The sequence below is a fragment of the Cornus florida genome, unplaced genomic scaffold, assembly GCF_030987335.1.
Source record: "Cornus florida cultivar Cherokee Brave unplaced genomic scaffold, ASM3098733v1 CherokeeBrave_3.0.0_Hap2_Chr04, whole genome shotgun sequence".
In the NCBI taxonomy this organism is placed as follows: Eukaryota; Viridiplantae; Streptophyta; class Magnoliopsida; order Cornales; family Cornaceae; genus Cornus; species Cornus florida.
In genome coordinates this window covers 26,380,441-26,452,529 of record NW_026775574.1, presented here as the reverse complement: position 1 = coordinate 26,452,529, position 72,089 = coordinate 26,380,441, and the positions used below count along the sequence as shown (strand labels likewise).

The following is a 72,089-nucleotide window of genomic DNA, read 5'->3' as shown; positions in this document are numbered from 1 at the left end:
ACAAGAATGCTTTAAAGGAAACTTCAAATCTCCAAACCACCTAAGGTAAGAGCAAATCTCCAAGTCTTGAATCCTGTACCTGAACCCCCAGTAACTTCGGGGTGAGTAAACAAGTTTACTCGTAGAGAATGAGCATGCATCGACTCGATTTCTTTCAGGTTTTTAGATTAACATGAAACAGTTCAAAATGGATCATGCCACCTAGCGTCTACATCAAAGTTAGACTCAGGGATCATCCTAAGCTACCTTAGAGTGTAATCAACAAGAATCATGATATATATACATATATGAAGCGAATCAATGTTGGGATAATCCAAAAAACACGACAAGAATGATATTTGAACATAGATTAACATGAATTACATTTTCAATACAATTAAAGGTTTGGAATAATCCATATAACACAATGAAAGGATACTAGAATACAAGGATCACATTATCAATGCAATTTACATGATCGGAACGTACTAATTACCACGACAAGAGTTATACATGAAATCAAGAATAAGGCATAATGTCTATGCAATTAACAAGATTGGAGCATTTCACATAACACAACAAGTTTTAAATCTTCAAGGAATAGCAACTTGAAATTTAAAGAGTGAAATCAACCAATGTGGAAACTCAGATATCGCCCGGATTAAAACCGTACTCTTGAGATCACTTTAGGGCTACTAACCCATGGGTACCTTTCCCCTAGTGCACACTATCATGTAGAGGGACATTCCCCCGTACTAGAACCAAGTCCTAGCCATGTCAATTCTTGATTGATATCCCAAGGCCCAAAATCAACAAGTTGTGCAAACCAAGATAGTATCAAAATACAAGAAATGCATTAACCACGTTTATGCACAACCAAGATCTTGGAACACACAAGTCATGCCCTAAGTTCTCAACTATGATGGCATGTGAAATGTCAAGAAATCATAGAGTGTATCTATATAGATTAAAACCAAAATATAAAGCACATGGAATCTATTGAAGTAAATATACCACAAGTATACATGATGAAAAACTAAAAGCCACATAAAATACAAATCCAATTCATGAATTTAACAAGAATTCAATATCAAGGCATAGTTAATTCGATAGAAGCATAGATGGAAATTTAATCTACGTGAGGGATTAAATTATTAAGATTACAAGGCAAGTCCAAATGTTCTACGAACAAGTCATGTCAAAGACAAGTCCTATATCAAGTTACAAGTTCATTCCATACAAGACACAACCATGTGAATTAAGTTACATACAAAGAAAATAATTAAATATAAGTTTCAAAACTTATCCGATTATTCTCAAGTTGATACACATAAAGGGACTTGTCAAAGAAATCATGAACACAAAATTATAAACTTAATCAAGTGCATAGAACCATTGAATGGATTTTAATTAATTCTTTTAATTAAAATCTCTATATTTTGAAATTCATTCAAATGACCTCAATTTAATATATATATATATATATTTTCATAATTGGTTTTTGTATAAAAAAGAAAAAGGAATATGGACAGGCGCACAGAGGGCCTACCCTCAGAATTTTACTGGAAAACATCATTTTACAGAAAAACCATTCCTAGTAAATTAAAAGAAAAACAAAGAATGATAGCTATATAATGTCTCTAAGTGAGACATTATAAACATCAAAAACCTCAAACAAAATAATCCTAGCCACTTTGGAGGTGGAACTAGGACTATGACCATGAAGCCTTCGAATTCTCTCTTGCCAAATGCTCCAAAAACCAGCAACCAATAATGTTTTAATCATTTTACTAGTCTGTGATGAGAACCAAAGCAACAAATCTTCAATTGTAAAGATAAAACCAAAGTCCACAGTCCAACCAAGTGTTTCCTTCAACCAGCTCTAGAAATTCATAGCAAAAGGGCATTAAACAAAAACATGATCTGTAGTATCAATTTGCTGTAGATTAGAACATCTAAGTACCAATTACACTTTCCTCTTCTGCAGATTATACATTGTAGGTAGTCGATCTTGGAATAGAAAAACTCCATGAATAGACCATCGAGGTCTAGCTTTCCCCCAACAAACAGAAGACCACAGAGCCTCTGGATAGGTAGTTCGACAACCCTTCCAAGCTCTTTTAAAATTAAAATCTCCTCCATCCCAAAGAAATTTATCTGGTCTCGCGTGAACAGGCAATGTGTGCAAGAAATCTTTAATGGGTCTGAAAATTTCATCTTGAAAAAGATCAAAATTCCAACCTCCATCAATGATAATACTGGACAAAAGAGAAGACCAAGAAAATCCCAACCTTCTAACCCTTCTGTGCCCAAATTTCTGTGACAAAGTTTCCCCTTCAGACCAAGGATCTGTCAAGACCTTGAAAGTTTGCCCAGTTCCAATAGAAAATTGGATATTAGTCAACATAATATCTCTAACACTAACCAAGTTTTTCCACAAGCTTGAATGAGAGACCTTTGGAACAGCATTCCAGTATAATTTAATATATATTATATAACATATCAAGACTTGTTTTAAAAACATAATACAAGTGAATTCTATGCAAGATACGGCCATGAGTATTAAACCTTAATACAAGAAAAATAATAAATGAAAGGTTTCAAAGCCTAATCAAATATCTTAGATTTAATATATGTGAAAGTATGTGGCATGGACATTAATAAAATCAAGTCGGAATTCCAATTAAGTGAATAGTGCACATGGAATAATTTAATTAATCAAATTAATTAAATATTTCTAGATTTCAAAATATCTCCGATTACTCTCAAATTCACCTATGTTGAAAAGCCCACTAGGGCCTAATATAATATGACAACACATGTTAATTCCAAGCTAGTTAAGGCTACATGAATTAATCTTTCATTCAAGAAAAATATTAAATAAAAACTTTAATACTTGTCCAAAAACTCTCAATTTAATATATGTCAATGATCATATCATGGAGTAATTTAATATCATGCTACAAGTTTAAAACATGCTATGACCCACCGGGAAAATCAAATCTTATACTAGAAAATAAATAATTAAAAATTCTAGATTTGATATCCAAGCATGTAAATGAGTTGTATATGCATCAATAACATGCAATATAACAAGAATATAAATTATAACACCCCTTACCTCAATTTGAGATGAAAATCTCAAAAGCCCACTGAAAGAAAAGTGCTCCGAATCTGACGATACTGAAGGGTTTTGTCGGGGACAACACGTTGAACAAGAATCCCAAGGAAGCCCCATGAAAATCACAACTTGACATCAAACACAACTCACAAAATGGTTAAAAATGAGTTCTAATAAGGGGGAAAGGTAGAGCACGACAAGGCGAATAATAAACGTTAAGGCCGAAGACTTTTCACTAAAGAAATCAAGTGGAGGAGAAGAAAGAATGAAGGTAGCCCCTTGGGCTCCCATGGCTGCCGGCCAAGAGGGGGAAGAAGATGAAGAAATCTGACTTTTTGACTTAAGACTCCCCTATTTATAGAAAATCTCAAAAAGTGCCTCGAAAGGGCCCCGCCGGGTCCGAAAAAGTGGATTTTTAGCAGACGTGCTCAAACGGCAAAAATTCATGAACAAAAAAGATTCAAAATGAGAAAATATGAACAATAGAAGAAACGGAGTCGAAAATTGAGTCCCGAGAAGATAGATATGCCTCGAACAAGTTCGGTACAAACCAGGTTCAAAAACCCTGAAACTGGAGAAAAACGACCAGAAGAAAATTCTAAGAGTACATGACTCGATGAAATGTAAAAATGAATCCCATACGAGGATCCAGGCTCAAAACGAGGTACTTTTGCAATAACTTTCGTTAATTGCACAATGGCCCCTCCAAAAAGTGAAAACTGCACAACTGCCCCAGAATAAAAATATCTTCCAAAAATATTTTCTTAAAAACCTCTAAAATAAAATATCTTTAAAAGATATTTATGAAAAACACCCCAAGAAAAGAAAAAGATTCTGAAGAACTGTGCATCCATGCCCCTATGGATACCGGGAGCAACCAGAGTACTTTATTGCAGAAGTAAAGATACGTATTTCGTGGAAACCACTTAGAACGAAGATATGTGAAGTCAAAAGCTAACTCTGAGCATGAAAAGTGAGGTTATGCCAACAAAGTAACAAATGGGGAAAAGACATAATAGGGAAAAGGACGAAATAAGGAAAATGACGAAAAGTGAATAGTGTCCGAAAAGTAAAAATGTGGAAACGACTCGGTCCTTAAAGGAAATTGTAAATCCAAACGAAAGAGTCTCAAAAACCATTTTCAAGCAGTCGAGATGACACTATGAGATGAAAAACTAAACTTAGAAAAGAAAATTAAACGGGAAAAATAAAAAATAATAAAAATAATAAAAAAAATTATCCGAAAAATTTCAGAAAAAGGCAAGTGAGGGAAAATGATCGGGTCATTACATCAGAGGTTGGTATCCTCTAGGCATCCTCATACTATCAATTCTCATTGTATAGGGCTTTGAGTACATGAGAGTGCTCTATGAGACGCCTCCATATTGGGCTCGGATTATATTCATTATCATATCTTATAATTGTTCGATAAATAATGAAGAGACTGAAGAAGCATTATTGGTTTGACCAGCCACATGTTCTATCATGGGTGTTTGTCTAGGGTCTTTTATGCGAGTACCTTGTGCCGTAGAATTAAGATTCCTAGATGGCAATGTTGTGGAAGTTGTAAAATTTTCAAATGGCACTGCTGTGGAAGTTTTAGAATTCCCAGATGGTTGTGGTGATTCACTGAAGGTCTAAACTTCCAACTTGTTCATCAATGTAGTGATTTGCAGGTCCTTTTCTTCAATGGTCTTTGTGAGGTTGTCAATTGCGCATGCCATTGTTGCTAGTTGATCATCCACCATGGCAGCTCGAGTCATCATAGCAGCTACCATATCTGAGTATGATAGGCCTTGAGAGTCAACGTTCCTTGAAGTGATTTATTGCTCTGAAGTCTGACGTGGTGACTTTGGAGGTGAACCGACACTAGAGTGAGCATTAGAGATTGAATGAGGTGATTCTTGTGACGGGACCTCTTCTGGAACAACGTCAGAGTTCTTAACCTCCTAGACAGCAGGGGTGTTGGTATGTTGAGATTCTTTCTCAATCGTAGGTTTGGCAGGATTGGTTTTCACTAAGTCTTATTGATGTTTGGATGATGCAATTGCCTAGGACATACTACAAGTCACAGGGCCCGCCAAGGTATTTCCATCACTTGATACGTTCTTGACCTTGTGCCACTTTTCATGGTGGCTTTGGCGTTGGCCTTTGTAGTAGCAATGTTCTTTTGGGCTTTCTTGTTTGTCTAATCCTTCGGGGGCACCATGGATTATGACAAAGAGGAGTCTTAAAGATTTAGTGTAGGAGAAAAAGATGAGAGGTAGGGAGGTCCTACCGGGCGTGCCAAAAATTTGTACACACAAATTTCGTATCTGTAGAATAAAGAACAAAATATGGAGCAAATATCAATTTTAATAATTTTGTAAAATTCAGCTACAATCCTCTGTTAATATCTTTGCAATAAAAAGAGTGTATCCTCTGATTCGATTTCCTTTGAGGTCCGAATCTAAGTGTTGCTTGAACTTGATCTTAAATTGGGTTGAAACTTCAATTAAGAACAGCACACCGTGCTTGTTGTTCTTTTTCTTAGAGTATTGAATGTTTTGGAACTTTGAATGTTGGATACTTTAAGTGTTAGATGCTTTGATTGTTGAATGAAGAATTCGAAAAAGCTTTAATGGTCTGTTCGAGTCTTCTCCCCCCTTACTTTCCACCTCTCTTCCTCTATTTATAGACCTATGATGAGCGCTGAAAAGTGCGTATTTCCCTTAAGCTTAGGCATTCTAGTACCTTTATCTATCTTACTTTACCGTTTTAGATTGATTTCGTATTATTTCCATTTTCAGGCACTTATCTCGAAAATAAGCTAACTCAGCCAAATAAGAGCTTAATTGAAGCTATTATGGGATTAAACAAAGAAAGGAGCAAAGTGGAGAAAGAAATAAGCAAATGAAGCCAAAGGTGGGAAGCAGGAAAGTTCGATCGATCCAACTTCAAGGTTCGATCAATCGAACACTGATCGATCTCAACACTTCAAGATAGATCCAAACCTTGACCCAAAGCAGAAAGTAGCAAAGTTCGATCAATTCAACACCACCCTTCGATCGATCGAACACTTTTGTCCTTATTCAAATGATTGATCTTATTCACAGCTGTACCACCCACTAACCACTTTTATCCTTTTTCCAAAATTATCTCCCAAAATATCTTGGATTTGTCTTTTCCCAAAAAGCTCAACCAGTTGGATCGATTCAGTCTCAGTTCGATAGATCTCAGCCAAGTTCGATCGATCCAAGTCCAAGGTTCGATCGATTGAACTTCCTTCAGTGCAAAAAAGTTAAAAGCCAGCTTGTTCAATCCGTCCTCTATCCAATCATTAGAGAATATTCTTTGCACAACCCCAGCTCATTTTGTATGTCACTTGACCTACTTATAAAAGGAATATGATGCACTTTTTGAGACATATACAATTCTAGGGATTAGTCTCAAGGAGGCAAGCTTAGAGGAGGAGGAGGCTATAGATACCATTGGAGTTCTTCATCAACAAGGAACAAATCTCTTCCATGGAGTTAGCCCTCGAGGGTTGGAGCAACATCACCATGAGTGGCTAGACATCCTCTTGGGGCTAGAGTTAGCCCCAAGCATGCTTTCTATAACTTAATCTTGTGTATTATTGAGGGATTAGTGTTGTAATTAATGTTTTGACACTTTGATATATATAGATCTTGATTGTTCAATGATTTATATGGTTAAATGCTTTCAATTGATCATTTCATTCCATCCATATGTCTATGTATGTTAGAATAGATGTTAATGTGCTTGTCTCTAGATTTTGTGTTATTGATGCATGTGTATGTGTATTGATGCTATAGATTTAGAGATTGTCAAAACAAAGTGCTTAATGGAATGCTCTTGTGATTTTCTTGATGGTTCATACTTATTCCTTGATGGATTGTGCCTATCCCCTAGTTTATTTTCATGCTAGTAGTGTAGATGTAGTGTAGTTGTAGTGTAGTGTTAAATGGGAGGACAATCCATGCTTGTTATTTGATGATCCAAGCTTTTAAATGCAAGTAGCATATGTCTCTAACCTTGTGTTGTTTTTGGATTGTGAGCTTAACGAAAGGATTAATGACTTGTTTTGATCTGTTGTGCCGTTCACATGTTGTTTAGACAATATATGCTTCATTGCTTAGATATATTGTGCCTTTCACATGATGTTTAGACAATACATGCTTAACTAGTCATCCTTGCTTGTTGAATCAACCAAACACACACACACACACACACCAATATTGTAACACACCATTTGTCCTCATTAATCACTTGTCAATGGTATAGAAATGCATTGCTTGGTGGTGATCTCTAAACCCCAAGACTCTTCTCTCTCTTACTTACTCTTAATTGCGTTCTTTTGTTATCATTTAGTTTAATTTAGTTGCTCTCTAATCTAATCAACCAACCAACCAATTGTTTGATCACTCGACCTACTAGCCCTAATAGCAATTTCACAACCTTGTTTGACCCTCACAATCCTTTGGGACGATCCCTACTTGCCCTAGCTATATTTATAGTGAAAGGTAGTAGTGGCATTTATAAATGTAAAACTCTTTGCCTTCGCCTTAATGCACACTCTTAAGCTTATGGTGCGGCGACATACCATAGTTTTTGGCGCCGTTGCCGGGGATTGATTTGATTTGGCAACGTCGGAATTATGGAATCAATTAGGATTAATACTCTTTTGATCGTGTCTTTACTTTACTTTTATTTTTCTTTTTGGTTACTTATTATGTTGTTCTTACTTGACTAGGTGTATTGTTGGAGAGGAAGCAAGCAAATGAGCATTCAAGCAAAGCAAAGAAAGTAAAAAGCTAAAAATTTTTTAAAAAAATTGCTAAGCTAAGCTTTAAATTTGGAGTTGAAGTGCTAAAGGATCTTTGTGAGACTTTCTTTACTCAATCCCTTAGTTAAATCGTCGGCCGGCGTGGAGGCTTGTTTTTAATTGTTCTTTACATCATTGTTGTTAAAGCATGGGAGTATGAATTAAGTGTTTGTGGAAGAAGTTTAATTGCATTGTTGTGAAGGCATAGTGTTTGTCATTCTTTGTGCTTGTTGTGTTTTGCATTGTGCATACATGGACGTCGTTTATTGAGACCAACTCTTGTCCCTCTTGATTTGCATCTTGAATCCATCATTAGAAATCCTAGGGGAAAAGGAAGTTCAAATAGAACCAATCTATCAATGGATGACCATAATGATGATCATGTTGAGGACCTTGGTCATATAGACTAACAAGGTATCCTTCATCCAAATGTGCACAATGAGAACATACAAGTACCATTAGGCATGCCTAGGCCATTCATTCACCAACCACCACAACAACAAGGCCAAGCTCCATATAGAATGCCAAGGCCAATGTATGATCCACAACCTCCCATCATCAATCAAGGAATTCAAAACTAAGGTGTTCATGTTGCACCTCAAGTAGCTAATCCACCTCTTGCTTTAAGAGACCATTATGTGCCTAACGAGTATAATGCACCTACATGCATCCAATTGCTTCCATTTAGAGCCCATCATTATAAAATTAAGCCGCAAACCATTCAGATGCTTCCTAACTATCATGGACTTCCAAGTGAAGAACCTTACAAGTATTTGGATAAGTTTCTTGAAGTATGTTCCACTGTAAAATATACGGACATGCCGGAAGAGGTTTTAAGACTCAAACTTTTTCCATTCACCTTAAAAGACAAGGCAAAGTATTGGTTTAACAATCTTAGGCCTTTTTCAATCACTTCTTGGGTAGAAATGCAACAAGAGTTCTTGAAGAAATACTATCCAGTTTCTAAAACCAATGCCATGAGAACCTCAATTCGAAAATTTTCACATGGGGATAGAGAAACGTTTCATGAGGCATGGGAACGCTTCAATGAGTTGCTTAGGAAGTGTTCACATCATGACATGCCCAAATGGAAATTAGTTTAATATTTCTTTGAGAGCTTATCGGACAACTATAAGGGTATGGTTGATGCTTCCATGGGTGGCTCATACATCAATAGGCATGAGGATGACGTGTGGCGTCTTTAAGAGAGCATGAGTGAAAATTCTTTGCATTGAACACTATCATCCAAGAATGGTAGAAATTCACAAGGTAGGAAGAGTGTTAGCTTACATCAAGTCGACCATTCGAATGAAATAGCCACTGAAATGAAGTCTTTATCTCAAAGGTTTGATCAATTTTTGATTAACCAAAACTCGGCGAACCAAGTATCTTCCTTCCCTAACCATTCTCATCATGCATCAAATGAAACATGTATGACTTGTTCTAGTGTTCTTCCTTCTACTTCTCATTGTCCTCACGGACAAGTACAAAATGAACCTAATGAACAAGTCAATATAACTTTTATGAACCAAGGGAACAATCCTTATGGTACTCACTATAATCCAAGTTGGAGGAATCATCCGAACTTCTCTTGGAAAAACCAAGGAGAGGGCTCAAACCCTTCCCAAGGCGGTTTTCAAGGGAAGTACATTCCACCTCCACTTCAAAACCAAGGATCCCAAGGTTATAGACCTTATCAATCACAAGGGAATCAATTTGCTAATTCTCATTTTCACAACCAATCTTATTCCTAAGGAAATACTAGAAGTCCCGCCTTTGAAGAAAAAGTTTTGAACGCTTTGGGCACTTTAGAAGCTAACACACAATTGCTTCATTCTCACTCTCAATCTATTGCAAAGCTAGAAACCCAAGTAGGGCAAATAGCAAGCACTTTCAATGCAAGAGAGAAGGGAAAGACGCCTATAAATGCCCCACCTAAGAAACAATGTGTTGTGGAAACCCATTCCTCATCGGAAGGTGTAACACCCCCACATTTTCCACGCATAAGTTGATCAGGCTTATACACGAAAAACGAGGGATATCAAAAACAATTGGCAATATACAAGCATGGAATACAAAATGATGATAATAAAAGAATTTAGACAAGAAAGGAACACTAAATAATACAACATCCATCCATCCTTTATTTAATACAGTACTTCATTACAACTTGGAAATCCTATGTCAAGGATCCCTAAATATAACCCTGAGAGTTCAACGTCAAAAGTAAATAAAAACTGAAACTGAAGTAATACATAAAACTTCTACCCTGAACTGGATCGTAAGAGTAGATGAGTTCGGATGGTGGTCCCACACTGCTAACCTCAACCTTGGAACGGGTACTGACCGTATCCTGAAATAACAACAATGGTGGGTCAACCCCACGAGCAAGTCCTCTCTACAATGACCCAAATCAGAGAATCAAATAAATTAATCATTATAAATCGGTTGAGTACTATATCTGTATACATCCTAAGGGAACTATCCCATGTATAACATGACCTCAACCAGAATAGACGGTGATCACTTAGACTCACACTAGGTGGTTAAGTGTCGCCTTTCCCTACCCGGGAAATCAGCTATTATACATGGTGCACGGTACTGACAACACAGACTATAACGAACTACACAGTGATAACACCTCTCAAAGTACTGATGAATATACTGAGCATATCAATTAGGCAACACATGCCAACAATATTAATAAATATACCGAGTATGTCAATTAGGCAACATATGCCAATAATATTAAACCACATACCCCGACAGCCACACATCTGTCTATAGCAACGAATGCATAAGGTATAAATGAGTCTAAACTTATTAGCCAGCTCATATGGTTTTATATGGCAACACATCCATATAATATAAATGCGACATAATTAAACAGTCCATTTATTTCCTGAAATGCACACAGCATAATAATCATGGTTTATATATCATTTAACAGTATAAACATCCCATAATATCTAATGGCTAATATATATGACGATAACCGTGACATTATTAACAGTACTACTGAATACCATTTAATAAAACAATAACAGCATCTATAATAATGTTGATAAATGAATCACCTTCATATCCGTACAGTAAATGTGTCATTTAAGGTTTAGAAATATTAATCGGCCATAAGAATAAGCAACGGGTATTAAAATAATAATTTCGTGGCCCGTTAAACCCATAAATACCAACACAGTACCTAAAAATCCACGTTTAAGGTTCTGGAATTTACAAAACAGGCCCTAGGGGTATTCTGGTAATTTCCAGCAGCTGTAGAGACCCCACACGCGCCCTCACGCGCCTCCCAGAGCCTCCCCACGCGCAGCCCAACCTTCCCCACTCTCCCACGCGCCTCCACGCGCGTCTGGCATCAGCCACGCGTGCGCACGTGCTCCCACGCGCGTCTGGAGAGTTCCACGCGCTCCCACGCGCGCGTTGATGGCTTCCTGCAGACGTGTCACTTCCTGGTTGGTTGGCTGCATCCGGACTCCGTACTCGCGTCACACCGGATCATCACACCCTATCTTCCCTCCATCCAACGCCCACAGATCCAGGTGTACCGCGGTAACATGGACCGCGGTGCACCGGATCAATCGCTCCTGTTAATGGCCCAGATGCGCGCGCATACCCTCCTATGGTGCGCCGCATCACACCGGATCACTCCGGTCGTCTCCCCCATTGCCGGCGACCGGAAAACTCGCCGGAAGGTCGCCGGAAATTGCAGAAAATGCCCGGAAAATTCCTAAAAATTCTAAAAAAAATCCCTAATGCCTTAAGGAAATATTTTTAGCTATTTTGAACATCATAGGATAATAACTAATTATATACCATCCTAAATAATTAAAAATTCATTAATTTAATAAACTAAAAAAAATCATTTAATAAAATTTAAGCATGCTCTCAATGCTCCATCATAATCTAAATAATTTAAACAATTAATTTATGGATTCAAAGGAGAAAAATAGATAATAACTTGCCTTTTTGGATTTAAAATAAATCCGCCGGTTGCGCGTAGTCGGGTAAATTCCCTACACCGGTCCAAGCTCCTTTCTTTCTCTCTCTTCCTTTCCACACTTTTACAATGGCTCACTAGAATTTATAATTTGTTTCTAACTCCCTTTCTTTCCTTCTAAGGTAGGCTAGCTAATTTATATACAAATTATATAATATAAATATTACAAATATCTATTTTTGCATTTAATTAACCACATTCCCAACCATAAGGCTTTAAGGCTAGCAAGCCAAGTCAAGCAAGATGTCCTAAGGTAAATCCTATCCTAAGATTTAATTTTTCATCATTACATTGATTTAATACTAATATTATTATTACTAATATTATTATTAATAAAACTTTTATAATAATTATTATTATATTATTATTATTATTATTATTATTAAACTATTATTATTATTATTATTATTATTATTATTATTACATAAGAATACATTATATCATTATAATACTTTATAACACAAATATAATACTTTAATTAACTAATAATGAAATATAAGCATAACCAACAAATAAAATTATTAATAATAATACATGCATAATTAAATGAATAAATTTACTATTTTAACATACACAATTAATTTACATGCACATTTAAATGAACTTAATATAATAATGTAGCATGCACAATAATAAGTAAAGAAATCCTCACATAATTGAATTTTTAAATAAACTAAACTCTTTAATAAAATACGGGGTATTACATTCTCCCCCCCTAATAACGGAATTTCGTCCCCGAAATTCACTACATACCTGTATTAAAAAGCTCTGGATACTTGGCACGAATAATATCTTCCCGTTCCCAAGTAGACTCTGTAGCACTATGATGACTCCACTGTACACGTACTAATGGAATAGTCTTCGTGCGCAGTATCTGTTTCCTACGATCGAGAATACAGTAAGGTTGTTCCAAATAGGTTGCATCGGGTTGCAACTTAATTTCACCTACATCAATGTGTTGATATCGATCTTCTTCTCGTAGAAATTTTCGCAGCATAGATACATGAAAAACATTATGTACCCTATGAAGATTATCTGGTAGAGCCAGACGATAAGCTACTGCCCCAATCCGATCTGTAATCATAAAAGGACCCACAAACCGAGGCGATAACTTACCCTTTGACCCAAACCGCATTACTCCCTTCATAGGAGAAACCTTAAGCAAAACCTGATCACCAACCTTAAACTCCAAAGCACGAGTTCGACGGTCAGCATAACTTTTCTGTCTGCTTTGGGCTGTACGCATCCGATCCCTAATGATAGCGATCTTTTCTGACGTGTCCTTAATAAATTCAGGACCCAAAAAGCTGTTCTCACCAACTCCAAGCCAACAGACAGGAGACCTACACGGTCTACCGTACAAAGCCTCAAATGGTGTCATACCAATAGTTTTCTGATAACTATTGTTATAAGCAAACTCTGAAAGCGGCAAATATTCCTCCCAATTGCCCTTAAAATCAAGAACACATGCCCACAACATGTCTTCTAAAATCTGATTAACTCGCTCAGTCTGTCCATCTGTTTGAGGATGATAAGCAGTGCTAAGATATAGTTCTGTACCCAAAGCCTGCTGAAAGCTCCTCCAAAATCCTGATACAAACTTCGGATCTCTATCTGATACGATGGACAATGGTACGCCATGAAGTTTCACCATTTCTGCAATATACAGCTTAGCATACTGTTCTGACGTAAAGTTTGACCGAACAGGCAGAAAGTGAGCGGACTTGGTCAATCTATCAACAATGACCCAAATAGAGTTGTGATTATGCTGTGAAGTAGGTAATCCCTCTATAAAGTCCATGGAAATACTCTCCCATTTCCACTCTGGTATGGGAAGTGGCTGTAACGATTCTGGCGGTCTCTGATGATCAATCTTAATCATCTGACAGGTGCTACATTTAGAGACAAAGATAGCTATATCTCTTTTCATGCCGGCCCACCAAAACTGGCGTTTCATGTCCTGATACATCTTGTCTCCCCCTGGATGTACAGAGAACTGAGAAGTGTGTGTCTCTCTCATCACCACATTTCTCAAATTGTCAGCTGAAGGCACAATTAAACATCCCTTGTACCTCAATCCTCCATCAGTCCCTATAGAATAAAAAGGAACATCTCCGGAGGCTAACTCCGAAACCCGATCAATACACTGTTGATCTGAGAGTTGCGCTTGAATGACCTGATGAATGATAGAAGAAGTTACTACCACACATGCCATAAAAGCGTCTGCTAACTCATCAACAGTCTTCAAAGCATCCCACTCTGTTGCAAACAAAGCTGAAAGGCTGACATAGGGTCGGCGGCTGAGTGCGTCTGCTACAACATTCGCTTTCCCTGGATGATACTGAATAGAGAAATGATAGTCTTTCACGAACTCCAACCATCTGCGCTGTCTCATATTCAGTTCCCTCTGTGTGAACAAATACTGTAGACTTTTATGATTGCTAAACAATCGAAAAGTCTCCCCCAAAAGATAATGTCTCCAAATACGCAAGGCAAAAACCACTGCTGCGAGCTCTAGATCGTGAGTCGGGTAATTAAGCTCATGAGGCTTAAGCTTCCTAGACCCATAAGAAACTGGTCGCTTTTCTTGCATCAACACACAACCCAAACCCTTCAGAGAAGCGTCGGTAAATACTAAATACTCGATTCCACTCTGAGGTGTGGCTAAGACAGGTGCAGAAGTTAACTTACTTTTCAACTCAGCAAAAGCAGTCTGACAAGAATCATCCCATACAAATGGTACATTCTTCTTAGTCAGATGAGTAAGTGGACCCGAAATTTTGGAAAATCCCTGGATGAACCTGCGATAATACCCCGCCAATCCCAGAAAACTGCGAATCTCTGTCGGTGAGGTAGGCTGTCCCCACTCCATAACGGCCGCAACCTTGGCTGGATCTACTGCTAACCCTTCTTCTGACACTACATGACCTAGAAATTTGACCTCTTTCTGCCAAAATTCACACTTCTCAAACTTCGCAAACAACTGATGTTCTCGAAGTGTCTGCAATACTGTGCGTAAATGTCTGGCATGGTCCTTCTCCGACTTAGAGTAAACCAGAATATCATCAATGAAAACAATGACAAATTAATCTAAGTATTCTCTGAATACTCTATTCATCAAGTCCATAAAGACAGCTGGAGCGTTCGTTAAACCGAAGGGCATAACACGAAACTCATAAGATCCGTACCTTGTGAGAAATGCTGTCTTTGGAACATCTTGTTCTCTGACTCGTAGCTGATGATAACCAGACCTCAAATCGATCTTTGAGAAGTAAGTAGCTCCCTTCAACTGATCAAACAGGTCATCAATTCTGGGCAACGGGTACTTGTTGCGAACAGTGACCTTGTTCAGTTCTCTGTAATCAATACAAAGACGAAGAGATCCATCCTTCTTCTTTACAAACAGTACTGGTGCTCCCCATGGTGAAGTACTCCTGCGAATAAATCCCTGGCTGAGCAACTGCTAAATTTGATCTTTCAACTCTCGCATCTCCACTGGTGCCATTCGGTACGGCGCCTTAGCAATAGGCGTAGTGCCTGGAGCTAAATCAATAACGAAGTCTATCTCTCGACTCGGTGGCAAGCCTAGAATTTCCTGGAATACATCCTGGAATTCCTGTACTACCGGGATGCTGTCAAGAGATACCGCAGTCGCTTCCTGTGAGTCTTCTTCAAGAACGAATAAATAAGTGCTAGGCCCTCTATCAGGTTGTGGTACAACAAGAAGATACATCTCCTGTCCTGGTATAGCAAATACAATAGACTTTTCGTAATGGTTAACCTGAGCATGGTACTGAGATAACCAGTCCATCCCAAGTATAACATCATATGAATGCATATCTAACACTAACAAATTTGCAAGAAATCGAAGCCGGCCCATATCTATAAGGATATCACCGCTACACTCTCGTAAAATTGCGCCAACCCCCAATGGTGTATAAATATTAAGAGGTTGGTCACATAACTGAGTCGTCATACCAGATAAGATAACAAAAGATCTAGACACAAAAGAATGTGATGCACCAGTGTCAAACAGTATACGAGCAGTTCTACCATGTATAGAAAACATACCCTCAATAGCCTGAGGAGCCTGCGCATTATGTGGCATGAAGTTATAAACTCTGCCATGATACAACTGCTGTGGAGGTTGTCCCGGAGGAAATGGTGGTGCTGGAAGTGCCGGAACATTTTGAACTTGCCCACGTGGCATCGGTGGGGCCGGTAGAGGTAACGGCTGATTAGGTCTCAGCTGCCCATACTGTCCCTGCTTAGCTTTGGGACACATCTTGGCCGGATGCCCAATCTCTCTACAGTGATAACAACGTCCCGTAAAAGGACCTGCCTGCCTCCTCTGTTGACTTCCCGACCACTGTTCCTGTCCGGTCTGAGGTATCCCACCTTGTCTACCCTGATTAGGGACTCCATCCCTCTGCACATCTAGGTTTCCTTTGTTTTTCTTCCAAGGTTGATGTCCTTGAAATCTGCCCCGATCATTGGACTTGGTACCACTGCTGCTTCCTTTCTCCACTGTCTGGTAGTCTCGGTTAGTCCGCTTATCTCCCTTGGACTTCCGGTAATCACTCCTCATCTGGCAGTGCTGTAAAGCGGCATTAACCACCTGGATATAAGTAGTATATGCAGGACTACCTATGATCACCACTTTAATCGGCCATATCAACCCTTTCACAAAGCGGTCTCTCTTCTTTTCTTCCGTATTGACCTCCTCTGGTGCAAATAATGACAAATTAATGAACTTCTATTCATACTCAGCCACAGTCATATCCTCCTGTTGCAGATCCAGAAATTCAGTCTTCATCGCTGATCTTACTGACATAGGAAAATACTTGTCGTCAAAGCGAGTCTGAAATTCAGCATAAGTCAATCTGGTCCTCTCTTCGACAGCAGTAATAGACTCCCACCACTGCAATGCATTGCCTATCAGCATAAACGTAGCTAGCATCTGTTTCTGCACTTCGGTACAGATTACCATCCGAAGATGACGCTCGCTCTCCTGTTTCCACTGATATGCTAACAGGACATCTGTGGACCCTGCAAATGTCGGTGGATTCCCTCTGATAAACGAGTGACGAGTTTTGTCCCATGACATTGGCTGTGCCACTGGTTCAGGAACAGGTACTATCGGAGGAGGTTGCTGGTTTCTTAGAGCAGATGCTACTCCTGCTGCCACAGCTCGTGCAATGATATCAGCAACTTGAGGGAAAAATTCCTAATTCTCATTTTGAGTTGGGGAAATACTGCGATGCTGGTTCGCATTCCTTGTCCCACGCCGAGACATCCTTCTTTTAAATTCAGAAAAATCTAACGTCAGTACATTATAATGGACCGACTAAAAGAATACAAAGAACCCTAATACTTAGGCTCTAATTATCAGAATACACAACGCGGAAGTATAGTAATCACAGATCCCTAAGACACTCGAACCTGGAATGCTCTGATACCAACTGTAACACCCCCACATTTTCCACGCATAAGTTGATCAGGCTTATACACGAAAAACGAGGGATATCAAAAACAATTGGCAATATACAAGCATGGAATACAAAATGATGATAATAAAAGAATTTAGACAAGAAAGGAACACTAAATAATACAACATCCATCCATCCTTTATTTAATAGAGTACTTCATTACAACTTGGAAATCCTATGTCAAGGATCCCTAAATATAACCCTGAGAGTTCAACGTCAAAAGTAAATAAAAACTGAAACTGAAGTAATACATAAAACTTCTACCCTGAACTGGATCGTAAGAGTAGATGAGTTCGGATGGTGGTCCCACACTGCTAACCTCAACCTTGGAACGGGTACTGACCGTATCCTGAAATAACAACAATGGTGGGTCAACCCCACGAGCAAGTCCTCTCTACTATGACCCAAATCAGAGAATCAAATAAATTAATCATTATAAATCGGTTGAGTACTATATCTGTATACATCCTAAGGGAACTATCCCATGTATAACATGACCTCAACCAGAATAGACGGTGATCACTTAGACTCACACTAGGTGGTTAAGTATCGCCTTTCCCTACCCGGGAAATCAGCTATTATACATGGTGCACGGTACTGACAACACAGACTATAACGAACTACACAGTGATAACACCTCTCAAAGTACTGATGAATATACTGAGCATATCAATTAGGCAACACATGCCAACAATATTAATAAATATACCGAGTATGTCAATTAGGCAACACATGCCAATAATATTAAACCACATACCCCGACAGCCACACATCTGTCTATAGCAACGAATGCATAAGGTATAAATGAGTCTAAACTTATTAGCCAGCTCATATGGTTCTATATGGCAACACATCCATATAATATAAATGCGACATAATTAAACAGTCCATTTATTTCCTGAAATGCACACAGCATAATAATCATGGTTTATATATCATTTAACAGTATAAACATCCCATAATATCTAATGGCTAATATATATGACGATAACCGTGACATTATTAACAGTACTACTGAATACCATTTAATAAAACAATAACAGCATCTATAATAATGTTGATAAATGAATCACCTTCATATCCGTACAGTAAATGTGTCATTTAAGGTTTAGAAATATTAATCGGCCATAAGAATAAGCAACGGGTATTAAAATAATAATTTCGTGGCCCGTTAAACCCGTAAATACCAACACAGTACCTAAAAATCCACGTTTAAGGTTCTGGAATTTACAAAACAGGCCCTAGGGGTATTCTGGTAATTTTCAGCAGCTGTAGAGACCCCACACGCGCCCTCACGCGCCTCCCAGAGCCTCCCCACGCGCAGCCCAACCTTCCCCACTCTCCCACGCGCCTCCACGCGCGTCTGGCATCAGCCACGCGCGCGCACGTGCTCCCACGCGCGTCTGGAGAGTTCCACGCGCTCCCACGCGCGCGTTGATGGCTTCCTGCAGACGTGTCACTTCCTGGTTGGTTGGCTGCATCCGGACTCCGTACTCGCGTCACACCGGATCATCCCACCCTATCTTCCCTCCATCCAACGCCCACAGATCCGGGTGTACCGCGGTAACATGGACCGCGGTGCACCGGATCAATCGCTCCTGTTAATGGCCTAGATGCGCGCGCATACCCTCCTATGGTGCGCCGCATCACACCGGATCACTCCGGTCGTCTCCCCCATTGCCGGCGACCGGAAAACTCGCCGGAAAGTCGCCGGAAATTGCAGAAAATGCCCGGAAAATTCCTAAAAATTCTAAAAAAAATCCCTAATGCCTTAAGGAAATATTTTTAGCTATTTTGAACATCATAGGATAATAACTAATTATATACCATCCTAAATAATTAAAAATTCATTAATTTAATAAACTAAAAAAAATCATTTAATAAAATTTAAGCATGCTCTCAATGCTCCATCATAATCTAAATAATTTAAACAATTATTTTATGGATTCAAAGGGGAAAAATAGATAATAACTTGCCTTTTTGGATTTAAAATAAATCCGCCGGTTGCGCGTAGTCGGGTAAATTCTCTACACCGGTCCAAGCTCCTTTCTTTCTCTCTCTTCCTTTCCACACTTTTACAATGGCTCACTAGAATTTATAATTTGTTTCTAACTCCCTTTCTTTCCTTCTAAGGTAGGCTAGCTAATTTATATACAAATTATATACTATAAATATTACAAATATCTATTTTTGCATTTAATTAACCACATTCCCAACCATAAGGCTTTAAGGCTAGCAAGCCAAGTCAAGCAAGATGTCCTAAGGTAAATCCTATCCTAAGATTTAATTTTTCATCATTACATTAATTTAATACTAATATTATTATTACTAATATTATTATTAATAAAACTTTTATAATTATTATTATTATTATATTATTATTATTATTATTATTAAACTATTATTATTATTATTATTATTATTACATAAGAATATATTATATCATTATAATACTTTATAACACAAATATAATACTTTAATTAACTAATAATGATTAATATAAGCATAACCAACAAATAAAATTATTAATAATAATACATGCATAATTAAATGAATAAATTTACTATTTTAACATACACAATTAATTTACATGCACATTTAAATGAACTTAATATAATAATGTAGCATGCACAATAATAAGTAAAGAAATCCTCACATAATTAAATTTTTAAATAAACTAAACTCTTTAATAAAATACGGGGTATTACAGAAGGCTACACCATTGAACATGTTAATGCGGTGACTACCTTGCGGAATGGTAGGATTGTGGACAATCAAGTTGAAATGTCCAATGAAGAAAGTGAACCGGTGCAACCTCAAGTTGTCACCCATCCCGTTTCACATCCCACTCCTCCTTCATTGCATATACATGATCTTGTGAATAAGAAAGTCTTGAAAAATGTCTTTGAAAAAGAAGTTTTGAAAAATGATGTTGAAAAAGTTTTGCTGAAAAATGATTTGAAACAAAGTGATTTGAAAATTTCTTGTGTTGAAGAGAGTTCAAAAGAAAATTCTAAAAAAGTGTTTGAACCAAAAGTTCCATTTCCGGATGCCTTTAAAGGATCCATTTCAAGAAGCAAGCAAAAAGCAAAAACCAATGAAATTATAGAGATGTTTAGGCAAGTGAAAGTTAATCTTCCACTTTTAGATGCAATCAAGCAAATTCCGGCTTATGCTAAATTCTTGAAAGACTTGTGCACCCAAAAGCGGAAGAACAAGAGCCAAGCACCAAGAAAAGTGGTTTTGACCGAGCAAATAAGCTCAATTTTGCAACATAACACTTTGCCAAAGTTTAAGGACCCCGGTTCACCTACTAATTCATGCATCATTGGTGATCATATCATTAATCGGGCACTTCTTGACTTAGGAGCAAGTGCTAACCTTCTTCCATACTCGGTTTATGTCAAATTGGGCCTAGGTGAATTGAAATCGACGTCGGTAGTTTTGCAACTTGCCGACCGATCCATTAAGAAGCCTAGGAGTATAATTGAGGATGTTTTGATAAAAATTGATAAATTCTTCTTCCCGGTTGATTTCGTTGTCATAGACACGGAACCGGGCCCCAATCCTAAGAGTCAAATTCCTGTTATCCTTGGCCGTCCTTTTTTGGCAACCGTTAATGCCAACATCAATTGTAGGACGGGGATAATGAAGATTTCATTTGGCCACATGAAGGTGAAGTTGAATATCTTTAATCCCACACCCAATTCATTTGACAAATATGAAGGAGAGGTTAATGTTGTAGATAAATGTCATAATCTTCAATGTCAAGGAAATGAGCTTTTGTGTAAGACCAAATCTTCAAAGGGATCATCTTCAACCTTGCATTCTCAAAGTGTTGTTTCAACTTCTTGCTTTGAAAGGGCATGGAAGCCCAAAGGTTGTGATTGCATAGACAAATGATCAAAAGTTTCTTTTGAACTTAATCCAACAAGTTCTTCAAAGAACCATTTGTTGGGAAGAGTTCAAAGCATCTATCACCCCAACAAGGAGGGGATGCATTATAAGATTTTTGATCCGGGCTAAAAGAACCCAATGTCTTGCTAGAGATGTTAAAGACTAGCAAAAACATTTCGTAGGGTGTCAAAACCCTATTCCTCCCCTATTTCTATCTTAAATTTCATTTCTTGCGAAATGTAGATACTTGTTTTTGGTTCATATACATTGCTAAGAACTTTGATTAGGATTGCATGAATTTTTGTGTTGTAATTGAGCATTTTGCATAAGTTCGATCGATCTTAGTTGAAAGTTCGATCGATCGAACTTCGACCTGCATCCAACATTTAGAAAAAATTTCTACCTGCATCCACCTGCATCCAAATCACCTCTCTGTCCCATCGTTCGAACTTATTCAAGATCGATCTGAAGTTTGTCAATCGATTCAACTTCAAAGTTCGATCAATCTTCAAGTTCCAACACTTAGCCAATTTTCTGAGTCAAAAACCTGCATATTTTTGCTCTCTGTCTGATCGATCGAACTTTTGTTCTGATCGATCTCAGTTCTTGAACTTTATTTTGACTTTTCAAATTTCAAATATCCAAAAATATTTTCATTTTTATTTTATTTTGTTTTATTTTCATTTCATTTTATTTTATTTTATTTTTCAAAAAATTTTCAAAAATACAAAAATATTTTAGTTTATTTAGTTTTTAATTATTATTGATTGTTTAAAAAAAAAATAAAATGAAAATAAAAATCCAAAAATATTTTATTCTATTTTATTTTATTTTACAATTTTTACTTTTAATTCTAATTTTTAACTTTAGTTTTTCATTTTTCAAATTTCAAAAATTTCAAAAATTCAAAAATATTTTGAGGAGAGTTTATCAAAGTTCGATCGATCTGAAGTCTCAGTTCGATCGATCGAACTCTGTCGAGAATGTTTTTTAAATAGACCTGGAGGGTCTCAAGATTGATCATTTAGATCGATCCAACCCTCCAAACCCTTGCTTCTTTTGTCGCCGTCACTGTGCACTCTCATCTCTTCCATCTTCGGCGAGATCTCCGACGCGATCCAAGCTACACTCTCTCCCTCATCTCGGATTTCACTTCCTTCGTACCTTTTCCACTTCTCTCATTGTTTTGAGGTAAAATCCGAGATCTCACCTATGATTTAAGCTTCGATATGATGATTACAGGCTTTATATGTTACATTCATGCTTTATACATGATTGAATCTCCATTTTTGAAGCTTTGAATCATTGAGTTTACATATTTATATATATTTGTATATGCTTCGTATGTATATATATGTGTTTGATCTATTTTTGGGAGAATGGGCCTTCTACAGTGATGAGATTTGATAAAGTGTTGTGTTGATGGGCCCACGAACACGTTCGTGTGGGCCCCATGCTTCCAAGGTCACAAATCTGTGACTTCTCGTTTTTCATAGAGCATAGTTCGATCGATCGAACTTCTGTCTCAGATCGATCGAAGTTATGAGATCGATCTCACTTATTTTCGATCGATCCAACTTTTGTGATCGATCTCACTTCTTTTTCTGATCGATCGAATTTCACAGATCTCACACACACACTTCATTCTTCATATCTTGTGTTCATGCTATCTCATATATGCCCAATGCCTGTGATATTCCACATTGGATGCATTTCATATTTACATTGTTTAGCATGTTTCATATCTTGTCACTTATATAGATTCATGTCATATATGTTTTGTCTATCTTATTTGACATGCATGTTTCTATTTTGTGCTTTCAATTATTAACTCTGGTACTAACTCTCCTTGAAAGTTTTTAATTTTTTTTTTTTAATTTTTTTTTTCCAGGCTATGACTAAGAGAAAGACTGTTGCCAAGAGGCAACACGGGCCTCAGCACCATATCAGACCACGGATAGAGGAGCCAGCAGAGCCTTCTTATGCACAGGAGGAGCCAGCACAGCCTACACCACCTCAGTCACCTGCTCATGAGATTGAGGATGATCATATTCCATCCACCTCTGCGGCTTATCCTGCATTTACATGATCACCATCTCCACCATATGCTGGAGCTGAGCATTCACCAGTACCATCTCCACCACGCCAGCCAGCTCAGGAGCGTGATAGGCCTGCGCCTAGATATGCGCATATGGCAGTCGACCATTAGTCAGTGTTCGACACAGCCTTTTTCTTCAGATCAGTGCTGACCCGATCAGCTTACCATGACATCATTCAAAGGGGCCTTGCAGCTATTCATGCCCCAGTCACAGAGCCAGTCTACCTGCGGCTGGTACGGTTGTTCTTGCAGAACCTCCGACCATCCCCGCGTACCACAGCAGAGCTGGTCACTTCTATAGATGGCCATCAGATCACTATCACAGTGGACTTGCTAGCCCGCTTTTGCCACTGCCTACACCGCTGTCCTCCAGAGCTTCAGGAGACATATCCGAGGCTATACAGGCTTTCTTATGCCGACATAGCGGTATTTCTTACAGGTCACCATGCCGGTGGCGAGACCTTCGCCACCCGGACATATCTTCCAGATGACCTGTGGTTCATTGAGTCCATACTCTTCCAGAACATCTACATAGCAGGGCACAAGATTCAGAGGAAGGGCGATTATTTGACAGCCCTCTACGCCTTCTACACCAGGCACTGGGTATTTATTCCAGCGCTCATCTGGAGTGTGATGATGAAGCTATTTGATGAGTATATTAGCAAGGAGACGCCCGGACGGGCTAAGTCTCTCCCATTCGGCCACCTCATCACCCAGATTCTTATCGACCAGCGCTACCCTATTCATCCTCGAGAGCACCTTGAGAGAGGTTCCTGTCACTTCTTGAAGAACGATTGGAACAAGAGCTACAACGCCATTATTACTAGAACGCAGGACCACGTAGTAGTGGATGCAGAGGAGCTAGAGGCTGAGGAGGAGGCGGAGGCAGCAGCTCAGGCAGCAACAGCAGATCCCGCAGCGGACGACGGATCAGTCGATCCAGCTGCCGAGTATATAGATATTGATTTAGGGCGCCCTAAAGATGACACAGAGCAGTACTCTCCAGCTGGGTCGCCCATTCACAACCAGGAGCAGACTCAGGAGTTTTCTTCTGATTCATCTATACCTGAGGCTCTAGATCTGACCCCCGGCTTTGGAGTACGCCTGCAGACTCTTGAGGATGCTGTTGTTGCTATACGAGCTGATCTTACGGCCCACAGAGTTGATTTTGCTACCTTTCATACGGAAGTCACGACTATGTTCTGAGATCTATCCAGAGATATCCGCGGAGCTCGACCTGCCCGTCCTACCTCATCGTCCTGAGTTCCCAGTTCCTTCTATCTTCTGATCCCTCTCTGACCTCTGATCTCTATTTTTGTCACTGTACAGTACTATTATTTTTGCAGCCGGTCTGTCGGCTTTGATATTTCTGTTGTACTTGCACTTTATCTATTTTATATATCTGTTTTTGTTATGGATGTCATATGATTATATTCTTATATCTGTATGTTTGACTCCATCAGGTGTATCCCAGTGACTTCAGTGAGAGAGTGCTACCCGATTTTCAGGACCACTCTTATACCTCTCTCATCTCTTTATCTGTTTATCCCATTCACACTTGCATGTCCACTGTGCACTAATTATCCCATTTTGTTATCTGATGAGTTTATCCAAGTGCCAATTTTCAGGACCACAGTTCATCCCAAGTTTGGGGGGGCTATGCCACCCACTTCAGATACTTCAGTCCCGATCATTCTTACTTAGTTGCACTGTTATACTCTTTCCTTTGTTCTCTTGCAAATTGAGGACATTGTGCCATTTAATTTTAGGGGGAATGGTGCTTTGCAGTGTTAGTTTTAAATTCAAAATTTTGAGCATGACTTGTGTAATTGAGGGATATTTCTATGATTGGTCCATATCTAGCTATGATTTTGATCTTTTGAGGACTATATTACTTAAAATTTAAAAATTACTTGACTTGAGAGTCCAATACTCCTTGTATGCCTTGTGGAAGCCATTTAGGAGTAAATTTTTTGAAAGATTGATATCTTGCTTGCACTTGTGTTCCACATCATCCTGATTTTGTGATTGTTTTGAAATTCATTTTAGGATTCTACACTAGCACCGATGCACACTAGCATTCATTTGTGGGGTACATACTTTGTTGATTATTGAATTGGTTACATCCTAATTGAGCTAGTAGTGCATTAAAAGCTTTCATTCTTGATAAAGGTGGATAACAACCCATTTTCACTAAGTAGCTGGGATTCTAGCCTCATCAAGCACTGAACTTCTCACGCCAAAAGATGGAGGGCCCAAACTCTAGGTTAATAATTGAATTCAAAAAAAAAAAAAAAAAAAAAGTTGCAAAAGCAATAAAAAAAAAGTGAGGATTTCTCCCAAAAGGTGAGAAGTGGGAAATGATTAGATGGTTGTTATCTTGATTTGTAGCCTAGTTGATTTGAGCTTGTAAGTCCGTAGGGGTGTTTAAATACCTAGTGCCCTAAAGCCGTCTGGTTTGGGAGTCATTAACCTAACGTTCGACCTCATGAATCACTCGAAAGCTTAATAGATCAACACATTGCACCATGCTTCCATCTTTGATCCTATAAAAAAAATAAAAATGATGAGTGAAAAGAATAAGCGCACCTAGATGAATAAATGTTTAATAAAAGGTCCACTTTTTGTCTTGATGATCGGTACTAGATTTGTGTGCTAGTTTGAGGGTAAGGATGCAATCATTTCTCTATTTGGCTAAGATAACAACACATTTGATGTCGGTCCACTCAAAAAGGATTCTAGAGTTATTTTGATTTATATGATCATTTTCTTGATGTGTGGAGGACCATATTTGCTTGCTTGATGTTGAGATTTTGGGAGATTGCTTGGAAAGGGTAGAAAAATTGTATACTTGAGGTAGTTTTCTCCTAATGCTTGTTTGCAATATTGGTGCCTCTTTTGAAAGAATGAGCTTAATGTTTGGGGTACCATTTCTGGAAATCCTCACGAGACTTCACTCGTCCACTAGGGGTAACTTAGGGGTTTAAAAGGCTTGTTGCATATGCTAAATGCAATCATGTTCCCTACGAAAGTGGCGTTATCCATTTATTATTTTCTAGATTCTTACTTGTATAGTTGTTCATTTCATTCCTTTACTTTCTAGTTCATTGCTAGGGACTAGCAATATTTAAGTTTGGGGGTGTGATGAGCGTTGAAAAATGCGTATTTAAACCCCTTAAGCTTAGGCATTCTAGTACCTTTATCTATTTTACTTTACCGTTTTAGATTGATTTTGTATTATTTTCATTTTCAGGCACTTAACTTGAAAATAAGCTAACTCAGCCAAATAAGAACTTAATTGAAGCTATTCTGGGATTAAACAAAGAAATGAGCAAAGTGGAGAAAGAAAGAAGCAAATGAAGCCAAAGGTGGGAAGCAGCAAAGTTCGATCGATGCAACTTCATGGTTCGATCGATCGAACATTGATCGATCTCAGCACTTCAAGATAGATCCAAACCTTGACCCAAAATAGAAAGCAGCAAGGTTCGATCGATCCAACACCACCTTTTGATCGATCAAACACTTTTGTCCTTATTCAAATGATTGATCTTATCCACAGCTGTACCACCCACTAACCACTTTTGTCCTTTTCCCAAAAATATCTCCCAAAATATCTCGGGTTTGTCTTTTCCCAAAAAGCTCAACTAGTTGGATCGATCCAGCCTCAGTTCGATAGATCTCAGCCAAGTTCGATCGATCCAAGTCCAAGATTCGATCGATCGAACTTCCTCCAGTGCGAAAAAGTTAAAAAGCCAGCTTGTTCAATCCGTCCTCTATCCAATCATTAGAGAATATTCTTTGCACGACCCCAGCTCATTTTGTGTGTCACTTGACCTACCTATAAAAGGAATATGATGCACTTTTTGAGACATATACAATTCTAGGGATTATTCTCAAGGAGGCAAGCTTAGAGGAGGAGGAGGAGGCTAGAGACACCATTGGAGTTCTTCATCAACAAGGAGCAAATCTCTTCCATGGAGTTAGCCCTTGAGGGTTAGAGCAACATCACCATGAGTGGCTAGACATCCTCTTGGGGCTAGAGTTAGGCCCAAGCATGCTTTCTATAACTTAATCTTATGTATTATTGAGGGATTAGTATTGTAATTAATGTTTTAACACTTTGATATATATAGATCTTGATTGTTCAATGATTTATGTGGTTAAATGCTTTTAATTGATTATTTCATTCTATCCATATGTTTGTGTATGTTAGAATAGATGTTCATGTGCTTGTCTCTAGATTTTGTGTTATTGATGCATATGTATGTGTATTGATGCTCTTGTGATTTTCTTGATGGTTCATACTTATTCCTTGATGAATTGTGTCTCTCCCCTAGTTTATTTTCATGCTAGTAGTGTAGATGTAGTGTAGTGTTAAATGGGAAGACAATCCATGCTTGTTGTTTGATGATCCAAGCTTTTGAATGCAAGTAACATATGTCTCTAACCTTGTGTTGTACTTGAATTGTGAGCTTAATGAAATGATTAATGACTTGTTTTGATCTATTGTGCCGTTCACTTGTTGTTTAGACAATATATGCTTCATTGCTTAGATATATTGTGCCTTTCACATGATGTTTAGACAATACATGCTTAACTAGTCATCCTTGCTTGTTGAATCGACCAAACACACACACACACCAATATTGCAACACACCATTTGTCCTCATTAATCACTTGCCCATGGTATAGAAATGCATTGCTTGGTGGTGATCTCTAAACCCCAAGACCCTTCTCTCTCTTACTTACTTTTAATTGCATTCTTTTGTTATCATTTAGTTTAATTTAGTTGCTCTCTAGTCTAATCAACTAACCAACCAATTGTTTGATCACTCGACCTACTAGCCTTAATACCAATTCCACAACCTTGTTCGACCCTCACAATCTCTTGAGACGGTCCCTATTCGCCCTAGCTATATTTATAGTGAAAGGTAGTAGTAGCTTTTATAAATGTAAAACTCTTGGCCCTCGCCTTAATGCACACTCTTAAACTTATGGTGCGGCGATACACCAACCTAACTAAGGGGTGAAATAGTAAATTGTGCTTGTCTTGATAATTATCAAATTAATAATTATATATATATATATATATATATATATATATATAAAGAATAATTATCCTCTTATCTGGCTAACCCATGAGGATGGGCTTGGGCTAGATAAATGGCTTGGATCAATCCATGAGGATGGGCTTGGATCATAGGTTATTTTGCTGTGATCCACAATTTTGTATTTTGCAATGGACTTAACTTGCTCCACTTATTGGCCCATGTTTTGAAGTGGGCTTTATAGTAAGACCAAATTATATCCACTGTATTTATTTATTTATTTTCTTTAATTATTTTTTTTAATGTCTACAGCCTCAAGTGGCTATGAATAATGACTTAGGAACTAGTTCTCGACTAACATTCTCGGTTTGAATTTATTTTTACGGAGTAGTTCTCGAGTAAAAGAATAATGACTCACGAACTAGTTCTCGACTAACATTCTCGGTTAGACTTTGTTTTCATTCTAATTAACATTGTTTTATGTACTGCATGTGAATTTATTTATTTTAATTTTTTTTCATTTGCCATCACTATAGGTGTCAAAAATATAGAAAAACCTGTTGGGAACAAAAGCATTAATGCCGGGTTCAATGGCTCCCTAATGATCATATGACTCATTAAGTGTTGTAGAACCACATGGTCCTTCAGTGTTCACAACCACCATAAACATCTTTCACCATCAAATTATCAACTATTGGGTCATTCACTTCATTCCTTCAAGAAAATTTATTTTGGTTTGAATTTTTTTATTTTCCAAAATTAAAGTGAATTTGTATAAATTGTAAACTTTAAACTGTACAAAAAGAGTAAATAAAATAAAAATAATTGGAATTCAAGGCGTGGCCTTATGGTAAAATTACCTGGACTTTGGTGCCTTCCTAGCGCTAGGTCTGGAATTCGATTCTCAGTAAGAGCTTACCATTACTTGTGGGTTCCCACTACTATACTCAGCAACTTACCCTTCCCGGAATAGGTAAGCCCCTTCTTGGATTCTCGAGGATTAATTGGGGTGAAGCCTCGAATACTTCGAATTATCCAAAAAAATAAATAATAATAATAATAATAATAAAAATTGTGCTATCAAAAGATTTGAAGCCCAAACAAAGACCCAAGCTGTGAACACAAGTACAAAACTAGCCCAAGTTTTAAAGGACCCACTCCAACCCAGAAGTATGTGGTTGGAGGGGAAAATCTACAGTATCCCATGTAGCGGTTACTATATGCTCCTGGTCAATCATAACCTCCCATTTCCTATTATTATTTAATAACCGGGTACCCAATAAGTTATCGTGGAGCTCGTGGTTGAAGTGGGCACTTAAAATTTGTCAATCTAGTGAAGATCTGGATCATGTTGCCCAGTAACAAATTTTTTTCCTTAATAATTGGCCCACTAAGTTATGATGGCCCAAGACGTTCAATCTAGTATCCAATTTCACGATCTACAGATTATCCTACTGAATCGGTTTGGCCCAATATCTCTTTTAAACGACCCATAAACTAACCTCAACCCAAGTCCTCCTCAAAAGGCAAGGCCCAACCCAATATGTGTGGACTGTGGACGCAATAAAACGACGACGTTGAGAATAATTTGAACCTCTTCTACGCTAGTGTCACAGGGCTGGCTAACAGCTAGACACTATAAGGACGAACGTCCTCAACTGTGGTGGCGACTATCGTTTCATTCGCCGCCGGTCTCAGCCTTACAAAACCTCGCTCCGTCTCTTTTCACCGCCACCGCCACCGCCACCGCCGTTAGGCGATGGGTAAGAAAGCCAATGCTCAACCCAAGTCCACTCCGGACCACCCCAAAGACGAAGCCTATCTCCAATCCGTCATTCCCAAGCGCATCACACTCTTCGAATCCATCCAATCCCAACTCCTCTCCCACCGTCAATCCGTCTCCGGCGATCTCATCAAGTACCTCTCTCACTCTTACCGTATCTTCTATATACATATATTGCATATACATATATATGAGTGTGTATGTGTTGATTTTCAATTTCTTAATTTTGTTAGGATAACTTTGCCGGACGGGACAGTGAAGGAAGGGAAGAAGTGGATATCGACACCGCTCGACATTGCGAAGGAGCTATCGAAGAGTTTGGCTGCAAATGCTCTGATTTCTCAGGTGAATGGAGTTCTTTGGGACATGTCAAGGCCACTAGAAAGTGATTGTGAGCTCAAGCTGTTCACATTCGACAGCGACGAAGGTCGCGACACCTTTTGGCACTCTAGTGCTCACATTCTAGGGCAGGTACAAGCTTTGTCATTCTGTTTGTGGATTCAATGTGGTTTCATGAGAAATTATATATTTTGTTTGATTGGTTTTGGATTATCTTGTGATTTGTGTAGTCTCTTGAGATGGAGTTTGGCTGCAAATTGTGTATTGGACCGTGTACTACAAGAGGGGAGGTACTTTATATGCTGAGATTATTCAAGTTTTCATCAAGTGATAATGTTATTTCAAATTTTTGTATTTATAGGGAGTTTAATGTGATTTATTCTTGGTCCTATCACTGTTAAGATAAATTGTATGATAAATTAGCATTTCGAATTATTAATAGTTACTATATGTTAAATTCCTAATTAAGTTGCATTATACTAAAAGGTAATTACTAACAAGCTAACCGATATAACATATTTTTTTAAAAAACCAACAAATTTGTTACTAATAATTAGAAATCAACCTTATGGTGTTTTTGAATTAAAACATGTGTATCAGTGCGTTTAAGTGAAAGTTGGGTGGGGTTGAAAAAAGTTCATGGACATTCTTTAACACTATGAAACCTCTATTATACTCTGTGTCTGTTGCATCAAAACCGTTTTCTTTACGGCAATCTTGGTTAAATCATGCTAACATGAATTGAACTTAGAATATAACTCAAATTAAACCAAAACTTGCGTAGACAAGATTGCAAGTGGGATCCATTATGAACTTTTGATTTATCTTTTCTCTTGTTGGCATACTTCGCATCACTATATCAAGTGTTTGGAGTTGTATTGATGAGAAGAATTTTTAACATGGCAGTGCAGTTTGTACACGTTGCACAAATTTTATTTAGTACAAGTGTTAGTGTTGATACTGTTGCGTTGTCTTTATTTTTCGGTTAGAATATAATATCACTATTACTTGATTGGTTTAAGTTTCCAAGTTTATGATTTAACTGTTTTAAAGAACTTTTTGGTTCTGTTTCATTATATCTGTTATGGAGGGAGGGGTGTTTTTATTTTTCATTTGTTATAAAATGTAATTATGACAGCTTCTCATGAAATCATTAACTGATCTTATAGGGTTTCTACTATGATGCATTCTATGGTGAACTGGGCTTAAATGAAGATCATTTCAAACAGATTGCTTCAGGGGCATCTAAAGCTGTTGCGGTATTGTTTGTTAACAAGATAACTTAGAAGTTAACCTATTATGAAGTTGCAGCTTTTTCTTTTTTTTCTTCTTGCTACTATTATGTCATTATCATTATATTGTTATTTGTTGTTGCTGCCGTCGTTTGCAGCATTTGCTATAAGTAGAAATGATCCTTTTGATATTTCCTTGTAATTTCTCATTTATAATAACAAAAATGTAATAGATATGAATTTTAATATTGTAATATTCATGTTTCTATTTGTCTAGAATAGAACAAAGTAGTCATTTTTCTTTCATTTTGTCACTTTTTGTCAGCAATAAATTAAGTTTCTGAGTGTGCTAATATATATATATATATATATAAAATTCCTGAGCATGAAAATGGACTACATATTAAAAAGCAGTAGGTATTTCCTTTTTCTTTTATTTTTTATTTTTTCTTTATTTTTCCTAGTAAGGCATTTTGCTAAAAGGAAGCAAAAGGGGGCACAACCTTGTACAGTTTCAGCAGCATCTATTTTATTTACTTTCCCTTGTTTTTCTGTTAAAACTTAAATGTCATGAAACTGGCAGAGGCCAAGTTTGATAGGCAGGCCATAGGCTACAATGCCTGAAGCTGCACGATTTCAGCTGGGTTGGTGGGATCATTTCGAATTCTGCCAGGTTTGATTGAAATCTCAGACGGAGTAACAGACCATTTTTATTCTCAGCATATGCTCAAGCAAGGACAATTTTTTTTCATTTCTTTTGGACTTCTCTTTCTGATTTGTTAAATAGTGCAATCTTGTTATTGTATATATACCTTGTATCATATGCATAATGAAATTGTTGTTCTTTTTTAATGGTTTTGGCCGTGGATGGAACTAGTAAATATAAGATATTAACAATGTTGCAGTGATGGATATTTTATTATTATTATTATTATTATTATTATTATTATTATTATTATTATTCTGTATCCAACATTTTGCTTTTTCACATATTGAGAGGGATTCTCTTCCATGACCATAAGGAACTAACTCTCTGTGTTTTAGGAAAAACAACCTTTTGAGCGCATTGAGGTATCAAGGGAGCAGGCCCTTGAGATTTTTTCCGAAAATAAATTTAAGGCAAGTGTAGCTTCCATTTTGCATCATACAATGTATGTGATGCATTTGAGCGTCATTAATACTATTTTGGCATCATATACATTTTATTGTTTTTCTTTTTTACTGTCTTTATCAGGTCGAGATTATCAATGAATTACCTGAAGACAAAACTATCACAGTTACAGGTGTGGCCCATTGGTTGATTTGTGTCGTGGACCCCATATACCAAATACATCTTTTGTCAAAGCATTTGCTTGTTTAAAGGTGATTTTTGCACAGTAAAATGGACTGGAGTGCTTTGCTTGCATATTTGCAAATATTTTATATAGGTTACTCATGCATTTTATATATTCAGGCTTCATCAGCTTATTGGAGGGGGAATAAAGACCGTGAAAGCTTACAAAGAGTTTATGGGATATCTTATCCTGATCAGAAACGCTTGAAGGTAATTTTCAGCCATTTTCCCTTTTTTGGGGGCAGAAGAAATAAGAATTATAATTAAAGAGGAGGACACTAAAAAGGATAAGGAATCCTTCAAGTTGAAAAGGAGAAAAAGAAAAGTTATCACATTAAACTCAAATCAGCAAAGCCTTTTCCCATATATTTGGGTCGCTTACAAGGGTCCTACTTTTCCATTATACTCTACTGAAGGCCATCACCTCAGCTAACCCTCATGTTATCATGTCTGTCTTTGCTAACTCTGCCAATGTTAATTTTGTTCTTCCCTCAACGTGGATCTTGTCACTTTTCCTATTTGGTGCAATTAGTGGTCTTTTTTGCATATACCCAAACCATCTTAATTGGTTCTCTTGATCTCCAATAGGTGCTACTTCAACCATCTCACGAATGTGCTCATTTCTAGTTTTGCTGTTTCTTATCTCGCCAAACATGTATCTCAATATTCGCATTTCTGCCACACTATATGCATATGTTATTTCTTACTTGCCCAAAGATCTGTCCCATAAAGAATGGTTGGTCTAATAGCTGCTTTGTAAAATTTCTCTTTCAATCTTAGAGGGATATGTTGATCAGACAAGATAACCAAAAACCAGTCAAGACCAAACCCCCAAAACTGCAGCATATCTGTTATGAAAAGCATTACGAGATTTATTCTTTGTAGTACCATTTATGATTTATATCATGATACTTGACAGTGCATTTCTTTTATTGTCCTAACTACTTTCCTTTTTGGTTACTTTGTGCTAACCCTTCCTTGGTGGGGGTAGAGGTGGGATGTGGTGGGTTTGTGTTTGTACCAAAGTTTACTTCTGACATGCTAAGATGGGAGTCAATTCCTGATTTTCTTTTTTATGCTTAGTTGACCATGTTGCTAAACACTTTTTAACATCATGTTTTGCATTTCGTGTGACGTTGTCTTGGTGTGGTATACCTTATTAAATATTTTTCACATAGTGTAGGAGTTAAAACAATATTAATTTGTGGAAAGGTATTAAGTACAATCAGACAAACATGATAAAGTGTGTTCAATCTTGAGAATAGTTCTCTAATATTAATTAGCTTTTTATAATAAAACAAAGGTGTTGATTTATATGGTGGGCAAGTTTATGCTGTCAAGGCGGGAAAATTTTGCCTACGACATATGATGTGTTCTCTTCCAAATGACATTATTTATCTGTGGAAGTATCTATTATTTATCACACTCCCAAATTCCTTGAGTGATACCTTTATTGCAGGAATACATTGCCTGGCTGGAAGAAGTAAAGAAATATGACCACCGAGAATTGGGTAAACAACAGGGGCTTTTTTTCAATCACCCACTTAGGTATAATTTAAAATGACTTCATATTACTTTATGCATTAAAGATAATCCAAGATATCCACTTATTGCATCTGTATGAGTTGCAGCCCTGGAAGTTGGTTCTTTCTTCCTCATGGTACTCGAATATACAACAAGTTGACAGAATTTATACGAACTCAATATAGGGAGAGAGGTTACCTAGAGGTTAGTAGTCTAAATCTGAAGTTGCTATATTGCAAAAGCATATGATTTGACACCAAATATGAGTATTTATATAACTATATCTTGGCAGGTTTTGACACCAAATATGTATAACATGCAACTTTGGGAAACTTCTGGTCATGCTGCAAATTACAGGGAGAATATGTTTGTGTTTGAGGTCAGGTTTTTCATTAGTTATAATTATAAATATAATACTTTCTTACTGAGCCATTTGCCATTCTAATGATATCTCCTTCCCTCAATTGCTGAAGAAGTGAAGTGACAAAGAAGAATAGAGTAAGAGGAAACAAGATGAAAGTAGTAGCATATAATGCGTGGAATTTTGCATGCATGTGTTTTTGCTTGGGCTTGCACAGGACCAACTTTGACCATGAAGCTAGAATGCCAAGAATCTTATTGATAATAACAGCTTGTTTTATTGTAGTTTTTTAGTCAGCAGTAATTATAGGAGGTGACATGTTTCTAAAAATATTGGAGATGTAAGTCGGTCATGATTTAGTTTTATTTTAAAGACCAATTAATGCAATCATTTTATTTGTAAACACACTATGTTCAACTATTTTTAATTTTTTAAAGATATACCATAGCATTTAAATCTCTTGCACTTCTTTTTTGTTGGTAACTGTATTTCTGGGTTAAATATTTATTAGTAAGAAGCTGCCAAGAAGATGAATTAATTTTTTAAATTATCATGGAAGAACAAAAGCAGTCCAATGGTCTGTAATTGATCCAAAATAGGGACTAATGTATGATAAGTGCAGATGACCACTCTCACACATGCTTTGGTACCAAAATATTTATGTGACTGCTAGAGATGGTTTCAGGGTTCACTGTAATTAGTTTGTTTGTACCTAAAGATGTGCAATACCATGGTGTTTTCAGGTTTGTAATTTTTATGGGTGTAAAAATTGGCCATGATTTAGGGTTATTACAAGGCAAAGCAAGCCAAATGGTTAAACGATTGAGCATCGGTGCCATTGGCATGAGTTCCCACTTTGTGAAATACCTAAGGTTAGGTCTGTCTGGAGTCCTCCCTCCTCATGACCCTGCCATGGCAGGACCAGAACTGAGTAATATTCCTTTTCCATCTTTTTTAAAATTATGTTTTATTTATATATTTTTTACGATGCAAAGGGAGGCTAATGTTGGTGTTGTTCATCTTATAACTTCGGGTAGTTTTGTAGTTCTAGTGTTAAAGGTGGAAAATGGTTGGGCTTTTAAAATAAGATTTTTGAGGGTGGAACAAGGTTAGAAAGGTCTCCTAAAAGCTTACAGAGTGTAGAAATAATAGAAAGTATGAAAAGCCAATGTAAGTCCAATGTCTAGAATTTTTTTTTTTTTTTTTATCATGGCTGCTGCCACCAAGGTTCTTGATACCATCTGTAGATGTCGCATTTCCTTCATCTGTTATTCTTTTTCTTTTGTCCACAGTACCGAAGATAATGCAGTATCATTCTCATTACTTGGATAACCCAGGAGGCTTAACCTTGCATGGTTCCTTCAGTTGTTGTTATTATTATTATTATTATTATTATTATTATTATTTTAACTATTTCTAGAAGAGTATATTCCAAAAAGGTTGTCAACATCTACCTTTGACACATCCCAAATTCCAACTATATTAGAAATCGTTTACGTTGAAGTCTTAAGTCCCCAATCAGCAGTAATCTCAAATGACAGCTATTGAATCTCCTATACTTTGTTCTCTAAATGGTGGGCCAACTGTTTCAGATGATATTTTGATATTAATTGGTTGACTATGCATTAAGAACATTATTTTTGTTTGAAAGCTTTCGGAATAGTCAACTAGTTTGGGTCTGTGTGTGTAGTGGGAGCCATTTTTCTTATATTTTAAATTTTGTATAATCATCACGTACATGTTGTAAAAGTGGGGTTTTGATTGGAATTCTCTGAGTTACAAATTGAATCATTGATTCTATGCTGTTTGGATCATTTTCTCTGTGACAGGATAATAATCTATTCTTTTGTGCAGGTTGAAAATCAAGAGTTTGGGCTTAAGCCAATGAATTGCCCTGGGCACTGTTTAATGTTTGACCACAGAGTTCGTTCATATAGAGGTAAATTTACCTTGAAATATACTTGCGTAATTTAAATTGCATTTCCAGTCTTGCAGTATCTCACTTAAGTAACTCATGAGCAAAGTTATGCTTTGTCTTGGATTTTATTGCATGAAATCAAATTGAAACCAACTTGATGCTTGGAGTGGTATATCTTGGTTGATGTAAAGCTATCAAAATCTGAATTAATTGCATATTGTTTTGATCAGTTGTGTCTATGTTACTTGGATTGACTTCGTGCGATGCAGAAGTTTAGTAGTCTTTGCTTGTATATATGTAAGATGGCATGTCATAAAACTTAAATACACATATTATTGTGCCAAATATACTGGTTATTTTGTCACTTCTGTTAATCTGAAACACTTTTTGGGCAAGAGCTCATTCACCTGCTGTGTCTAAATATTTATTGTTGGCATGGTTTTGAATTCAACCAACTTTGCATATGGTTGTCAGAAGTTGGATAGGACGAAATTTGTTTGGTAAAATTAAGGCCCTGAAGTTGGAATATTTTGCCAAATTTCAAACGATTGGATTTTGAGCAAAAGTAGTCCTTTTAACATTGTTTGTTAAATGGTGGAATATTGGCCATTTTCCCCATCAATTTGGTCAAATTCAAAAAAAAAAAAAAAAAGAGTAAAAAATGTAGATTTATCAAGTTTGAAGGAAAGCAAGAAAAATTGGATTGAATTTCCAAATTAGGTAAACACATTTCAATGATTTCATACCTTGCTGTTGACTAATACTCTTTTTTGCTTCTTTGAGCTATCTACATTCAAATTATCTGCTATAGAAGCTATTGGCTTTCCTCCTGCTATTGATCTGTTTCATCGATCTTGCCACCCCTTCTCCTTCAATTATCTTTCCTTGTTGGTGTTGCCTGTTGGTACTCTTCAATTTATCTTGTTTCCTACTCCTTATCGTCATAGCAGTAATGTGAATAAATAGGCTAATTAAGAACCTCTGAAGTGTTAATTACCCGTTTACATATTAATGCTATTATAAGAAACACAGGTTTAGCTCCTAATATTTAGGAAATTCATCCAGTTACTGATTTGGGTCTTCATCTCCATCTAGGATGCTTGGACATGCCTAAAAGGTCAAAAAAATCCATGTCAGTCACAGACATGCCAAAAGACTTGTCTGGAATTTTTAAATTTTTTGGACATGTTGCGGACACGGCAAAGACACCATGGATACGTGTCTGACACGCATGTCGCATTTTTGTTGTGGAGTAGATTCAATTATGTAGTTCATTAATTATTATGCTTGTGTATTTTTCATTGTTAGGTTGATGAAAAATAATCTTACTCTTAAAATACAGTATTATATATATAAAGATATATTTATTTGTCACTGTGTCCCCGCTGTGTCCGTATTTGATTTTTTACGATTTGCAGTGTCGCCGTTTCTATATCTATATTATATCCGTGTTTTTTTTTTCTTTCCCAGAATTTCAAATTTTTTTTTTTTTTCCTGAATTATTATATCCGTGTTTAGTATCCTTATTTGTGCTTCTTAGATCTCCTTGTTCTTTGGTGGGATCAGTGAGGACAATTCATTTTTCTGATTATTTGCTTTTGTATATTATAGATGTTATTTTTCTTGGATTAACTGGTTAGATACTTGCTTATCATTCCTATTGGGATTTGTAAGTGGGTGGTGGAATACTCATATTGCAATGATCAATATGTTATGATGCATACCAAATAGTGGGCGACCTAGACCAGGGAACAAACTTAAACTGTTATGATACATCATATATTGCAATAATATACTCGTATATGTTTTAATCTTTTTTTGCATGATCAGAATGTTGCTTGGCTTGCATTGGGTTAATGTCACACTCTACTGACACAGCATATATTGCAATAATATACTCGTATATGTTTTAATCTTTTTTTGCATGATCAGAATGTTGCTTGGCTTGCATTGGGTTAATGTCACACTCTACTGACACAGCAGTACCATGTTTCTATTTTTATTGTTTCTGTTTCTATATCTAGCTTTCAACAATGAATTGATGAGGATACTTTCTTCAATTGTGAGCTTTTATTTTGTTATTCTTGTCCTTCAATTATTATCTATGTGTGGTTCATTTTTTATATCTCGATTGTTTAACATGCTTTGCAGAACTTCCTCTTCGCCTGGCTGATTTTGGAGTCTTGCATCGGAATGAAGCCAGTGGTGCACTTACTGGGTTAACTCGTGTCAGGAGATTTCAACAGGTATTCTTTTCGTTGTGGTGTTTCATATAAAGCATAATGTGGGGAAAGATTTACTTGGAATTAGTTATGGCTATGATTTTTTAGGACTTGATCAGTCTTTTAAGTTATGCCCTGGATAAACTCTAGTTGCTATATCAGCAATTGCATTGCTATTAGTTGCTTTGTCTCACAGGGCCTAAACTGTTAACTGTTAGGTATGGTCATCTTTTTATTTTTCTATTTTTTATTATTATTATATTTTTGAACCTAGCTGGACCAAGCTAGGGGACCATTATGATCCAGTACTTTATATCTTTCACTTACTCCTGAGTGCTTTTCCATGGCTGGTGGAAGCTATTTTGACACGCTGACATTTTACAGGATGATGCACATATCTTCTGTAGAGAGTCTCAGGTGAGATGAAACTTTCTGATATGTGGCAAATGGGTTGTAAAATCCTTCTTTTATTGTGTGTCTCTTGTGACTATTTTGCTTCCCTTTTCAGATAAAAGATGAAGTCAGGGGTGTACTAGAATTCATCAATCACACCTATAATATATTTGGGTTCACTTTTGACTTGAAGTTATCGATGGTATGAACATTTGATCCTTATTGGTTAAATGTTATTAGTCCGTTTGAATTCTAAGTGTTCGGGTGGAATATTATATGCTAATGGTGACTCCCCTAAATTAATGGCTTGTTTCTTCGGCTTCAGTCTTTTTCACAGGCATAATAACTACTGTATAATGATAAACCTTTTAGAAAAACGTACACAGCCAAATAATCTCCTATAATTTTTTTTTTCTTTTTCATTTTAATTAATTGATTGGGATGTGACGTGTTTTGTGGAGCCAAATTCCCTTTTGAGTTCTTGCTGCATAGATGGTAGACTTTTCTGTAGTGATATGCTTGTGCGATTTTCATGGGTGAACTCAGAATACTGACTTTTCAATATCATCAACATAATGATATTATAAGCACTCGAATTTTATGGAAGCTGAGCAAACTTATTTCTGCTTACTGCTTGGTTTCTTCAAAAACTGATAGTTATATTGCAATTGGCAAGTGTTCAATGGTCTAATGGGGTTTTCCTATTTACAGTAATAATGAATCCATCTGATTGGCAGGTTCTTAAATGTTCTAAACTTACCCGAAGATTCTTTATAATCCCTCTGCTTGGTACTTTGTACTGTTTTGAATGCCCTTGTTTTTGGTTCATGTAACTTAGAAAAAGGTTTAAACAGTTGCTTTTAAAACTCATCCGTAACAAGTCACTGAAAATTTTAGAATCTCTACCTTGGGATATGTTCAGTTTGTTGTGCAAGAGATAGCAGCATCTCTTTGTTTCAGTCGTACTCTTTTGATCCTGTTTTATTTGGTTATGTTTGCATTATATCTGGTATAGAGAAGTGAAGAATATATTGTATTCTTTGCAACACGTATTTGGTGCTGTAGAGGCCAGAAAAATATCTCGGAGACTTGGCATCATGGGAAAAGGCTGAAGCTGCTCTTACAGAAGCATTGAATGAGTTTGGGAAGCAGTGGCAGGTAATTGCTTTTTTTTTCCTCCTAAATTTGAGTTGTAAAAATTTGGCACGTTAATTTTTCTCCTTCGATATCCAACCTATTCCCTTTTGTCCTCTTATACATATTTTTGACTGCAATGCACACGACTACTATACTTAACAACCCAATGATGCTTGTAGATGCTAGTGCAACTGGACACAACCTCACGGCCTCTATGGCATCATTAACCATTGTTACCTGTATTATTTATTTCATATCTTCTGCTGGTACGCTTCCTAGTTCAGTTGCTGCTTTGTAGAGAATTTCTAAATTACCTTCATACCATTTTCTTCGTTGTTAAAATTTAAAGTGAAATGTCTAGATTTGCACTGAAATACTCAAGGCTTTTGTGTAAATAATACCCCAAAAATGAAAAAAGATAAAAAGTTGAGTGATTCATCTTATTATTATTTTTAAATTTCTTATTTTAATTGAAATGTGAAAGATATAAAACAAGAAGGGGGGTCAATGTATTTACACTACTTTGTTCATATTGAGGGCAGCGGTGGATCAGGGAATTTAGATGGTGCGACTTCTTGTATGGAGTAGAAAAGAAAATCAGGGACTAAATAGATGCCCACACAAAATGCAGGCACACATGCACTCGTATTGAGTGGAACAATCAACCGGATGATACTTTCTTATTGGCGAGTTTTGTTTCTAAATGCTTAAAGAATGCCTATTGACCTTAATTTAAGCAATAAATACAATATAATAGATCATGAGAATGCTAGTGGATTTTAGCTGGTCGGATCTGTTACTAGTTTCACACATTAGGCACAAATGGAGTTGTGCTCATGTTTCATAATCAGATGTCCAATAAGTTTAGAAAGTAAAATAATATGCCAGAATGGGAGGAAAAATTCATAAATTTTTAATGAGTTTTAGAAAGTAAAAGATTATGTGGATGGGAGGAAAAATTCGTAATTTTTCTATATATATATATATATATATATTTTTTTTTCTGTTAAATAATTGGTTCTCTGTGGACTTCCAGTTTTGAGCAGTATTTGTCGGCTTCATGTCTTGTGAACTTACTTTTGAAATTATTCTGTACAGATAAATGAAGGGGATGGCGCATTTTATGGGCCCAAGATTGATATCAGTGTCTCTGATGCGTTGAATAGAAAATTCCAGTGTGCAACGTTACAGGTTTAACATGTGTACATGCTGTCTTTCAGTTATTACCTTTCATTTATATTTCCTTGTAGGGTCGTAGAATCATCGATTAACGAATGGATACCTTTTATCACAGCTGGATTTCCAACTTCCTTCCCGTTTCAACTTGTCTTACTCGGCAGAGGATGAAAAGAAGATGGAGAGGCCTGTTTTGATACACCGTGCCATCCTAGGGTCTGTTGAGCGTATGTTTGCTATACTTTTGGAGCACTATAAAGGGAAATGGCCCTTCTGGCTCAGTCCACGTCAAGCAATTGTTTGCTCCGTGTCAGAGAAATCCCAGCCATATGCGCTACAGGTTTTTAGCTCTATGTGCTTGATTTATTCACGGATCTCTATCATGGTCTGATTTAATTTAACACGGTTTACTATCTGGTATCGACAATCTGATGCATATGGATGGTATTGTTCACTGATTTGTGTCATTGTGGACTACAATCTGCTAATTCTTATGCTTCCATCTGTTGGAGTGTTACCTGGTTCTAATAATTGTGAAGTGTTATCGGTGTAGCATTCATTTTGCTTTGTCTGCTTTGTGACTTTCTGTACTACAGAATCGAATCCACAAACTGCTGCTTGCCCTTTTTGATTAACCTGGAATCATTGCAAATAATTGAGTTTGTCAAAAATGCTGTTTTCTAAAGCAACAAGTAACCTTTAATTTATTAATTTTTTCATATAGGCGATTGCCACACTTTGATGCATTACCATACTGAGGGCACTTGTGCATTGGTTCTCTGTAAAACAAACACTTGTGAATTTGATAGTCATAAAAAGCAGTTTTAGGATTTTGGTTTTGGAAGTTATAACCTGATTGTGCAGTAATGTGACAATTGCTCTCTAATTACTCAGATATTTTGAAACGGAATTTTGGTAGTTGAAACCAGATTGTTTTCCTGAGTTGTTTTATTTCCTTTGAAGGTGAAAGGGGGAAATTAATGTATAAATTGCACAATGATCTGATGAATTTATCAATAACTGTTCTTTACTCCTTCATATCTGCCTAACCCGCCTAACCAAGAAGATGATGGATAACGATATTTACTATTGCTAAATTCTGGTAGGTGCGGGATAAGATTCATCAAGCTGGTTATTATGTTGATGTCGATTCAAGTGATAGAACAATCCAGAAAAAGGTATATATATATTTTTTCCTTTCTGGAACTCAAATTTCCGTTCTGCGAACTGTTTTAATGCTTTGGTGATCTTATGTTAAAAGAAGTTTCATTCTTATAACATTAAATGGAGTGCCTGTGGCGTAATCATGTGCCCTTGAGTCTTGTGCCTTCAACAGTTTCTCATGGTGGATCTTTAGGGCATTTCATATAGTGCCACTGACAGCAGACATAAAAGATATTATTATTATTATTTTATTTTTTTTCTTAGTTGGTACTCACACACCCATGCTTCCATGGAAGCTTGAACTCCTAACCTCTCTTTGAGAAGTAAGGGTTTGGTACCATTGGGCAACTCGCCTGTTGGTAAAGATCTTATTCTTTATTTCCTCACTATTGAATTATGTATATATAAATGTATATTTGAGATATTACAATGCCAAGGGTGCAAATAATTTATTTTATCAAATTACTCGGATATTTTGAATATTAAATGCAGAGCGTAACCCACATCAGAGCCCAAGCCTTCCTCTAATGAATGTCAAAGCCCAACAACATTTTCCTTTTCTTTTTGGCCAAGTCCAAAACCATAATTACTCCACCCCTTTTTGGGTCATCGATCTCCCTTTTTGCAATGTTGTAACTATCTTCTTCTGAATCAAATTCCAAGTCATTTCCCCTTCAACCCAGTTGATCATAATTGTGTGTGATGTATAGGGGTGGCAATTGGGTGGGTTTGGGCGGGTATGGAATGGGCTGGTCATGAATGGGCTAATAACCCATTATCAACCCACCAATGGTGGGTCATGAATGGGTCAGGGCTCAAATGGACGGGTCAAATCCATCTTAATACCCAAATTCAGCATTCCTTCAGCAAATTTCAAATAAACAATCATGCCACTGTTCTTGCCATCAACAAATCTCAAACTTCCCACATAGGACTCGTGTCATTTACTCAAGAGGGTCAGAGTGAATTATGCTTCTGCTCGGGACTTTAGTCGAACCAATGCTTGCATATTAAAACAGAGATAGATATGCATATAATCCAATTATACAATATGAAATAGGGGTGGCAATTTATACCCAAACCCATTAAAGTTTAAACCGCCCAAACTCGCCCATTACAATTAAATCATTTGGGTACCCAATTTAAATGGATGGGTAATTAATGGGTAAAAAATGGGTACCCATTATAATTAATGGGTGAATAATGGGTTAAGATGGGTACCCAACTTAATCCACCCAACAAAATCCTAAGACTAAGACCTGCTCGTCAACCCCCACCCCCTCTCTCTTTCTCTCTCTCTCTCTTCGTTCACCCCCAAAATTAACAAACCCTAGCTCCCTCTAGTGCATCGATTGGTTTCGTAGGCTGTTCAAGAAACTTCTAGCAGAGGCAGTTCTTCGATTGAGATTTTTTTGGATGTATTCAATCGATGGTAAGACCAACTCTCTCTCTCTCTCTCTGTATATATGAATGTATCAGTTTGGTTGCTGAGAAAAATTCCAACAGCAGTATAAACATGTATATATAGAGAGAGAGAAAAAACCCATCAAGAAATAAACAATCATGCCACTGTTCTTGCCATCAACAAATCTCAAACTTCACACATAGGACTCATTTATCATTTACTCAAGAGGGTCAGAGTGAATTATGCTTCTGCTGGGGACTTTAGTCGAACACAAGAGAAAAATCCAATGCTTGCATATTAAAACAGTGATAGAAATGCATATAATCCAATTATACAATATGAAATAATCAGATGGAGCTTCAACAGAGAACCCAAATATGAATAATCAGATACCAATATAGAGAGAGAGTGTGAGAGAGAGTGAGGAGAATTTGAACTCTTGATGGATTTTTTTTCTCTCTCTCTCTCTCTCTCTATATATATATATATATATATGTTTATATGTCTGTTAGAATTTTTCTTTGCAACCAAACTGATACATTCATATATATATATATATATATATATATATATATATAGAGAGAGAGAGAGAGAGAGAGAGAGAGAGAGAGAGAGAGACAGAAAGAGAGAGGGTGGGGGTTGACTAGCAGGTCTCAGTCTTAGGATTTTGTTGAGTGGTTAAGTTGGGTACCCATTATTCACCCATTAATTATAATGGGTACCCATTTTTTACCCATTCATTTAAATTGGGTACCCAAATGATTTAATTGTAATGGGCGGGTTTGGGCGGTATAATGGATTTGGGTATAAATTGCCACCCACTGATGTATCCCAATACCCCTGGGCTTCTATCTGCTAGCAGATCTCCAATAAGTGGATGATATTTGAACTCATTCCCCAAACGTGGGGTGTTTGCACTAGTAGATTGCTTAATCCTCATTTATGACAATGTCCTATCATGTTCTTTCTAATTTATGTACATTGCGATATTCGAATTCTAAGATAAAAGTACCTTTGATGCTGGTGTGTTTCGTTGTCTTTATACATTTTGTTTGTTTACGTTCCTTTTCATTGTAATTGTATTTTTCTTTCATTGCATTTATAGAATCTGAATATACCATCAGTCCTTTTGCTGCTTTTTCTGGTTCTTTTTTGCTTTTACTTTGATTTTGTGCTGCTTTCTGTTGACTGATCTTTTTGGTTTCTGCAGATACGGGAGGCTCAGTTGGCGAGGTACAACTATATATTGGTTGTTGGTGAAGATGAAGCCAACACTGGACAGGTTCTACCTCTCTTCTTCAATAAGTTGGAACATACAAATTAGTGTGGTTTATTATTTTCGTGGTCGAAACGTGTATTATATAAAGACCCAATAAGTGTGTTTTATTATGTTCTTGGTCCATCCATGTGGTATTTCATCTGTCTGAGTACACTAGCAGGAAACGAGTTTCTTGGTAACCCCAGTGGCTTTCTGTAACTTGGGTTTACCTTAAGAAGTCCCTGCACTGGGACATTGATTTATAAATTTCTGATTGGTGCTTGACGACATTAATATGCAGAAAGTTTACTGGATAGATGTAAAATGTCTTTTTTATTTCTCTTTTTTACATTTCATCAGTATCGGTTATGATATTTATTTTAGATGAATAATACCGATGAAACGAAAAAAAAAAAACAAAAGAAACCGAAAGAAAAATAAGCGAAGTTTGGTTTGAAAATTTTAAATTATTTTGCAATTTGGTTCGTACTTCGTTCATGTCTTGATTATCCCTTGACTGCCAAATGCCTCGACTCTTTACAGGTGAGCGTGCGGGTGAGAGACAAGGCGGAGCATTCAGTTAAGAGCATCAACGATCTGCTCACTCACTTTAATGAAGAAGTTGCAGCTTTTCACTAGGTGAGTGCCTTGTGAAGAGGCAATGGGTACTGAAAAGAGAGGGATACTTGTACCGCTTAAACCCGAGTGTTTAAAAACTTTTAGTCTTAGTAGAAATTATGATTTATGTATGTATCATTTATTTGAACTCACTACACTCATAGTTTTTTTTTTTTTTTTCGCACTGCTGATCTAGTAATTATCGTATTTCTTGCGTTGTGAACTTGGAAGCCAACTAGACCACTGGGCTCTATGCAACATGCATGGTTTTGGTTTGTTGGAAAATTTCCTACTGGTTTGGAAAATTTCCTACTGGTTTGGAAAACCTTCACATGTCAAAATCTGGCGAAAGTTTTAATTCGTAGCAAAATTAAATATGCCGATCCTAGTTCGAAGGATCCTTGAAACCGGAAATAGCTTCTCCATTCGAAGATAAGGATGCATATGTATGTACTTTTTTCAGACCTTGGAATTGGGGGAGTCTCGTGCACTATGTTAGTATAATGTACACTAATTCCATATGTCAAAGGCAATGAATGGTGTACCACCTTTGTTTTATCTTATATGTTTAGTATTAATGATCCCGTGGCCTAAATTAGGGATGAATCACATTACGCTCCATCTGGTGAAAAATTATTATATGGTTCGGAATTACATGCTCATTAATTTTAACTTGTGTCGTCTTAGAAGCATATAACATCACCGCTTGTTATAAATTTTTTTTTACCACTTTTAATCCAGATTTAGAGTGGTTCCACGGCAAGGAAGGCCTAGAGACTACTAAAGGTAAAAATAATATATCAATACACAATTCCAACACTAATAAATAACTTAAACTCCATTGTTGGTGCTTCTGCTAATTACGTTTAGATCATGATAATGGTTAAAACTCTGACAATGGTGATAAAACTACATCAAACGGCTACTCTCGCCTGCATCATGATCATCGTCGGCCTCTTCCTTGGCCACCCCCTTCTCTGCCATTTTCATTGGCCTCTCAGACAATAAAGGTAGCGGCCGAGCCTCACCGTATGATAATGTTAGCGGCGAAGGTGGTGGTGGCACTACTGAAGGGAGTTTGGAGAGGAGCGCCTCGAGGCTGCTCATGGAGGGAGTTATTACCCTCACGGGTTGATTGAAATGGTCATGGACTAGTACTTCCGTTGGAGGGACAAGATTGGTATGGAAGTGCCACGCTTCGTGCGCGCCAAAGCCATAGCCGTCCATCTTGAAGGAGTGTTCTGAAGAAGAAGATGATGGATGTGGCAAGAGTACCCCTGGGATGCTCTCAATGTAGCTCAACTTCTTTTTTAGTATCACCACATAGTTCAAGTCCTCAATCACCTTAATTGTGTTTCAAGAATGAGAAGAGAATATGGGATATTAGTACTATCAAGTTACAAAAATGAAAACTACTATGTGTGTGTGTGAGAGAGATAGAACCTTGTGAATAGCTCCTAACTGAACAACACCTTCTCTTACTGCAATCAAAGCTATAGTCTGCAAAATACGTAGATAAATACCAATAAGTATTAGTTCAGATGGTATAATCTCTCGTTCAGCATTCAGAAACAGGAGGTTGGGTGGGTGTTCGCCCATGTGTGTATTTACTTGAACTTTTCGGAAAACAGTTGATAAGATATATGTCTGATGTCTTACCTTAATACCAGACTTGAATTGGGCTTCCCAAGTCCGAGGATGCTATTATATATAAGAAACAATTTAATATAAGAAAATGTGATCATTACATGAAATCACAAACTGGTTAAGCAAATGGTGGTCACAGATTTTGCTTACTGAATCAGTTGAGTTGTGCCATGAAGACAAGTAGTTGATCTCTTGATCACTTGGCTCCTTGTCATATATCCATTTATGACTCTGATCTGCAGCCACTTTTCCGATCAAACTGCAAGCTAAAACCAAATCAACTTTGCAAACCTAATTGAATCTCAATTAAAAAAGAAAATTATGGTTCTGAATCTGATCATGACTTGCTTACCCTTCACCATAGTTGTAGATTTCATGGGACATCTTGAAGAATAGCTCTGGTTGCAGGCCTTGATGGTGGTGATCAGATTCACAGCTGCTCCCATACACGGATGACTCCGAACTGTCACCGCCATTTATGGCAGCTGTTGTGGCTGCAAAATTGCAGAAACCATCCTCCCATACCAATATCCTATATATCATGTTTAATGCAAAGCATGAGAGTAACATCACCACACACACACACACACACACACAATGCCATACCAGTTCCTCATGTTTCCTCTTGACCTGTCATATGCTTTTCCATGGCTATTGATCCTATCTATTAGAGACACAAAAAAAGAAAGATGACAACAGAAGATAATTATAAACTAGTAATTAAATATATTGTAATCAATTAATGTAAGCAGTTTTTATAGATTACAAAACCACATTGTTTTCTTCCATCTGGATATCTCTGTGGTGGTGGGTAGTTTCTAGGCAAGATCCTCCAAAAGACTGCATAAACCCATTGAGAGTTTTGATGAATGCATAAGCTTCTCAGTGTGTGCTGAAGGAGATGAGTCACACACAAAGAGCTCATTTGTTCTTCCATTTTTACTCCTTAAAAACAATGACAACCTCTCTCTCACTACCTATCCTCTCTTTATATAAGGCCACCTTGTACCCCTCTCTCTCTCTCTCACACACACACACACACACACACACAACACACACAGTGACACACACACACACACACAAGCATTTGCTTTGAATTTTCTTTTTACCAACATGATTTCCTGTGAGACCCACACTTGTTGCTGATCAGTTTCCAACAAAAGTCACTTATTCAACCCTCCATTCAAAGCTACTAGGCCATCTACTTTCTTTTAGGCCTCCTCAAATCCAATTACGAATTATCAGGAGAAACCTTAAAAGTCTACATCTAATGAGTACATTTTCTCATTTTCCATTTCTCTGAAAACCCACATCTATCTATCTTATCTCTAACCCTTGAGGTCTTATTTTCTTACCATGAATTCTGACACATTACAATTCATTTCAGTCCAAGGAAAACTTCATTCCACCTCTAGTCCATTTATTTATTTGTCAATCTGATAAAAAACAAAATTCACGCTCCCACACTCAATTCGTTCTCACTCTTACTCCCACGCCCGCTTTATGTGACTTAGGTTAAAACACATACCCTCATGAGGCTACACACAAATGTAGCAGTTATAAGGAGCATTTGGAGGCCAAAAATTAAGCTCTATTCAATTAGGTACTTCTTGTTCTTGTTTCAAGCAACTTGTTCTTGCTAAAACTTAAAACCTTGGCATAGGTGAGGTACCTATGAGAGCCACTCTAATACTTAAGTCAACAAACTAGAATTTAAGAAGAAATTAGTAAAATTTGATTTTGAGTATATGGTGACACCAAAGACTTAATAATGCTAAGAGTTTGCAATTCAATGAATCTATGTTTTGTTGTATAAAATTAGAGTCAAATTAAAATTGGTGGAATTGAAAAAGAGTTTGGTTTAAAATTACAGAAAACTATACTAAAATTTTCTCCAATTTCACCTATTTTAATTTCAATTTTAAAGTTTCAATTCCGTACAACCGAACATAGCCAAAAAGTTTTTCTCTTTTCATATATATATATATATATTTGAAAAGTGCTACTCGCTTCGAAAGTGAACCTATGACTTAGAGGGTTGTTCCATGCCAACTTTATTTAACCCTCTATTGATGTATTAGAATAGACTTTTGAGGTATTTTGAATAATATTTCTTTGCTTTTGACTTGTTCAGAAGAAGAGGTTCTTGTTATTCTTATTTTGTGTTTTTGGTGGATTTAGTAATTCAATCTTTCTTGTTCACTTATGTTATCTCCTATTTCTTCATTGTGTTAAGCGTCACATGAAAACGCATACTTTAACTAATTGCTAAGATGAATTTACACATCTAGGTGTTCCATGAGGCGCTCACTTGATTGACAGGATCACATGGAAAGCACAAAAATAATAAGAGGAAAGTGCAATTCTGTTCAAAAGGAGAGAGGAACGAATAGAGAATCCAACAAAACTTTTTATGTATTACGTAAACTTTAGCTCTAAATCGTACATGATAGATAAAGGGTTCAAGTCACAAACAGTGTATTTAAACAAAATGGACTATGATTTAATTATGAACACTACTATCTCAACCGAGACCTCAGGTGTCTCACATAGCAATGACGCCTACCATATCGGCTCTATTTTTATGTGAGACACCTCACCTTTGAATGTGATGATTTTATAATTTTACATTAATTAAATATCCCAGGCATCACAGCAACAATTCAACATTGGTTAGGTTCCTAGCGCCAAATTGAGGAGCTAGAGTACAAAAATGAAATTAATTATACCATCTACTTCCCTTAAAAATGACAAGCCCTTTTGTCTTCTTCACCTATTGATGGAGACAATTAGTAGTAACAAGTAACATTCTTGCTATTTTACATTTAAAGACAGAAAGTCTTGCTTGCTCTATTCAAGTGCAAGTGCTTTAAATTTCCTGTGAAGCTTTGATCTCTTCAAGAGGTGACACATGGATTAAACAATTCCAATTTGAAAAGCATTTATGGGGGACAATTGATGTCAAATGAAACAATGGGCAAAATCATGTCAATGTTTAATTGTATCACAGCCAGACAGTACTGATATATATAAGTATACGTATATACAAATAAATTCCAAAAAAGATTAATTATGTACTCCAATAATTTCAAATGTTTATATGATTACATGTATGTACATTAACATGTAATCATACAGATGCATGTGAACCAAGAGTCCAGAGCAGAGTAATAATCTCCTACCGTAGTATTTTTGAGCTCATTTAAATCATATATCAACAAACTTGTTGTATATTTTAATGCAATTTTAACATACAGAACAAATGTGTTGAAATATAATTTATGTGCGTTTTGAAATTACCAATAATGATGTTGAAAAGTAGATTTCAATACACTTTGCATATCTGTTGAAATCTAGAACAATTGTGTTAAAAATAAATTCTAAGTGTGTTGAAAAATTTACAGCACGCTACATATATATATATATATATATATATATATATATATATATGCACACACACATACGTATCTCTGAAAAAGGTTTATTGTATACTCGAATATTTTTAGCTTTTTCTTTTCTTTTCGTTACGATAAATTACACAATACTACTATATTTTGCCATGGACCTATGAAGGGCTCAGTGGGGGCAACTGTCCCCACTAAATTTTTATTTATTTACAAAATTACCTATAGATTTTGTGAAAAAGGTTAATGTACTCAAATATTTTTAGTTTTTTTCTTTTCTTTTTGTTACGGTAAATTACACAATGCTACTATATTTTGCCATGGTCACACATGGACCTATGAAGGACTCAGTGGGGGCAGTTGCCCACACTAAATATTTTTTTTATTATTTACAAAGTTACCTATAGATTTTGTGAAAAAAAGTTAATGTACTCTGAATATTTTTAACTTTTTCTTTTCTTTTCGTTACGGTAAATTACACAATGCTACTATATTTTGCCATGGTCAGGCATGGACCTATGAAGGGCTCTATTGGGGCAGCTGCCCCCACTTTTTATTTACAAAATTACTTATAGGTTTTGTGAAAATTAATCTTAAAAATATCCTTATTTTTTTGGTAAAATTTTTAAATATGCTCCCACTCAATTTTTAATGATACCACACCATACATTATTGTTGGTCAAAGTCGTGCCTACTCATACAAATCTTTGAGTTCGTCACTGGCCAAGGTTTTATATCGTGCGTGTGTATTTTTATTTATTTATTTATTTATTATCATTACAAAGGCACAAAGGCTAAGCCATCAGTGGCAGTACACAGGCAAAAGCCAAGCCAGAAAAGATATACAAATCTTGAAGCAATACAAGAAAAAAAAATGTTAAACATGCTCAAAATTTGTTGAGAAAGAGAGTCAAAGCTCTGCAATAAAAACCATAAAGGGAGAGGTGCAGGACAGGAGTGACCCAAATGCCTGTTCATCATTAAGGCAACAACTTCAAAAATACATCTACAAGGCGTCGCCAACTAGGGAAAGACCACCTAAAACCCGCACAAGATCAAATCGAGAAGAAAAGATCAGATCGTGTCGGGAACAAACAAAACCGACATAGATCAGAGATTTAACCGGAGAAAAAAAAAGAAGCAAATCCACGTATATTACCTTGAAACAAGTCAAACATAAACAGATCTAGACAAAACTGAGAAGATATACCCGAACAAAAGTAAAACACGGGTAGATCAAGGCAAACAAAAGAAAGAGCGGCGTGAAAACCACCCACATAACAAACTTATTGAAACACCCCAAATTTATTAAATCCGTGGGAAAGGAAAACGTCACCTCCCCCCCCCCCATGGAAGGGAGCTGGGAGAAAAAAGGTGAGTGTATATATGTGTGTATATATATATATAAAGAAAACAATACATTAACATGCAATTAATCATAAAAATACAAATTAACAATTGTTCATCATCATTCTTACCGTAGTTATATATGAATGGGTCGGCCTATCTGGACCAAATTATCAACTATACAAGATTGATGTCCCATAAGGCCAAGATTAATTATCAACAAGCCAAAAAAAAATTTAACTCCCTCCACCAAATATATATATATATATATATATATATATATATATATATATCACCTTTTGCTTTTCTAGTTTCAGAAAAACTGAAAATTTCAATATAATGAAATAAATTTTCCAGTTTCCAATATTGTGTGTAAATTAGTGAATTAGTACATGATAACTGAAAAAAGCTGTGAGTACTTTAATTTATACGATTCCGAGTCCCTGAGCACCAAGAAAGTTGGTCAGGCCATTAACACAGTCTCTGATCTTTGACTGTTCAATAACGAAATTGTACTCTCATTAACATTAAAATATGAAAATTGTTTACGATATAACCCCAGCAATATATTGTACTACACTGGTCCTAATCTAATTAATTGTCTTGTGGGAATAGGATTTTATAATTTTATTTTTTCATTTTTCAGAAGTTTTAAATACAGTATTTACTTGTATTGTCAAGTCGAGAATGTTTTCAAAATATTAAAAAAAAAAAGAAATTATTTATTTTTGAAAAACTTTTTCAATAATATAGATCAAAAGAATTTTTAGTTTTTATTTTAAAAATGAAACATAAATTTTAACCAACTAAATATGAATTGAGACACAATTATACTAGACAAAAGGAGTAGATTTCTTCACTATTATTACCTCTTTGGCTTCTTGATTCTTCTCAAGGAAGGTAATCCCATTTCGCACACAAACACACCACACACATAAGTTGTTACTTTATAGTATTAATTTGTTTTGTATGAATTAATGTACTACCCTAAAAGTCTGAGGCAGTGATGTAGGAAAATACCATTGAGTGAACTTGTGTTGGGAATAGGATTTCAAAATTTTGATCAAAAATTTAATTTTTTTATATATAAAAATATAAATTATTATTTTTTATTATCGTATCTTATCCGTATTCGTATCATGTTTATTTAAAATTTATCGTATTATCATATTCGTATTATGTCATATCTGTATTTCGTATTCGTACTTCCTAAATTATAAGTGATAGTTAATTGATGTCCAAAGATCCAAATTAGTTTCATTTTAATTTCATGGAGTAACATCTTCTCTCTCTTAATTTGTCATTGATCTAAGATATACACTCTGTAATTCTTTGAATATGTTCTCCAAAATCTGAAACCAAAACTTCTATCTTATACAAGCATGCATGCATGAATATATGTACATGCATACTTTAATGTTTAAGCATTATTGCGAGTTTGGAACAGTCAAGAAGGTGTTCATTTCAACATTCCATTTTCAAATCCGAACTGAAATCCTTCTCTTTCCGTTTTTTTTTTTTTTTTTTTTTTTTTTTTTTTTTTTTTTTTTTTTTTTTACAACATTCTCCAAAACTTCAAGATTTAAATTAATGGATTATCTCTCTTAATTACAAAATTATTTATGAAATTCCTAATAAAAAAATATTAAAAGATAACTAGTAGGTTTTGAGGTCTTTATGTTTGTCTCCTACTTAATTTTTCTTAGCTTGTAGCAAAGTGATAAGCTTGTGATTGCTACATAATTCACTGCAAGAAATTATTGGCCTTCCAACTTACATCAAATGGAGTACTAATCGAAATCACGTAATGCGAGAGAAGGAGTGAGAACCAATTCAAAAGTGAGAGGTGGTAGTAAAATTAAGTCATAAATAGTGAGAACGAGAGTAAGAGCGAAGCATAAGAACGGAAGTACGCTCGATGCATTCGAGCGACATTCATTAAAAAAAATTATATGACTTAGGTACTAATTATGGTGACCAAATTGATCAATGCACCAAAGCATGCTAATTCTAACTCTCTCCCCAACAGAGAAAAACTCCAAGATATCACGGGAAAGCAGTGCTTGTCACAATCTTGGCCTGGGGAAAGGATTTGTAAACCGATCCAATATAGAGTAAAAGAAAGGAACAGAAAAGAGGGGAAAAGAAAAATTGTCAGACACCTTTCTTTAACATGTAAAAACAAGGCTTTCTTTCATCCCTTTCACGTCCCAACTTTTCCATGTCATGGAATAAAAGGCTCCGGGCGAAACAAAATCCTCTCCGGTGCAACAGTGTATTTGTTGTAATGGGTGAGTTTTTTGGAACATAAGTTAGAAAAAATCTGAATGCATGTTAAGAAAGTATTGAAATGTACGTTAAGAAAGTGTTGTGATCACGTTAGAAGAAAATTAAGATACACGTTAACAATATGTTGGGATGTAAGGACAACATTCTAACATTTTGGTAATACCCCAAAACTAATTGAGCATGTACTTAGAATACTAATGTAAATTACACATTATTAAAAAAGTGTTACAATACCATGTGGTTTTTTTTTTTATCCTTATAAACCGACACAATAAAATGGAGTCACTCTTTTTCAATGTATATAATACAAAATCATAAAAAACGACCAGTACTTTTATTATTTTTTAATTAAAATATTATAGAGTCAGCTTGATTTAGTTTTGTAGGAATAGTAATTTATTTTTGGATTCTGTTTTAGAGAATTGAAACATAGAGAATCGCGGCTCTTTTCAAATGTGAGGTGAGTGGTTTTGCTTACCTACCATAAAAAATAAAAAATAAAAATTAGAAAAAACGGATGGACATTTGAAGATTTATTTTGTTATTATTTTTCAAATCCGTGGTAAAATATAAATTTGATTTCAGAAAGCAATCTTTTGTCAATTAAAAAAATCCTTTTTTATTTTAAAAGTTATTTTCAAATAATTAAACCAAATGAGCCAATAATATATAATATGACCTTACTGATCAATATTAAAATTTGTTGAATACAATAAATGAGAGATTTAACATTGATTTAGTGACGAAAAATTAAAAACATTATTAATTAAAGAAGGTTAGTGCTTTGTTACACATCTAGAATTTTTGAATTGCGTGCAGCACGTTAGTCAATCATTCTCTCCTTAACTCCCAGCTCTCTCAGCGCTCACCTCTCAACTTATTGTCTTACAAATTAGATTCCTACACTATTTATAGGCATCTCTCTAGCGAACAATCGTTATGATGCATTTCAATTAAGTTGAAATTGATCCTGAAATTATCTCTTCAAATATCTATCATTCTACATCATTATCTAATCCTCTCGAATTCTTCAATACTCTCTACATTATTCTAAAAAAACTCTCAAACAAAATCTCTCCCTCTTAGAATATCTACAATTTTACATCATTCTTTACTCCTCTCTCGAATTCTTCAATACTCTGCATTACTCTAAAAAACTCTCAAACATAATCTCTATCTCTTAGAATATCTACAATTTTACATCATTCTCTACTCCTCTCAAATCCTTCAATACTTTTAAGATTACTCTAAAAGACTCTCAAACAGAATCTCTACACTTGTCATCTAGGTTCCTACTCAATCATCGCGTGTCGCCTATGTGACGCAACCAACCACCTCAAGCAGGTGTGACACTATTCTCATTAAGACACCCATTATTACACTAAAAGAACACTAACTTTTACACTGTAATGGCATCATTAAAAGAACATTTGATCAGTTTAATAGCATGACATAGAGTTGGTGAAGTTTGAAACTTTGAATATATAGGCCAGTCTGTTAAAAAGTATAGTTTTGAGAATAAGAGCTCCAAGTAATTTATTGTATAATTTGTCATGTGCATGGAGTTTAAGTTGGTAATGAAATTGATCGTAAAGATTATTTAGGCAGTTACTCATGTTTCACGAGTTGTAGTGGTGAGTTAGCCATGATTGCACAACGTGGGTGGGGGGCTTTTAATGATGCTAGCTAGCTAGTTTCTTTAGCCAGCAGAGAGCCTTGAAAGGGACTTACAATCATAAAGAGAAGAGATTGAATAGCTAGGCAACTAATTGGTACTTTGACTGTGATATATCTAAGCTCAGTAGATAGAGACATTTGATCAATCACGTAAAGAAGGGTCTTCCCTTTTTCCCTTTGAGATGGTTCCTCTGTTTTGTGTTCTGCTTGCTGTAATGCATTGAACGGAATCGGAGAGTGTTGAAATTCGTTCGATACAATACAACATGTCTCACACAACACAACAGAGAATCCCACTTATTCTCTTTTTCTTCTAGTGACGAGAAGTATGGGTGGCCACGGATTGAGGTCTTTCCTAAATATTCCATATTATTTGCTTTTTAATCATAATTCAATATATAAAATTTTAATTTATCATCATTAATTCATATATTTAAATGATCATTAATTAATACATTTTTAGAGTTCTTTAAATAATCATCTACTAATTAAATTAACTTATTTGAATATATATATATATATATATATATATATATATATATATAAATCTTACAGATCCGATTGGATTTTTAACAGCTCAATCCGCGAACTACGAATCCGATTTTTTTTTAATCCGTCACCGATCTGTGGTTGTAACAATTCGATCCGATCTTACAAATAAGATCAAATCGAATCGAATCAAATTTACTAATTTACAGACTATTTACCCACCCCTAACGAGAGGCCCTCAATTGTAATGCTGTTCACAGTTGGTAACACACTTCATTTAAAGAGCAAATAGCTTAAAATTGTGCCAATTACAATTGTGGGTGAGAATTGTGGTTGAGAAGTGACAGCTCTCCACAAAATTTCATAATTTCAGGGTGCACCCTTGTATGTCCTAAACAATGTCATTTCATGTCTATCAATGACATTTCATAAAGTGGCACATGGGGAATGGCCATAGTGAAGATAGGATTCTCTCTGTCACACACCGCCCCCGCGCGCGCGCACACAACACACAAATAGAAATGAAGCAAAATCTTTAGGCCAAATGATCTGGGCCTACCTGCAAGCTACTGCTATTGAAAACGACTGATGCTAGCTTTTTTGAGGCCACCACCCCACCAACTCTTTCATGGACCATACAACTGATGACTCCACAACCATCCAGTGAATGGTTTCATGGGCCTGTTTTATGGACTACAACTCAGGGGTTGGGTCATGAACATGAATTTCATACAAGGGTACTCGACTGTTGCGCTGTCCGTCACTCTTGTAGAAATTTTTTTAGATTGTTTGGAATTTGGTCCCAGTCAATTAATATTGAACACGTAAACAAAAAAATACAAAAAATTTACACATCTTTGACACACTACTCGCATGTACAATGGTAAATGAATGAGGACCAATAATCCCGAGATCATGTAATAATTTTTTCACTCACGTGGTACTCTTGATCGAACCATTAAGATGCTTGTTCACGTGATGGATGAACACACTCCATTTAGGTTTTTTCTTGGACACATATACCTGATTGCTGTTACTATAGCTCTCAGCAAACTTCCAGCATTAGAGTCAAAGATCCATACAACCACATGTATGTGAGGTCAACTTCTAACTTTTTGCCATCAAACTCTCTCTATTTGACCAAGAAGAATATATACTCTGACCCTTCAGATGATGAATTTTTGGGAGAAAATGATTATTTGAATCAATGTGAGTACTGACTATCATGTTTAATTTCTTAAAAAATTATTTTATTGTGCCATAAATGTGGAAGCATAAATATTAAATGAAGGATTAGATAGTCTTTTGAAAAACACAATTTTGAAATTCAAAACGATAGAATTTAACTAAAAAGGAGATGTAAGGAGTTAGCACAACTAAGCTAGTATTGATCCTTGGTTCATTTCCTATAAGAAATGAGTTTTGTGGATCAAACGAGCTCATTGAAACTATACTGAAAATCTTGTCAACATGCCCTTTGAACATTTGGACAATTCAAACTGGTCATATAGGCTTCGGCCTACCAAGCACGATCACTTTTAATAGGTGTGCTGCGGTATTGGATATATGTAGAATACAATCGGAACTTTTGTCCAACACAAATAGATATACTGAAATTTGATTTTTTTCCTGGTTAGAGATGGCTAGCTAGGGATACGAAATAAATACGGTAAGACTCGTTTCAAACACTTTCAATACACAAGGTATAGTTTTGAAATTATTATTATTATTTTTTTCCTACGGAATGGAAGTCCGATGCAATTTAAATATATTAAGAGTTAGTTTAAAATATAATAGAAAATTTTAGAAAATAAAAACAGCAAACTTTAAACTTCAAATTAGCAATCTCAATCGGAATATGGTAAATAAAATGAATAAAAATTATGTCACAGTCCAACTCCAACTCCTCACTTTTAAATATATTGTTTGCATGTAGGTCCTCCCAAAAATAATATTGTTTTTTTTTTTGGAAAAAAATATTGTTTGCATGTAGGTCCTCCCAGTGGATCACATGTGTAGGGAAAAGTAGAACCAAAATGGTTTCAGAAGTAGCAGTTAATTGACACTTCAGTTTTTGTACTCTTTAACACTCTGGGTTTTAACTTTGGACCACTTTGAATTTGGTCAACAACTTTACGTAGAATGGTCCAATGTATAGGCATTCTTTTACCTGAAGTGTATTGAAGCCTAGCATGACTAGCTCCTTTATTTTATTTATCAAATTTCATTTTCCCTCAAACCAAACAGCCCGTGACTCTCTACTCTAGTCAATCCCTTGTCCAAAGAATAATACTATTTGTAAACCAATTTTAAAATTTTTACTGTCCTTCCAATTAAAAGTGGGAGAATTTTAAAGTGCAGTAGAAAATAATTTATTTATTTATTATCCAATGGATCATATTCTTCATTTCTTTCCACTATATATTTTTTTCTAAGAGTGACGCTACACATTTCGAAAGAATTTCTTTAACATTCAAGTATCATATATATATTTTTTCTTCGTAGGGGGCATGAGAGCCCCTAAACTTTTTTGCTCGGGTTAGATAAATCGGATGAATTATTTCTTTCTATTCCTTGGGTTATCCCCTCAAATTTTATCAAAATTATGAAATTGGGTTAGATAAATAGGCTGAAATTAGGTTAATCTTGGGTTAGTTTTAATTAGGCATAAAAATATTCAAAAACTTAATTACATATAGAAAAATTATAAACAAATTCTTAAGGAATTTAACGAATGATTATAAGTATCAATATGTTTGAAATTCTAAATATCTAAAAATCATTTTAGAATTCAACAACCTAGCCCAGTCCTAACTATTTGGGTTGAATTATTTAGACCAAGCCCAAATATTAAGATGTTTACCCAAGCCCATGAAAAAATCAAGTTGGACTATTGAATCTGGGTTGGCCCGTTCAAGTTGCATTTTTAATGTCAGGCAACAACCTTGGCCCACATCAGTCCATTCAATCCTTTCTTCTTCCCTCTTCCAACATAGGTAGGAGATAAAATTTTGAATTTAAATGGAATAAAATAAGGTGGTGGTTGATAAAATAAAAAATAAAAACTGAAAATTTAAGAGTTGAAATTTAATTGCTAATTATAAAATAAATTTTTATTTGATACTTATAAAAAAAAATTAAGTGTTCAGTAATAAGGAAATCAATGAGAGAACTAAAGTATATATGCCTCTAAATATCTTAAATGACAACAACTTGGTGTAACGAGACGAGTAAAAGATTTTCTAATGGGATATTTTTCATATATTTATGTTAAAAATATTACGTTGAACCGCCATTAAAGCACCAATAAACATTCTTAAGTCCATCGCTACTAATTGCCATTGTTGACCTTTCCAGAGTTGACACAGGCTAGTGTTTATTAACCAATCATAATTTCATTATTAATTATAAACTGATTAACACGTGGTGATAAATTATGTATTGGACTGAGGATCTAGAGTTGAGATTTGAACAAGTTGATGTAGATACTCATGTCAAGATAGAGCCTATATAGTTAGAACTTAGAGAGGGGAGAGAAAGTAATGAGCATGTGTGTACGAAGTTCCTATATATATATATATATATATATATGAATAGGCACAGACTTAACATGGACCACTGAGGTATATTTTGTCACTGTGTATGAAGTTTGAAGCAAAAGGAGAATGAATATTAACCAACTCAGCTCATAACTTTTTATTTTTATTTTTTTTATATTTTATAAAGTAAAACTCAGTTTGTAACTTGTTTGAGCTTTTGCTATTTGTATTCTCAGTGAGATTTATTTTTCTTCCGCTTCATTAAAAAGGATATATATATATATATACGCTTCATTAAAAAGGATATATATATATATATATATATATATATATATATATATATATTATTAACATCAGGAACTCTCCTAGGCAGGGTCCTTTCGGGACCCACCCTTGGTTACAAACCTAGAGGTGTAGAACCTCGCCCCAAGGACCGGGTGAGTCGGAGAAATTGGAGGCGATGTAGGAATCAAACACTGGCTGATTGGATGGCAGTCCTGAGCCCCTACCATCACTGCCAAGCCCCCGGGGACAAATATCAAGTATAAACCTGAAGTCAAGTTATATCTTGTTTCCCTTATAAACCGTATTTGACCAAACTCAAATCTAAATTACAGTCAGATTGAACCTGATCCAGAAAGTTTCAACTTGATCCAAATTCAGCCGCTCCAACCCAAATTTGGTCCTACTTTGCTTAGTTCTGTTGGGTTACAGCTCTAGTGACAACCAACCCAGCCTAGTGTTGAAAAAGAAAAAATAATAAAGCCCGGATTTGGTTTCATGTTGGAATTATTTTGTTTGGCCCAGCTCAGTTTTAAATCCAGCCCATCCCAAAATCCAGACATTTTATTAACTTCAGCCCTGTTTGGATATAGTTGCAAGCCCAGACAAATTTCAGAACGAGATCATAGTAGAATCTGTGAGGCCTGGTATAACGGTGGACTAGAGCCCAAAAAAAAAAAAAAAACAAAAACACACACACACAAAAATTAATTTCAATCGTATTGTCCCACTTCACTCTTTGGAACAACTTTTAGAGGCTTCTTTGTTGGGATATAACTACTAAAGGTATGAAGGATAGGGATTCCTTATTTTATTTTTATTTTTATTTTTTATTTTTTATTTTATTTTGATATTTAATAATTTTTAGTAATTAGATTTCTTAACTTCTGAATAACGTCCTAGCTACTCTGATTCAAGACATTTTTGTGCTAAATTTGTCAATGATACATTTGGACTCGACCACAAATTTAATAATAAATAATAAAAAAGATAACAAAAAAAAAAAAAATTGTGGAAGATTGAAAGACTATCATAACAAAAAAATTGTGCATAATGACAAAGTCACAACCATCACGTTGCATCTTTCACTTCTTTATTGCTCAACCAATAAAGTTTGTACTGAAATAATTACTCTCAGACCAACCCACAATTGCCCATCCATCTTAAGAGGACTGTGCATCTGAGAAAGTCATGTATACATATTGAGGATGCCAAAGACGGCTTGGGCCGAATCTAACCCGCGTAATGAAGTCTGGGCTTGGTACTTGACCTGGGCCCAAACTTAGCGTCCATAAAGTAGACCTGGTGTAAGAGGTTACTGTTGAAGGCCCCCAAAGAAGAATCAGGCCCATAACTGTATAACCTCTAGGATGGGGCCAACGGCGGAGCTTAGTTAAGAATTCTCTAGAATAATGCAAATTGTCTATAAATAGAAGGGAAAAAGAAGAAATGAGGGATTGAAAATTTTGAAGTGTAATAGAACTCTGTCAATTTAGATAGAGAAAATTATTGCATCTTCAATAGCACCGTCTGTGGGAACGAAGAAGATTAATGAGTGTTCGATTCAGCTTGATTCGATCTAGAGTAGTTCGTTAGGAAGAAGCTTGATCGCTGAAGGCAGAATCGTGATCGCTGAAATCGCAATCTGTTTTGCCGAGTCTCAATTCCATTTGATTTGGAAAGATTGATAGTTCGATCTACACAGCTCTGGTTTGTACTTGTTCCGGTGAGTTGTGTGGTTGAGATCGGTAGAGATTACTGAGTTTGTTGAACTTGCCGTCGGAGCAACTTAGTTCCGGTCAATTGTAGTTAGAATTAAGCTAAGCTTGAGTCTCGATCTAGTGCACTCGCATTAGCGAAACTTAAATCTAATCAATAATTTGCAGTAAATGACTTTGCTTCGATTCGGTATGATGATTGGAGGAGAAAGCTCAAATCTACTGGAGAATGGCCAGCAGTCAAAGCTCGATGAGTTGATGAATGTGATTGATGCTCTAAGAAAAGAAAACGCCGAACTGCAAGCTGGAATGGAGCGTCGTGAGGCTCTTGCAGTTCCGAGGCCATCTCCGATAGTTGAAGGAATTGTGCCGTCCAATGCTACTCATCATGACGATCTGGAAGGGGAGCATCGCGTGGATCTTCATCGCGACGAAATGATGCAGGGTGATCCACTTCCTAACCTCCAGCAAATGGAGGATAGGGAAGGATCTATCCACCAGGATCCGCATCGTAAGCAAATCATGCGAGAAAAAGTCGTAGCGTTTGATCCAAATCAGGGAAGATTGCGGCGTGATGAAGCAATGGAAGTCGGTCAGCACGGAACCTCGTCACCATGGCAGAGAGGATTCATAGAGGAGAGATCGCTCAATCCGCCTTACCGTCCCTCAATGACGACTTATGATTGTAGGAATTTCGATGGTAGATCAGCAGATCCGAGGATTCTGTCACGGTTTTCAAGGGAGAATGAGGCGCTTCGTTCATCTGGTAGAACAGTTGCCTCTCCATTCACTAACGAGATCTTGAACGCTCTGAATCCGAGGAAGTTCTCTATGCCTGTGTTCATTCTGTTTGATGGAACAACCGATCCGATCGATCACATCTACCATATTCAGTTGAAAATGGCTTTGAATACGAATAACGATTCATTGATGTGCAAGTGCTTCCCCACAAGCTTGGCTGGTCCAGCCCTCAACTGGTTCAAGAACCTGGCTCAAGGATCAATTACCAGCTTTCAGGACTTGTGTGATAAGTTCATAAGTCAGTATTATGGAAATAAACGCTCGGCAAAAGATGTATCGAGTTTGTTTACAATGAAGCAGCATGAGGATGAACGGCTCCAGGCCTTTCTCACTAGGTTTAACCTTGTTAAGAGTATGGTTATGGAGTGTCATCCATCAACAGCAGTTCAAGCGTTCAAGCTAGCAATGACTCGAGGGACTCCGTTCCATACAAGTCTCGTGGTGAGCACACCAAAGACGATGGATCAGCTGAACGAAAGAGCTAATGGCTTTGTGCGTCTGGAAGAGGAAGAAGCAGCTAATGTTAGGAAGACATCTATCATCTCCACAGAGGAGAAGTCCAAAGCCAAGATACGGCAGAAGCAAGCTCCGCCGCAGCGTCAGACTTCCTGGAAGGCAGAGAAGAGGCCTAGAGAGGATGACCTGATTACTCCACTCAAAGTTACGTTGGCGAGGCTTTACCAAGAAAACAAAGATAAGTTTCGTCCTCCCTTGCCAATCCGACAACCTCTCGGACAGAGGGATCAATCTAAACATTGTGCTTTTCATAGTGATTTTGGTCATCAGACTAATGAATACAGGAACCTGAGGAGGCAAGTGGAGATGCTGATCGCCAGGGGAGAGTTTACAAGGTATGTTTAAGGTCCTGTATAAGAGCAAAATCGTCCATCTGAGCAAGTTAAGAGAAACCAAAAACCGAACCACCACAACGCTCAGCCCGTTCGGATTATAAATGCAATCTATGGCCGGCCTGAGCAGACCGCTGAATCTGAGGAATTGCTCCAAACACGCAAATGAAGAGACGAATAGGCAGTGTCAACACTCTACACCAACAGAGTTCGGCCATGCAGATAAGGTTTGATAAAACAGACCTGATGCGAGTTCAGATTCCGCATGAAGACCCCTTGGTTATTAGTTTGACGGTGGCAGAATGCTTAGTACGAAGAGTACTCATCGATCCGGGGAGCAGTGCGAATATCATGCCTAGAGTCATTTTTGATCAGCTTGAAATCAAGCCAGAAGAACTTAAGTCTATCAGAAATTCGTTGTTGGGGTTTGATGGCAAATGAGTCGAACCGATCGGCACAGTTGAATTGATGGTCCGAGTAGCTGAGAGGGACCTAGTCGAAAGTTTTATGGTGGTGGAGATCCATCCCTCCTACAATTTACTAATGGGAAGAGGATGGATTCATAGGGTACAGGGAGTTCCCTTGACCCTACACCAAGTGATGAAATACCTCAGTCCGGACGGGAACAAGGTGATTGACATCCATGGGGATCAGGTTGCAGCAAAAGAATGTTACTCAGTGACTTTGAAAGCCGCAGGGAAGGGAAAAGCTCCCATTCGAACTGTTGATGCACAATAGCAATTACAAGCACCTTCCCTTAGCACGAACGGGGAGGGGGAGCCTTCGATGCTAATCGAGGAGCCTCTGGTTGAAGTTCAAATTGATCATTTGAGGCCAGACCGAACCACAAAAGTAGGATTGCGGCTTACCGAGGAGGAAAAACGTCAATTAATTGATTTCCTTTCCCAAAATGCAGATGTGTTCGCTTGGAGCCATTCGGACATGCCGGGGATTGATCCTGCTGTCTCTTGTCATTCCCTCAACTTTGATCTGAGTGTCAAACCAGTGAGGCAGAAGTAGAGAAGGTTTGCCCCGGAACGCAACCAGTTCATTGCTGATGAGGTTAATCAATTGTTAGAAGTTGGATTCATTAGAGAGGTACAATACCCGAGCTGGCTGTCGAACGTGGTTGTAATGCAGAAGAAGAACGGAAAATGGAGAGTTTGTATTGACTTCACCAATTTGAATAAGGCTTGCCCGAAGGACAGCTTTCCACTTCCAAAGATTGATCAAATGGTGGACGCTACAACAGGGTATGAATGGTTAACCTTTCTTGATGCCTATTCAGGCTACAATCAAATCCCAATGGATCCGAACAATGGGAAAAAGACCTCTTTTGTCACCGAACGAGGGACCTATTGCTACAAGGTCATGTCGTTCGGATTAAAAAATAGTGGAGCTACTTACCAAAGATTGGTTAGCAAGATTTTTAAGGATCAGATGGGTAGGACGGTAGAGGCCTACATCAACGATATAGTGATAAAGAGCAAACAGAAGGATCATCATTTGAAGCATTTGCAAGAAGTGTTCGGTGTACTAAGAAGGTATGGAATGAGGTTAAATTCAATAAAGTGCTCGTTCAGCGTGGGATCAGGACAATTCCTTGGCCACGTGGTCAACAACAGAGGAATTGAGGTCAGCCCAGCCCAAGCAGAAGCTTTACTAAAAAATGCAGAACCAAGCACCATCCGAGAAGTCCAAGCTCTTAGCGGGTGCATAATGGCACTAAGTCGATTCATCTCCAAGCTATCAGATCGGTGTAAGCCCTTCTTTGATACAATCAGAAGTCACGGTAAGTAGTCCTAGGGGGATGAACAGAGGCAAGCACTGACTAATCTAAAGGAATATATGCGGAACCCACCAGTCTTGAATGCACCAAAACCAAGTGAAAAACTTTTCTTGTACGTTGGAGTTTCTAGCGTTGCAACCAGCGGTGTTTTGATCCGATGTGCTGAGGGTAAGTAGTTCCCAGTTTTATATGTAAGCAAAACGTTTGCCAAACCAGACAGAAGGTATTCAAAAGCCGAACGAGTAATCTTGTCCTTGGTGAATACAAAAAGGAAGCTCAGGCATTACTTCGAATCCCATCCTATAGTCGTTTTGACCACATTTCCCATAAGGGTGATCCTGTATAAGCCCGATCTATCCGGACGAATGACGAAGTGGGCGATAGAGCTGAGCTCTTTTGACATAACGTATGAAGCTCAAACGGCCATTAAAGGGCAGGCGGTGGCTGATTTCTTACTAGAGTGTGATGTGGAAGAGCCAAATGAATGTTTGGAAGAATCCTCATAGAAGCTCTTCGTTGACGGCTCCTCAAATCAGATGGGGGCAGGAATCGGGGTCAAGTTACAAACACCAGAGGGCACTACACTGAGCCAAGCGATCAAGCTTGAGTTCAGAGTAACCAATAATGAAGCGGAGTATGAACCGCTATTGACTGGGTTAAGGTTGGCCAAGAAGCTAAAAGTTAAGAGCTTAGTTGCCTTTAGTGACTCACAGTTAATTATTCGACAAGTGACTGGAGAATATGAAACCAAAGATGAAACAATGGAAGTATATCGTTCAGCCGTTATGCGTAAGGCCAACAACTTTGATCAGATCAGATTCATTCAATTGCCGAGGGAGCGAAATGAAGATGCCAATTGGTTGGCCTGTAATGCGTCCAGTTCAGGTGAGACATTGACAAGGGTGATTCCGATTGGTATACTATGCTAGCCATCCATCTTCGAGGAATCGTCAAACTCGGATCCGTAGTAAGTGAATGTCATATCGTATGAGCCAAGTTGGATAGATCCGATTATGGCATATATATGAGTTGGCGTTTTGCCCGAATAGAGGGACGAAACACGAAAGATCAGATCGAGTGCAGCAAAATATACCATAGTACACAATCAATTGTACCGGAGGTCTTACTTAGGACCTACTTAAAGTGTGTAACCCTTATAGAGGCTCAGTAGATATTACGGACCATTCATGAAGGGGTTTGTAGTAATCATTTAGGAGGGAGATCCCTAGCACACAAAGCCATGACACAGGGGTATTTTTAGCGGAACATGTTAAGAGACGCGGAGGAATTTTTGAGAAGGTGCGATAAATGCCAACGATTCGGACCTCTGATCCACCAACCATCGGAAGATTTGCACGTAATGGCCAAACCATGGCCTTTCGCGTAATGGGGGATGGATGTGGTTGGCCCGTTACCTATCGCCAGATCACAAAATAAGTACGTTCTGCTTGCAACAGACTACTTTACCAAGTGGGTGGAGGCAGAACCTTATCCTAGTGTGACTCAGACTCACGTGAGACGTTTCATTTGGAGTAATATTATTTGTCAGTTTGATGTGCCGAGGTCAATCGTCATGGATAATGGGACTAACCTCGATAGTAAGTAGGTGAGGGAGTTGCTAGAAGAATTTGGAATCAATCAAAAGTTAGCAGTGTTTAGCCATCCACAGGCGAATGGTTAGGCTGAGATCACAAACATAATGATCTTTGCTTGCATAAAGAAGAAGCTTGAAGATGAAAAAGGGAAATGGTTGGATGAACTCCCGAACATTCTATGGGCCTATAGAACGACTCCAAGGCGACCGACCGGAGAAAGCCCGTTCGCAATGGCATATGGTACTGAGGCAGAAATACCAGTGTAGCATCAAGTTCCCATTGTTCGGAGCTTAGCATGGAATCAGGAGTAAAATGATCATATACTGAGGTTCAACCTTAATTTGCTTGAGGAAAGGAGGAATGCTGTAGTAGTAAGGCTTGCGTCATATCAGCAAACACTTATGAATAGCCATAACAGAAAGGTGAGGCATAGGGACTTTGCACTTGGTGATCTGGTTCTGAAAAGAAAGGTCGAAATTATCAAGAAAATGATGTCACCTTGGGAAGGACCATATAGAATTGCGGAAGTTATAGGAAATGGGGCATATGTGTTAGAAACCATGGCTGGAAGGTTAGTAAACAAGCCTTGGAACGCCACATCTTTGAAAAGGTATTATCAATAAAAATTAAGTTTTAGTTTGAGTAATGTTTACTTTAAGGTGTATAGTTGCAAATTGACAAAGCCCTAAGAGGTTAATAGAAATATTGCCTTTCTGAACAAAGGCACTTAAGCAAAGTAAGTGGTAACTGGCACTACGAGTCGAACGCCAAATACTTGCCAAAAAGCAAGAAGCCAAGTGGCAAGTGGCATTCTAGCCGAGCGCCAGACACTTAAGTAAGTGGCAACTGGCACTACGAGCCGTACGCCAAATACTTACCAAAAAGCAAGAAGCCAAGTGGCAAGTGGCATTTTAGCTGAGCGCCAGGCACTTAAGTAAGTGGCAACTGGCACTACGAGCCGAACGCCAAATACTTGCCAAAAAGCAAGAACCCAAGTGGCAAGTGGCATTCTAGCAGAGCGCTAGACACTTAAGTAAGTGGCAATTGGCACTATGAGCCGAACGCCAAATACTTGCTAAAAAGCAAGAAGCCAAGTGGCATTCTAGCCGAGCGCCAGACACTTGAGCAAAGTAAGTGGCAACTGGCACTACGAGCTGAACGCCAAATACTTGCCAAAAAGCAAGAAGGTAAGTGAAAAGTGGCATTTTAGCCGAGCGCCAGGCATTTAAGCAAAGTAAGTGGCAACTGGCACTATGAGCAGAATGCCAAACACTTGCCAAAAAGCAAGAAGCCAAGTGGCAAGTGGCATTCTAGCTGAGCGCTAGGCACTTAAGCAAAGTAAGTGGCAACTGGCACTACGAGCCGAACGCTAACTACTTGCCAAATAATAATAAATAAAAGACAAAATAAGTGGCATTTCATTCATATATTCAACAACAGTTATTGCCAAATGATGCAAAGCTTGAGATTAGGTGTAACAGAAATCATCATTTTCATTCATATTATAAGTTTGAGGATTACAAGGAAGATTACAAAAAAAAAGAGATAAATATAATCAAGCTCTATTCGTCTCCTCGTTAGCCTGCTCAGCCTCAGCAGTCCCCTTACGGTTGTTGGCATTTTTTCCCCCATTATTGGCTGCAACATTACTGTGAGGGGGGGAGTCCAGCTGGATCACTGCTTCATTTTGCAGGGTTTTGCCCTCAGCAGCAGATGCAGATGGAACCACGATGGAGAGAGGAGGAGCGTCCAAAGGTGGAGGAGGAGGAGTAGGAATAACTCCAGACGAGGCAATCTCTTGGTATTCATTGAAGATGTGCTCAGCCGAAGTGGAGTCCAGGTCTGCATAAACCCCCGAAGGGTCAATCTCAAGCTCCTTGTCAACGTCGTCTGGGCCAGTGCCAAAAATGGTCTGACCTTCAGTAGGAAGACGATCGTTGAACCCTCACGGTATCCCTCAGCATACCTGAGGGCCCCGATGCAGGAAAAATGAGCATGCAGAGCCATCATCTCGTCATTAACCTTGCCAATGACATTGAGCAAGGCATTGCGCTCATCCAGAGCTCTCTTCTCAAAAGCCAGGTGCTCTGATTGTTCGTTATGGAGCAGGCGCTGAAGGTTGTCCCGTTCGGCATTGAGCGCTTCACGCTCAATGTGCCAGACACTCTTCTCAAGTTGAAGGGCGTTCTTTTCATCCTGAAGGGAGTCTTTTTCCTTCTTTAGGTTGTCCCTTTCATTCTCAACCTTGTTCAGCTGCACCATTAGTTCAGCATTCTTGGTGCCCAAGATATTGTTTTCTTTGGTAGCTGAGTCAAGGCTGCTGGCGAACTTGCGTGCCTTAGCATTGCCAGCTTCAACCTGCTTTTGCATGGCCATCATGCCAAACAAAGTCTGCAAAGCAATTCATGAGCATTAATTAAGCAAGGCAGAACGTGTATCCAGAGAAGTTATATAAAGTAAGGATATTTTTAAAGAGTAACATAGAGAAGAGTAGAGAGTTACCTCCATGGCAGATATGGGGAAGCAGTTGAACACCTCATTTTGACTCAAAGATTTGGCCACTTCAACATCCTTGGGTGACCGCATATGGTTATAATAAGCTATAACGGTGGGGTCATCCTTAAACACGGTGTCGCTCGGTAGAACGACTGACCCGTCTACTCGGGTGAGCCGAGGGATCAATGGAGCCACCCTGGATGAAGATGGGGTGGCAATGCCAGTTCTAGATGGAGCAGGCGCTCGGGGAATAAGAGCTCTAGGAGCAGGAGCTCTGCCTTAAGGAGGAGCAGGCATGTGTTAGCTCAGAGGTTCGCATCCTCCTTGAAAGAGGGGCATCATCGAGACTGTCCTCACTCTGAGGCCTCTTCCCTCGTTCTCTGTTCTGAACGGAGATAGTGGGGGCAAAGGAGTTCCGAACTTGTGGTTCGGTGTTTGGGTTAGCGGCCGGATTGGTGGTAGCCAAACGGACAGGTGTCACGTTCGAAGTAGAGCTGGATGTAGTGGCAGACGGGGATGCTGAGGCTGAGGAAGAAGAGGCAGCTGCATGAGCAGTGACAACTATGGATGGATCCTTCCTCTTGCTAAAGGACGGAATCCGAAGCTGACTCATGGTTGTGCCGAGGAGTGAAATGTCACTTAGGTTCTCGGATGTTAAGAGCTCTGAATAGGAAGGGATGTCGTTCAGAATGTAATCCCTCAGGTAGTTGAACCTATCCCTGCAAATGTTGTAACTGAGCTCGTTATCTCGCGGGATACCCAAAGAGTTACAAAGAAATGAACAGAAGCAAGGTATGCAGGTCTCGCAGGGGAAATCTGTTTTATGGGTCTTGTATTTTTTATAAGAGGATACAGAGTATTCGCCGAAGGCGGTTGGGATCGGGAAGTCCTTGGCAGCTGGAGCGGACCAGGCTCCCTGAACGCCAATAATGCTCTTCTTCCACCCCTTCTCGGACTTAAGTTTGTCCGTACACATGGATTTCTTCTTTATGGGGTAAGATAGTAATAGACATCTTCTAACCTCATCTTGCTGACCTTATAATAGAGGAGAAGATCGATTAAGTCAAGATCTAAGCCTCTATCACGGTTCAGCAGCAGCAGAACAGATAAAACCCTAAAGAAATTGGGGTTGACTTGAAGAGGAGAAAGGTTAACCTATTGAACACGTAGCAAAAGAAAGGGTGAAGGGGGAATCTAATAATGTTGAGATGGTGATGGGAAAATAAGACTTCACCGGGAAGAAGGCGTGCACCAGTTCTGATATTTACACTCTTGGTGCACTCCCTAATTTGAATATCAGATGGGAGTTGGAGTTTTATGCGAAGGATGTCTAAATCTATAGGCATGGTGAGAATGATTACAATCTTGAGAGGGGTATAAAAAGACTTAAAGAAGAAGAATGAGTGAAACTAACCTTGAAAAGACAGAGAGTGGCAGAGGATGCTGCAAAGATATTGAGACGGAATAACCCTCTACAAGATTCGCCGGAGAAGATGAGATTTGACCGGAAAAGATACAGTTTGCCTTGAGAAAGTAGACTGAGTTGATTAATAGCAGGATGTGAGAGATGCGACAAGAAAGGTTTTGATCGTGGAAGAAGGGTATTTAAAGAGGAAGTGGTCCCATTTGCCGAGACGTCAGGAAGCTGAAGAGATTCGAATTTCAAAAAGGACATTAATTCCGAGGCCAACTGCTTGGTGCCCCATGCAATCGTCTTGAACTGTCAAATCATCATAAGCCGTCAAGTCATCATTGAGTCTCTAAATAATCATACCCTAATTAATGAGGGAGTGATTATGGGGGCAGTTGAGGACGCCAAAAATGGCTTAGGCC

The 72,089-nt window shown here is 37.3% G+C and overlaps 2 protein-coding genes and 1 long non-coding RNA gene across 4 annotated transcripts; 1 reads left to right on the top strand and 2 right to left on the bottom strand.

Moving 5' to 3' along the window:
• Positions 1-9,964: 9,964 nt before the first annotated feature.
• Positions 9,965-16,068, bottom strand: LOC132302214 (uncharacterized). The gene is made up of 2 exons (XR_009480773.1): positions 16,012-16,068; positions 9,965-10,278 (listed from the first exon to the last, which is right to left on the bottom strand). It is a non-coding gene; the product is annotated as an uncharacterized LOC132302214 (long non-coding RNA).
• A 14,023-nt stretch (positions 16,069-30,091) lies between these two features.
• Positions 30,092-46,508, top strand: LOC132303023 (threonine--tRNA ligase, mitochondrial 1-like). The gene is given in 21 exon segments (XM_059800039.1): positions 30,092-30,389; positions 30,489-30,726; positions 30,825-30,884; positions 31,764-31,853; positions 32,871-32,945; positions 33,061-33,100; positions 33,103-33,188; positions 33,280-33,369; positions 34,619-34,707; positions 34,791-34,887; positions 34,976-35,062; positions 36,899-36,983; positions 39,114-39,208; positions 39,569-39,601; positions 39,693-39,779; positions 40,643-40,735; positions 41,813-41,905; positions 42,009-42,230; positions 42,997-43,068; positions 45,670-45,741; positions 46,261-46,508. Coding segments are annotated over 21 exon segments (2,058 nt in total). The 5' UTR covers positions 30,092-30,231; the 3' UTR covers positions 46,357-46,508.
• Positions 46,509-47,110: 602 nt separating this feature from the next.
• Positions 47,111-48,955, bottom strand: LOC132303024 (protein RICE SALT SENSITIVE 3-like). Of its 2 annotated transcripts, none has more exons than XM_059800040.1 (7): positions 48,754-48,955; positions 48,589-48,646; positions 48,335-48,514; positions 48,133-48,241; positions 47,995-48,036; positions 47,779-47,835; positions 47,111-47,679 (listed from the first exon to the last, which is right to left on the bottom strand). In XM_059800040.1, the coding sequence occupies exons 1-7, from the start codon at positions 48,917-48,919 to the stop codon at positions 47,245-47,247; spliced, it is 1,047 nt and encodes a 348-aa protein (XP_059656023.1). In that variant the 5' UTR covers positions 48,920-48,955; the 3' UTR covers positions 47,111-47,244. The 2 variants fall into 2 exon arrangements, with proteins under 2 accessions (XP_059656023.1, XP_059656025.1); XM_059800042.1 differs by having other exon boundaries at positions 48,757-48,955.
• Positions 48,956-72,089: the final 23,134 nt, after the last annotated feature.

Excerpts from the sequence above, each read along its gene's own strand:
- LOC132303024 (XM_059800040.1), bottom strand. The coding sequence starts at position 48,919 with ATGGAAGAACAAATGAGCTCTTTGTGTGTGACTCATCTCCTTCAGCAC. Across the intron at positions 48,647-48,753 it reads AGATGGAAGAAAACAATGTG|ATAGGATCAATAGCCATGGA; the intron begins GTTTTGTAATCT and ends TGTCTCTAATAG. Across the intron at positions 47,680-47,778 it reads AGTTAGGAGCTATTCACAAG|GTGATTGAGGACTTGAACTA; the intron begins GTTCTATCTCTC and ends AACACAATTAAG.